Raw genomic sequence first — 72,089 nt, 5'->3', positions numbered from 1 at the left:
CCCTCTCTCTCCACTCCACACAGTCCTTACTGTTCCTCAAATCCTCCAGCACGCTCTCTCCTCAGCCTGGGATGCTCTTCGTTTAGTGATCTGCATGCCTGTCTCCCAGGTTTCTCTTAAAAAAATTTTTTTAATGTTTATTTATTTTTGTGAGAGAGAGATGTGAATAGGGGAGGGACAGAGATAGAAGAAGACACATAATCAAAAGCAGGCTCCAGGCTCTGAGCAATCAGCACGGAGCCTGACATGAGGACTCTAACTCACAAACCATGAGATCATGACCCGAGATGAAGTTGGCTGCCTAACTGACTGAGCCACCCAGGTGCCCCCCAGATTTCTCTTAAAGCTCTGCTTAATGTCACCTTTTCAGTGAGGCCCCCTCCAACCATCCTACTTAACATTGCAGTTCCCTCCCCACTTTGCTGTCCCTCCTGATTCTTCTTTGTATTAGTTAACTATTGCTGCATAACAAATTATCCCCAAACTTAGCAGCTTAAAACAACCACAGATATTTCTTATCTCTCATAGTTTCTGTGGGTCAGGAATTCAGGAGTGCTGGGTGGATTCTGGTTTGGGCTCTCCCATGAGGTTGCAGTCACACAGCACTGCAGCAGTCATCTGAAGGTTTGACTGGGGCTGGAGGATTTCTCTTTCTTCCTATCTTCCTTCCTTCCTTCCTTTCTTTCTTTTAATGTTTATTTATTTTTTAAAGAAAGAGAGAGAAAGAGCATGAGCAGGAGAGAGGCGGGGGCGGGGGGCACTGAATCCAAAGCACGGTTCAGCTGTCAGTGCAGACCCTGATGTGGGGCTCAAACCTATGAGTCATGAGATCATGGCTTCACCTATGAGCCATGAGATCATGGCTTCACCAACTGAGCCGCCCAGGTGCCCCTAAAGGATTCATTTCTAAGATGGCTTATTCACCTGGCTGTGGGCAGGAGACCTCAGTTTTTCCTCACATGGTCATCTCCCAGTATGCCTTATGACATGGCCTCTGGGTTCCCCCAGAACAAGCAATCCAAGAGACAGCCCACAGAGACCACAGCATCAATTTTAACCTAGCTTTGGCAGTCACACACTGTCCCTGCTGCAGTATCCTATTGGTCACATAGGCTGGACCTATTCATGGTGGAAGGAAACACAGGGGAGGTGGGATCACTGGGTGCCATCTTGAAGGCTGACTACCACACCTTCACTCTGTTTCTCTTCGGAGTACTGACCACCTTCTGAAACACTGTATCATTCACCTGTTTCAGATATTCACTTCTGGTCTCCCCACTAGGATGTAAGGTCCCTGAGGGTAGTGGTTTTGATCTCTCACTGAGTATTAGATCTCTAGTGTGTACACTGTGTCTGAGATATAGTAAGCACTCAGATATTTGTCAAATGAGCAGTTGAATCCAAAACTCTGTAAAATTCGGTCTGCCTACCTGATTATTATTCTGGAGCAGCTCCTCTCTCTTAAATTGCAAGTAGCTGAAGCTCTAGCAGACTCTTTACACTTCTCTGAGCATTCAGTGACCCATCTTTGTTTTCTGACCCAATCCATTTAGTGCCTTTGCCGGAGTGAATAACTTCCTGATTGAGAGCTGAGCTAAAAACAAACTCTTCCCTTGGAGCACCCCCTCTCCCAACACCACCATCACTATACACACTCACACAGTTAAGAGTTTTTCCTTAACCATTTCATGCCTACTTATATGCATAAAAGTAATGAAGTCTCACTCACAATATCTTCTGACTCAGACCTAAGTAGCTAAGGAGGGAATGATGGTCAGTAGAAGGAGCAGGTGAAATGAAGGAGTTCTGGGGTGAGGGTTGTGCAAGAGAACCAAGGGCAGATGGTGGCTCTGTTCTGTGGTCTAAGAGAAGAATTATTAGCATGCAGGGGGTGATCCTGCCATGACCGGCGTTCAGGAATTCCTGAGAGGAGAAGCAGTATCTGTCTGCTCCCTGCCGGGTCTTGGTCATGCCAGTGACTGAGGTGGTAGGGGACATGCTGGTGCCTGAGGAGGTGGGAATCCCAGATGAGGGCCGTGGTAAAGGAGCAGGCAGCAGGGCGAGCTGCTGAGGAGAGAGCCCTGGCTTCTCCATCCACAGACCATGGCTCCATTTGTGTTCATCCTGACGTTCCCTCATGTGCGCTTCAGCCATTTCTCCACATATGTTCCTTGCTTTTTCCTTTACCACAAACTTCCCCCCTCAGTCTGAAAATGTGATTAGCTCTCACCTTTCCTAAAAACCTCTTCCCTTTCTGGGACCCCTTTTTCTCAGGTCTTAGCCACCTCCCAGGTAAAATGAACACACACACACACACACACACACACACACACACACACACACACAAAACCACTTGGCCCCATTTCCAACCACTATTTGTCTTTCCTAAGCAAATGTATTAAATGAGCTATTCACATGTCTGGCCTTCCTCATCAATGTATCCAGTTATTAATTTATTCATATAAGCAATTTAATGAGGACTTACTATGTATAATATATTGAGAATAGAGCAATGGAGTATGGTTTTGACATTCAAGGAGCTCTCTGCCTAACAGGGGACACAGATAGCAAACAAAGTATAATGTGATGTGTTAATATAATGTAAGGAAGTAACACAGGAGAGAGAGTCAGTAGTTAGAGACAAGAGAGGCAGGAGTCAGAGATGGTCCCCCAGAGATTTTGAAAGACAACAGGTGAATCTAGGGCTGGGCAGTCGAGGGAAACAGAGAGAATTTTGGAGGCTGAATAAGAAATACTGGCCAATTTAAATGCACAGAGATGGTGTAAAATGAGGAAAATATAGATGAGTTGGCAGCATGTAGACCACTGGAGGTCTTTACAGATGCAGTTGGAGTGAGGAGTATTCTAGCAGGGAGAAATAGTAACATCATAGTCAGCAGCCTCTTAGGGTGGTATGCAATTAAATGAGTTAATACAGGTAGAGTGTCAATGCCCGCCACACAGTTGATTAGCAGGTGATGGAGCCAGAATGCATATTCTCATCCTTGGGCGCCAATCCCATGCTCATTCAATTGCATCAGGAATGCCTACTAAAAGGTTTCCACATTCAGAGATCTCTTGGGTAATGGGGAGAGAAAAGAGAGATTGAGCAGGGTTACCCAAGGCAGCTCAGAGGTCTCCTTGCTGCTTCAGTAGAAGCAGGCTCTGAGCTCCCTGTGTCCTGACAGGGCCAAGCCTCCTCACCAATTCTCCCCATGTGGCTTCCTATTCTGACTTCTTCAAAGATGAGGACGCCTTCTAGGGTGCAGCTGAGGGCAGACCTTATAATATCCTGATGGCCCCTGGACATCCCTGCTACCCTCCTAGCCACACATTGTAGTTGGGGGCTTTGCTATAGGGTAGGGGACTGAGGCTGCTGTGGATGGCTGAGCTGTGGCCACTGCAGTTTTGTTGACTGCCCTGTGGTGAGGAGGGAGTGTTCTCCAGGAAGAGAGCTGTCTGTGGGAAGCTCGTGGGCACAAGCCCAGGAGGCATGAACCACACTGACTAAAGGGAGCAACAGATCCCGTTCAGTTCCTGACCTGGGGACAATCTCAGATGAGGGCAAAAGTAGCATATTTATGCTAAAGTTTGAGGGCACCTGGGTGGGTCAGTCAGTTGAGTGACTTCAGCTCAGGTCATGATCTCATAGTTTGTGAATTCAAGCCCCACGTCGGGCTCTGTGCTGACACCTCAGAGCCTGGAGCCTGCTTTAGATTCTGTGTCTCCCTTTCCCTCTGCCCCTCCCCCGCTCATGCTGTCTCTCCTTCTCTCTCTCAAAAATAAATAAACATTAAAAAATTTTAAAGTTTAAAAATGCCATTCATGAAGAAGGAATAAGTCACCCATAATCATTCCACCCAGAGATAGTGACTGTGAACATGTGGATATCCAGGCTGCTCTCTTCATTGACTTTGCCCACATAATATGCAAATTTTATTTCATATTAATAAATATACTTCCAAATACATCACTTTAGTTTTTTCATGAAGATATAAAGTGGGTTGTTTTTACTTTTTTAAAGTTTTTATTTTACTTCCAGTGAGTTAACGTACAGTGTTATATAGTTGCAAGAGTACAGTATAGTGATTCAACAATTCCAAAATGTCACCCTCCAAATACATCACTTTAAATGATTGTGTACTATTCCTGTGAATCAACTGAAGAGGTATTTGAATGGAATAAGAAGGCACAGTTTATGCAATCCTATATTCCACCTCATCTATTGCCCACCAGGTAGCCTCTCTGGAGACCACATTCCCACACCCTCAGTATATCTTAAATAGGGCTTTTCCCTCTAAACTATTGCCTCCTTCCAAATTCAATTCTTTGAGCTACGCCCCCAAACCCAAGAGTCACTTTTTCTTCCTTCCCTTAACATCTGCTCATCACCACATCTTGTCAATTCTTTGCAATTCCTTTTCACCCACCTCTCCCCCCTTTCATTTCTCTTTTCAGTACTTGTAGTCAGAACTTTATTAACTTATGCCTAATTACAAAATTCTCCAACTTACTGCAATCATTTCTTAACATGTGTCCCTGCCTTCTCTGTCCTCTCTCTCTCTCTCTCTCTCTCTCTCTCTCTCTCTCTCTCTCTCTCTCTCTCATTTCTCTAATTCATTCTGCAGAATGCTGCCAGACTTCAAATACTATTCAAAAACCTCCAATCACTTCAAATTTCCTTTTTTAAAAAGGCTTGCATTTGTGTAGTGCCTCTCATATCATTTCTATTTCTGCAGAAACAGTATGTCTGGTAACATATAGGAACATTATTCTCATTACAAAAAGATCTACTTATATCTATAATCTAGAAATATCTGTCAACCTCATATCCAGCCCAATACTTGGCAAATGGTAGCCACTCAGTAGTGATGAATGGATGGATAAGTACATGAGAGAAGTGCATTCTATTTCCCACTGACTTTCATCATAAAACGGGAGTTTTGCCTTCTCTGTGTTAAAATTTAACAGTGGATTAATGGGTGGACTTGAAGATCTCAGTGAGGAGGAATCAACATGGTGGACAGGCATGAGGGAGAAATCTGGTGGTAGGAACTTTCCATCACTTTTTTAAAAGAGATTCTAGAGTAACACTTTACAGCATGTCCAAAATCTGGCCTCTCTAGTGTTTTCCAATTTCCCTAGCTTCCTTCCTTAGGCGACTGGAATGTCTGTCAAAAGCACCTTGGAGGAAAAGGGAAAATATTTGGTATTGGATCTAATGAAAGGAAACCTCCTATTTGGTAAGGGTCATACAAATGACCAGAAAATTGATGAGTCCTATCAGTACCACATGGTGCTGGACTTTGGAATGAGAGCACCTGGAACACACTCCCGTCCCTCTGTGAGTCTGATTCCTTATCTGTAAAATAGAGAAAATACCTACCATGTATGGTTGTATAGAGGAGTAAGTGCAGTTGGGGTGTGTTTGTGCTTAGCACATAGTAAAATAGTGAAATAAATATTACTATTGAATTAGTCAGGGTTCTCCAGAGGAACAGAATCAATAGGGTATATGAGACTTATTATAAGGAGTTGGCTCACATGGCCAGGGAGGCTGGCAAGTCCAAAACCTACAGAGTCGATGTCTCAGTTCAAGCCCCAAAGCCAGCAGACTTGTAGAACCAGGAAGAGCCAATGTCTCGGTTTAAAGGCCATTAGGCAGGGGGATTCTTCCCTAGGCAGGAAAGAGTCAGCCTTTTTTCTGATCAAAACATCAGCTGATTGGGTGAGGCTCACTTACATGATGGAGAGCAATCTGCTTTACTCAGTCTACCACTATAAATGTTAATCTCATTATAAACACCCAGAATCATGTTTGTCCAGTGATCTGGGTACCCAGTAGCCCAGTTAAGTCGAAAGATAGAATTGCCCATCAAACTTATTATCAGTGATAATAGATTGTGGGCACAGAGTGATATGGGAGTAGATCACAGGATATCCATCAGTTGGGGTGGTAGGTATAGGGTAGGGCCTTGGAGGAAAGGACTGATGAAGGCAATATCACCTGTGGGAAGATATCCATTCCACATAGTGATCTGGGGCTCAGGGGAATTTCTGGGAGATAAGGATTTGAGGGTCATGTTAGAAGCTATGAGAATGGATAATATTAATCAGAAGTGTATAAATGGGAAGAGGGAGGATGGAGCCATGAAAAAGATAGCATTTTACAGGAGCCAACAAAGAAGACTAGCTAAAGGAAAACCATACTGAATTGGAAAATTCCCCCAAATCTGAGACTTGAGGCAAATAAATACATTCTTCTTGATCCATTCTGTCAAATCATAGATCTGAAAATGAGTTTGTAGACATTTTGTGCTACTTGTACTGAAACTATAAGCACTCATGAGGTGAGGCCTTTGTGATGTTTGGCTCTGGCTATAATTATAGCTTACTTACCTGTTGCAGGCTTCCCGCCTCTGGGCCAGATTTCTGGGAACCACTGTTAGGTGTCCAAGGCCAGGGACAACCCAGGAGATAGCCACCTACATGAATGGTTTGGGAAGGTCTGTCTACCCCAATCCCACCCCTGCTAGTACCTGCGGCAATTCCTCCATTACAAATTCCTTGAAGGGAAGGACCATTTCCTAACCAACAATAAAAGTTTAAGAGAGCTGGCTGTATGATTGAAAACCGGCCACTTCCCTCTCCAGGAGCCACATTCCTTCTTCCTAGAATGAGGAGATTGAACTTGATGGGCTTTTAAGTCCTGTCTTGCTTTAATCTCCCATCAATCAGACTGTAAAGAATTGAATGGTCTGAGGTAATGAATTTGTATTTTTCCATTTGGGTTAGGAAATCCCACCAAGAAAGGTAATGTATTATGAGGTTTTAGTATTTCTGATTGCTAAATGTAGGATTTTGTTAAACTGGAGGCCTTGAAGGGTTTGGGGGGTGGGGGAGGTTAAAGGTAGAGAAAGAGAAAGAAATGCTCTGAGTAAGAGACACCCATCATGAGAAAAAGCCTGTTGGGTAAATCGGGTTTGGGGTGGAAATGGTGGGATAAAACCTGCGCCAGCTGGGGGAGCTCCTGGAATCTCAGAAAGTGTTTGAGGACAAGGATGGGGCTTTGGTTCTGTTTAACAAACATTTGTTTAGATGTACGATGTGCCAGGCCTTGGCTAAGCAGAGTGGATGCAACAATGAGTAAAACTAAATGTCTGACCTTCAGGAATTCAGTCAGAAACTGAAAGGGGAAAGGAGCATTTCAGTAGAGTTTGCTAATTGTACCGCAGGTGGTTAAAAGGGTAGACTCTTCTAATCCAAGCCAGACAGCTTAGGTCTGAATGCCAGCTCTGCCACTTACTAGTTGTGAGACCTTGAGCAAATTTCTTACCACTCTGTTTTTATTTTTCCATCAATGAGATAGGGATCATAATGGTACCTACTTATAGCGTTGCTGTAAGGGTAGAGTGAGTTGCCTGGAATAAACACTATATATAAGTGTTTTTACTTAAGGAGCCATGGAGGTAGGCATTAAGTACTATGGAAAAGAGCCAGAGAAATCTCAAGAGGCAGGTGGTCATTCTGCACCTTCGCGTTTATCTCTCTTCATCTTTCCTGAGTCTCTACCCAGTGATATGCCATCTCACCCCACCGCACAGTGCCGGGGACTTATCACCATGAGCCAGCAGACTAACAGTCTCCCATTCTCAATGCCTCTTTGGTGAGGAAGCCCTTGCCTCCAGGAAACAGAAACCAGCTTTATTCTTTTTTTTTTAATGTTTTATTTATTTTTGATACAGAGAGAGACAGAGCATGAGAGGGGGAGGGGCAGAGAGAGAAGGAGACACAGAACCGGAAGCAGGCTTCAGGCTCAGAGCTAGGTGTCAGCACAGAGCCTGACGCCGGGCTCGAACCCACGAACGTGAGATCTGACCTGAGCCGAAGTCGGATGTTTAACCGACTGAGCCATCCAGGTGCCCCGAAACCGGCTTTATTCTTGTGCAGTGTACTTCCCTTAGCCACCTCTGTCAGTCATCCCCAACATCCCCCTGAGCTCCGGTCCTGAGGTCATTTGACTGGACACCTGTGCTTCTCATCACAGTCTGAGCAGTGGGTGTCGCTGGTCTCCAGCTTTTCCTGCTCTGAGGAATCAGCTTCATTCTCGTTCCCTTTGGGTGTGGTGAGTTCCTGCCTCTTTGTGCCATCCAGTGATGTTAGGAAAACCAGGAAGCAAAGACAGGTGAAGGGAAGGCAGCTGAGAATGTTCTAGTGTGGGAGCTCTAAAAGCACTGATCCAGGAAATAGAGGTCAGGTTCTCCCTGACTCTCCTGCCAGCCAGCCACATGACCCAGGCAAGTCTGTCTACCTCAGTTGGTTCTTTTTCCTGAGTTGTAAAGTTGGAGTGTTGGGTGAAGTCCGTAGTTTCCAACCTTTTCGCCACCTCTTTTATTGTTTCTCTCTGCATGGACTTCATGTTTTGAAAGGTTGATCTTTCTCCAAAAATCCTTTAGATTTCAAGAATTTATTTTAGCATCTGTAATGAATCAGAAGCTTTAATCAGCAAGAGAGAGTTTTATAGCCCTGAATTCACAAAAGCCTAATGAAAAGCAAATATAAATAGACCAGACTTCTTTAGATGGTCTGTCATATTACTCCTGGTAAATGCATGATTTCCAACAGACTTTTTGAAATATTGGAAATAGCTTTGGCGCTCCCATTGTCACTCTAGTATATTCCAGAGCAAATACGGTCTCTGAGCTTGAATGACTTGGCTAGGTGATCTCTAAAGTCCCTTCTACTCCAAAAATGCTTTAAATTTATGACATGCTTATGCTGCTAGTGGGCTGAAATGAGCTGGAGGCTAGAGATCCAACCAAAAGAGGCATATGGGGGCCAGCTGTGCTTCTGGGTGCAGTATAATCAACCTTCATCCATTTTGATATGATGATTCAAAATTGCTGTTATTTTCACATGGGTTAAATCGAAGTCTATCTTCGCTAAGCTTATGAAACAGGCTTGGTAACCACAATAGCATATGCCAAGTCTCCCAGTAGCCTGTCAGGGTAATAACAGGACAGACACAGAGTCTCCAGACACTTAATTTCCACAACCCCACTCATGTACCCCACAAAAATGATATCTTCATAATCCATCATTTTGACTCTCTGAAATATCTTAAGTTTGCTGGAAGTATATAGCATTACATAAAACCACATATTAATTGAGCAAATAGCTTTCTAGGCAAGAACTGTGCTAAGTGCTGGGAGGGCTATAGAAGTATACAAGACGTAGCTTTATTGCTTTTCTACAAAAACATTTTTTTAGCAAGAAAACCTTTTCAAATAGTGTGCATTATAGAGGCTCTGTTCCACTCTCACTTCTGGGGAAACATAGAAGAGAGATGAGCAGAAAAGAGAGAATGGAAGAGAAAACTGGGGCAGCTAGAGGCTGCTGCGAAGAAGCAAACCCAACAAAGGAGTTAGGACATCTGGCTTCTGATTCTTGAGACTGGGGTTGGCTTTGACCGCAGCTGTTGGGCATCATTAGTTAGTAGAGGTATAAAAAGAAATGCTGAATGCAGACCAGAAATGCTTTGATAAGTCTCTTCAACAGCTACCTATTGCCTATCTGCCATATGCCAAGCACCATGTGGTAATAAAATGCCAAGTAAGTCCCAGTCCTTGTCTTCAAGAATCCAGATGCCAAAGGAGAAGTCATATAGGAAAATAGACATCCCTGGCTGAAAAGTGCCACAGGAGTACCAAGCAGCACAGAGAAGAGAATTTTTTTATAATTTATTGTCACATTGGTTTCCATATAACATGCAGTGCTCATCCCAACAAGTGCCCTCCTCCATGCCCATCACCCTTTTTCCCCTCACCCCTACCCCCATCAACCCTCAGTTTGTTCTCAGTATTTAAGAGTCTCTTATGGTTTGCTTCCCTTCCTCTCCTTAACTATTTTTCCCCTTCCCCTCCCCCATGGTCCTCTGTTAAGTTTCTCCTGTTCCTCTTATGAGTGAAAACATATGGTATCTGTCCTTCTCAGTCTGACTTATTTTACTTAGCGTAACACTCTCAAGTTCCATCCACATTGCTACAAATGGCCAGATTTCATTCTTTCTCATTGCCATGTAATATTCCATTGTATATATAAACCACATCTTCTTGATCCATTCGTTAGTTGATGGATATTTAGGCTGGTTCCATGTTTTGGCTATTGTTGACAGTGCTGCTATGAACATTGGGGTACATGTACTCCTATGCATCAGCACTTCTGTATCCCTTGGGTAAATCCCTAGCAGTGCTATTGCTGGGTCATAGGGGGGTTCTATTGTTAATTTTTTGAGGAACCTCCACACTGTTTTCCAAAGCAGCTGTACCAGTTTACATTCCTACCAACAGTGTAGAAGGGTGCCCATTTCTCCACATCCTCGCCAGCATCTGTAGTCTCCTGACTTGTTCATTTTAGCCACTCTGGACCGGCATGAGTGGTATGTCAGTGTGGTTTTGATTTGTATTTCCCTGATGATGAGTAACACTGAGCATCGTTTCATGTGTTTGTTGGCCATCTGGATGTCCTCTTTGGAGAAGTGTCTGTTCATGTCTTCTGCCCATTTCTGCACTGGACTATTTGGTTTTTGGGTGTGGAGTTTGGTGAGTTCCTTACAGATTTTGGATACTAGCCCTTTATCCAATATGTCATTTGCAACTATCTTTTCCCATTCCATTGGTTGCCTTTTGGTTTTATTGAGTGTTTCCTTTGTTGTGCAGAAGCTTTTTATGTTAATGAGGTCCCAATAGTTCATTTTTGCTCTTGATTCTCTTGCTTTTAGATATGTGTCAAGTAAGAAATTGCTGTGGCTGAGGTCAAGGAAGTTGTTTCCTACTTTCTCCTCTATGGTTTTATGGTTTCCTGTCTCACTTTAGGTCCTTCATCCATTTTGAGTTTATTGTTGTATATGGTGTAAGAAAGTGGTCTAGTTTTATTCTTCTGCATGTTGCTGTCCAGTTCTCCTGACATAGAATGGTTTTTTTCTATAATGGGTTATTGAGGCCACTTTACAGAGGAAATGACCTCGAGGCCAGCCTTGAGGCAAGTTTCAGCCTAATTACTAAAGGCATTCCAGGCACAGAGAGCCACGTGGACAAAGCTGTGAACATTCATAGACAAGAGGTGGCTGGTCTTGAAGGGAGGGCCAGTGAGGGTAAAATATAGAAGATGGGATAGGGTTAGTCCAGGACAGTGTTCCCCAGATGGAGCAGAATCTAATATTGTTGTAAGGTATCACTTCACTTAAAATATTTAAGGGTATTTCCTTCAGGATTCAGTGGGGTGTGACTCTTAGTTGACTGTCCAAGGCTATGAGTAGATAGACATGTAGCAATCATGAAAACTAATTTATTTATTTATTTATTTGGATTTTAATTGTTTTTTATGCAGATTTGTCACTTTATTTTATTTTAATTTTTAAATTTTAATTCCAGTAGAGTCAACATACAGTGTTACATTAGTTTCAGACATACAATAGTAATTCAGCAGTTCCATATATTACTCAGTGCTCATCATGAGAAGTGCACCTCTTAATCCCCATCACCTATTTCACTCATCTTCCCCATCTCCCCCAGTAACCATCAGTTTATTCTCTATAGTTGAGTCTGTGTCTTGGTTTCTCTCTCTCTCTCCCTTTGCTCATCTGTTTTATTTCTTAAATTTCACATATGAGTGAAATTTTCTTTGTCTTTCTCTGACTTGTTTTGTTTAGGTTTATACTCTCCAGCTCTGTCCATGTCATGGCAAGTGGCAAGATATTCTTTTTTATGGCAGAACATTATTCTATTGTGTGAATATATATATATATATATATGTGTGTGTGTGTGTGTGTGTGTGTGTGTGTATATATATATACACCACCTCTTCTTTATCCATTCATCTATCAATGAACATTTGGGCTGCTTCCATAATTTGGCTATTTCTAAATAACACAGCTGAAAACATAGGGGTGCATGTATCATTCTGATTAGTGTTTTTGTATTCTTTGGGTAAATAACAAAATTCTTTGTTAGAAATAGAAGTATTTCTAACAACCCTATAATTTCCACAGAGGCTTCACCAGTTTGCATTCTCACCAACGGCACATGAGGGTTCTTTCTCTCCACGTTCTCACCGACACTTGTTGCTTCTTGTGTTGTTGATTTTAGCCATTCTGACAGGTGTGAGGTGGTATCTCATTGTGGTTTTGATTTGTGTTTCCTTGATGATGAGTGAGTTTGAGCAACTTTTCATGTGTCTGCTGGCCATCTGGATGTCCCCTTTGGAAAAATGTCTGTTCATGTCTTCTGCCCATTTTTAATTGGATTGTTTGCTTTTTAGGTATTAAGTTGTATCAATTCTTTATAGATTGGTCACACAACTCAGTTCATGGCTCCTCATCACTGTTGGTTTATTCAAGGACCTTTACACTGTTCATTGTTTTTTCCCTTATACCCCTCTCCCTATTCCACTCCTGTGTTTTTAATATATGTCCCTTCAATTCACTCTCCATACATTTATTACATAGAATGGGTCTCTCCTGGAGAACTGCCCAGTGATGACACATTGAATTGAAGTTACTTGGACTTTGTTTTCCTGGCAAATCAATAAGTAAGCAAAGTAGCAATGCAGAAGGCATCCACCAGAGGAAGAAAATACAGGCACTCAGTGGCTCTTGATGCCTGCCTTGCTCTCATCATGGAGATTCCTCTGTGAGGTTCAGTGCTCTTAGCATCCCGAGAAGCATAAGGAATTCTCCAGATCACAAGAGATCAAAACTGTAGGCTCACTGCCTTTAGTCCCTGGCCTGGATGATCACTGTCAAGCAGCTTAAAGATAACACTGCTTTAGACACTCTCGGCCCCATATGCAGATTCTATCACCTCCCATAAGGGAAGCTGGGGTGGGGTTGGTCAGGGCAGGGGAAAGAGAAGGGTTTCGTTTCACCCTGAAGTGAAAAGGTTTCTATTTGGTCATTGGCAATATCCTCTTTTCATATGACTTCCCAGATTTTTATCATGCCATCCCCTTTTGAGGGAGAGGAAATGAGTTTTTATGGATTCCTATTTAATGAGCCTCAGAGCTTGGCAGAAGTCATGTGATCGCTCTTGATCTGTGTGACACGAGCCTCTGGCCTCCTGGGCTTCCTGTGTGTCTGTGACACATGTTTGCTGAGACCCTTTCCAGAGATGTTCTACAGGACCATCACAAGGTTTACACGTCTGTGTGTGCTATGTGTGTTACCCTTCTGCCGCATGTAACAGACAGCTCAAACACCTCCTGGGTAAGACACAGAAACAGAAGCAGAATAGGAACTGGGGGCTGGAAAAGCATCGTTTTTAAGCTCTGGCTTTGTGTTGAGTCACTTTTCAGTCTGAGTTTTCGGCTCTGTCAGCACCCCAGGAGTCACTGGGCACAGCCACTCTGACTCTTGGAAATGAAGCCAAGGTGTGTGGCTTTTGTGGGAGCTGGTGTTAGAGTGTGACTGGATGGGGCCCAGCCTCAGCTGTGCTTGTGGTGACAAGGAGACTGCCACACCGGCCCCCTCCTTTCCTGACTGCTCTCTACTCACTGAGCTTGCCAACAAAAGATCCCGGCTGGTGGCCTCCTGAAGGACGTGAGGGAGATGACAGAGGCCACAGGAGGAGAGGCTAAGGGAGGGGCTGGGGAGAGTCTGCATGGGCCTTGTCACATGTGCTGTAACCTCTAGTACTGGCTTGGACACCGCACCCACACGAGCACACAGCCCACACTCAGACCCAACAGGCACCTGTGAGGATGAGCTGAGGGGTGACCTGGACAGGCAGGCACTTCTTGGAACTCTCTCAGAGTTTCCTGTTGTTGTTCAGAGTCATGTGACCCTGCGAGGGGTCCAGCTCAGCCCTCTGGAGGTACCTTCGACTGGCCTACAGAGGTGACTACCATCATCAGAACTTGGGGGCCATCAAGACCCTGCTACCTGCAAGCTTGTCTCTGGGCCACAGGCTCATGTCAGACCACAGGGAACTCTGTCCTGGCCTCAAAAAAAAGCTCAGAAGAGTTAAGAGTGATCATTTTCACATTTTATGCAGGCATGAGCACATTTCATGAATGATGTGGCCTCAACGTATCTTTATTTTAAGTCCGTTTTGGAGAATTTCACATGCCAAATCCACTGGCCTAAGTGAACAGGACCAGATCCCACTTCCCCTGCAGGCTGTGGGATCCTGGGCAAGTTATGTAAATCTCAGTTTCCTCATTTGTAAAATGTAAATAAGAATAATCAGTCTACTTCAGAGGGTTGTTGGAAGGATCAAATAAACCCTTTCAAGTCACACCCCCATCACAGGGCCTGACATGTGCACTGCTCAATAAATGTTAGCTCCCATTAATGATTTTTACTTAGAGCTGTCCCCTGGTTTACAAGAGAGACACACTGGTCATGTGCCTTCACTCTCAGAGAGGCCACGGTTACCTGCCGCCTTGTGAACACGCTGTGCAGAGAGATGTTGGGACTGACAGGGTCACAAGAAAAATCAACCCACCAGAACACAGTGAGGCTTCTCTTACAAGCCACTGGCCCCCAGATGTATGGGCTCTCACCAGCCCTGGAACCCTGTAGCTGAATAGCAGTAGTGGATGGCACACTTCTAAAAATGGTGTAGAGTGACCCGTCAATGGCAAGCAACAAAATACTGTTTCATTCACTGCAAATGGGAGAGGCTTCAATGTGAGCAGACACTCCAAACCATCCATTCAAAAGGGCAAAGGAAGCCCATTGACAACAACAGCTTTTTTCAGGAAGGTCTTCTGCCGAGGACTCACTCCCTGCTTTCTAGAGCCACTCGGACAGACACCTCTGGTGCTTCAAGTGTTGTTCCTTGCAAGCACATCTCTGAAACTTGGAAACCTTCTCCAGGGGATTGGCCCCCCTTGCCTGGGCACATTTCTGCTACCTATCCAAAGAAAGGCGTAGTTGGGAGTAGAGGAAGTAAAACCAGCTCCCACTTGCCTGGCATTTTGCAGATTTCCTAAGCAGGTCTTCATGTGACCCTCCTAACAACCCTCCGAGTAGGGGAGGGAGTGTCGTTCCCACTCAGCAGAAGACACTGAGCTCAACTGAAATGACTTGGTCCAGTGAAGGTCTGGATTCACAGCTCTGTTGTGCCACGGATAAGTCATCTGGCTTCTCTAGGGACGGCTTCCTCCTCTATAAAATGTGGGGGTTGGATTAGCAGACCCTATGTGGTCTTTTCACCTCTGATATTCTCCAACCCATCTAATTTCATATATAGGCTCTTCTCAACTTACAAATCATTCTCCGTGAACGTTTATTCTATACACGTGTCCATTCCAGCCAAGGATTCCCATCTCTGAAGGAAGCATATGAAGTCCTCTCTTCTCCTTGCTGCTGCAGACACTTAGGCACCCACTTACAAACACTAGAGGCTTCAGAGACTCTCCCTTTCTGCTATTTATGCTAGCAGAGGACCCAGGCGCTCAGAACTTCTGCTGCCACAGTGGCCCCATGCAGAGGACAGGATCGCCGAGCCTGTGTTGGGGCTCCCCTTGGCAGAGACCGCATTCTCTATTAGAATGCAGAATGACTTTTTCTCCTGGAGTCGGATTTTAAAGGCTGCTTGAGGTTTGTAATGGTAAGGTACTATGGTTCGTTACTCTGTGAGTTTAATAGGTCCCTACAGAATAGGCTGGAAGCCTCTCACTCCTGTTCATTGGTCTCTCTGAAACAAGCCTGTTAAGGTTCAACACATGTGGCTCAAGAACACAGCCTATCTGTGGTTTCAGACTGGCTTGTACTTAAACCTCATTCCTAACCTCTTGGGGTTGTGTCTCCTACAGCCTCTGGTCCAGAGCCCTGCATATAGACACAATCAATCAATTATCTCAGATGGCTACTATTTCTCTTAACCATTCTGCTCATTGCTGAATGCCTGTGTTTCCCCAAAGTCTCCACAGACTAAGCAACATGTCAGCATCAGATGATAGATCCAGAGTGGGAGCAAAAAGACTTAAGGCTACGTCTGGTAGGTAACGTCCTAGTGTTATGATATTGACGCCATGCCTGTCCCCAGATCGCCAGCCTGGCTCCACTGTTAGACATAACACTGGGCTGGGAGGGGTGTGGGAGATTCTTGGCCAACTCAGCGTTTCTTATCTAGTGCTGACCTCACCTTCTGTAGAACAGGGCTAGGAAGTGTGTGGGTCTTGAAAGTTCAGAGTGTCCTGGGCTCAGGATAGTTCTTAGTTTTAAAAATCTCTATAGAACTATCCCCCTGCCCAAAGTTTATAAGCTCTGCCAGCCAATACAAGAAATTCAACTATATATTTTGTTAACTCTGTTTTTGCTTTCTTAGAACGTGCAGCATAATGGGAGAAACAGACATTTATAAATAACCCTGACACGAGGCAGACGGCTAAGTGTTAGACCAGATATACTGGATATACAAACACAGTGCCTTGAGAGACCATTTCAGAAGATCTTAAAAGGGTTTTTGAGGGGCATGAGATTAGAATGGGGCCTTAAAGAATAAGAGATCTTTGACAGAAGCTCTGGGAGAAGGTGAGGGGTGCTGGAGAGGGGAGGGAGAGTAAGCAGAGGGTGTGGTATGCACCAGGGAGCAGGGGAGGGTGTGGGGACCTGTGGGTGCAGGCGCTGGAGAGGGAGACTGTAGCATCATCGTGAAGGAATCTGAAAGCCGGGCTTAGGAATTTGGACTTTGTTCAGTGAGGATCCCTTGCAGGAGCTGAAGGAGACAGGGAAATACTCTGCCAGGTGTGTGTTTCAGGTAGATCATCACAACATCAGAATGGAGGAACTTCTCATATGGGGGGTCCAATGGTGGGCACCAGTAGGAGGCTGCGCGCAGGCCTAGGGGAGAATGACTGGACATCTAAGCTTAGGTGGGCAGAGACAATGGAAGGGAAGGGGCGGTGTAAGAGACATCATGAAGTCCTTATTAAAAGTTTTTATAGTCCAGTGCCTCTTTAGGGCTGATTTTATGAGAGCATGTCCACTATTCTTCTGGGACTCTTTCATGAGATATGCCTCTGCTTAGAAAGTCACAGTGGTTCCCTGTTGCCTATCGGATCAAATCCAGGCTTCCCATTCTGACCTTCGAAGTTGCCCATTAACTGGATCCTTCATGATTTCCTCTCCACTGTCATCTGCAAATGCTAACATTGTAAGCACTTCAGTTCTGTTTGAGCCAAGACAATCTGCTCATAGTCTCTGGCCCTGCCTGAATCCTGCCTCAAGGCATCTTTCCTCTTGGCTGAGGCCACCTGACACCCCTCACCTGTACCCTGACATACATACACAGATTTAAAAGCTTGGTTTTGCCCAACCTCCTTACTACAATACTGACATGAGGTAGGATTGAGTTCCAAGTCCTGGCTCTGTTTGGTGAGTCCCTTTCTGCTGGGACTCTCTGGGCCTCAACTGTCCTTCCATGAATATGACAGAAGGGACTCTTCTAGCTTGTCCAGGAGGGAGAGACAGAGGAAGGGCAAAGTGGGCGAAGCTCAGCCACACATCTCTCCCCTGCTCCACAATTCAGTCAGAACTGCTCGGTTTGACCAGTTCTATATATGAGCTGATAGGACATTGTATTTGAAGAGTTTCACATTATAGAAGGCTTTGAATGCATTGGCCCAGACTTGGCTAGCTTCTCCTTGATGTAAAAATGGAGCACAAGGTCAGAAAGACTTGATCTCTGTATTTGCTTCCTGGTCAGGTGCCTACAGTGGCTCACAGCAGGGGCTTAAGCAAGAGAGAGTAGGAACCCTGTCCCAGGGCCTTGGAATTTACACTCAGTCTGTTTCTGGCTACAGCAGTTGTTCAGTACAATTTATTTTGAGAGACTCTATAATCCTTGAGTCAGAAGGTGGTGACTTGGTGAATCTATATTGGGCAGGAAGTGGTAAAGCAATGGGGGACAGCCATGATGGGGGTGTGGTATGTGGTGGTATTAGACATGGGGGGTGGGACAGGGAAACAGACTTCACCACTGCCACCAGGTGCCCACTCACCCTTGCAAAGGCCCTGTGAGTGCTCCTTTTCAAAAGTCATACTTAACTTTCCCAGCGTACCTGCTCCTGACAGACAGTGTCTGTTTCAGAACTTATTTTTAGCCAGTTTTAGCTGCACCCAACCATGTTCCACCCTCTGCAAAGTTCTAAAGAAGTGATGGTTTAACAGTAGGACCAGGCGTCAGGCCCCAGACTTTGTCTTATCAGGGGAAACACCTAGAGCTGCCATAACCCTTCCTCTCCCACATCTCTACAAGGAAAGGTTGCCTTTTCCATGGTTGGCCAAAAGGAAGTGTGGCTACTTGTATAGAGGGCAGCTTGCAGAACTCCTTGTCCATACTGGGCGCCAGTGGTGGGGCTGCCCCAACTCAACTGCACCTACTAGGCAAGCCCTGCTTTGCCTCACTTCCTCCTATTGTGTCCTCTGCTCTCCTCCTAGCTGTAAGCACACACCATATTCATTCATTTGGTGAGAGCTGGGCACCGGCCAACCAGGCAGGCTTCCAAAGTGCCAATCCATAAGGGTTGCATTACTGGGCTGTAAAACATCACTGAGTATAATGAAATGAAAGAAAATACATCTACCAGAACTCTTTCAAGGAGCACCATAAATTTACTTCATTCATTTACCAAATAAATGTTTGGTTGTTCCTGTTCCATTCATCCAATCAATAGATATTTATTTAGCCAGATAGTGCCAGATAGTGGTCTAAGCACTGAGATACAGTAATGAGCATAAAAGTCTTCACCATAGTAGAATTTATATCCTAAAAGGGAGACAGACATATACAAGGATCTTAGGTCAAGTTCCTTACAAGCAGACACTGAAATTATTTGGAGTTAGTGATCTATTAATGAAGTAGAAATGAAAAGTGACAGGGATTGTAGAGATATGGGACCTTGTGGGATAGGAAAGGTCAAATCATCTGAATCCCAAACAATGGGAGTTAAGACATAAAATTGGTGTGTGCAACAAAGGTCCATTTAGATTTCACAGTTATACAGAGGAACTCAGTCTATGAGAAAGATCAGTTTCAACCTCCATACTCAAGCTTGTGCTTCAGGCAGCCTCAGAGTAGTCTCCAATGAATTGACAGAAGCATGAGGATGAGGAAGCAAAAAAATGAGGCAGTACTGAGACTTATGTCTAGGAAAGATTTCTGGGTATGGTTACAGGCCCATGAAATTGACTAGAAGCAAATAGAATAGAAGCCTACTGGGTTTTTTTGTTTGTTTATTTTGAGAGAGAGACAGAGATAAAGTGAGCAGAGGACGAGCAGAGAGAGAGAGACAGACAGACTCCCAAGCAGGCCCCATGCTGTCCATGCATAGCCCAACACAGGGTTGGAATTCACAGACTGTGAGGTCATGACCTGAGCTGAAACCAAGAGTCCAACGCTCAACTGACTGAGCCACCCAGGCACCCCTAGAAGCCTACTGATTTTAGGAGAACTCTGTTGTCAAAGAAATTATGATTCTGATTCTAAAAACAAAAACAAAACAACCCCCCCAAATCACCTTGTAATATAAAACAGCTGTCAGGATTTTAAATTTGCAGTACCTGGAAGCAGGCTATGAATTCTATGTAGTCCAAGGATGGCCAAGTCAGCAATGCTCACTTCATAGAAGGCCATGGAGGAAAATGGGAATGGACCAATATTCCACCTGTGTAGTCTGGCACCAGAGAGAGCAATGGACAAGGAAATTCCTTCAGAGATCAGAATTAAGGTCTAGTCAGTCTTCACTGCATCTACCCAGAAAGATTTTATCATTGCTGAGGACAAGTGACTGCCCTGTAGCTCCCATTATTCCTTTTTCTGAATGGTATTTTGTTAAGCCTTTCTTGTTCCTACCTCCCTATTGTGTTTTGAGTGGTGGTTAGTGGAGAAAAGATATTTGTCTTTGTGTTCATAGGTCTCTGGACCACAAGGGGCTACATCTAGACTTGCTAGAGCTAACTGTACATTACCCCGAGATCCTGGTCTTTGAGCTGGATATAGTGACTAAGTGGGATTTTGGATATGTTGGGGTGTGTGTGTGTGTGTGTGTGTGGGTGTGTGTATGCTAAGAGTATAAGTATGAGAAGAAATGTGTGCAATAATATTTGATGACCAGTCTACCTCCTTGGCAAGCTAATAACATTAGACTTAGATGGCTAGCTGTCTATCCAATATTCACATAATATACAATTGATGTTGGGGCAGACTACATTTCCTAGCATCCCTTACATCCATATAACTAGCTACGCCAATGGAATATGAGTAGAAATGATGTGTGTCACTTCGAGGCTGAGACATTTAAGAAGCTAATGGGGAATATCCACATTTTCTTCTCCTGTCTACCATCTGAATGTTGAAAACATTGAATTTCTAGGGAATAGTGGAGCCACAAGATGGCTCCTAAACACCACATAAAGGAATGCTGAAAGCCAACCATATGAAACATGTACATTGGACAATTACATGATCAAGAAATATAGATTGTATTAAACCACCATGGGGGGGGTGGTTACACAAACTAGCATTACCATAATGTTAGAAACAACTTCAGGTAAGATTTCATGACACTGAATCAGGCATTCATTAAGCCATTAAATGATGTTCATGACATCATAGTAGGCAAAGACAAAAATGTGTATCCAGATAAATATTTATTTCAGTGAGAACCAAATTACTGTTCCCTCTACAATAGAAGGATTTAATGTAGTCAGCCTTCCAAGCAAGTGACAGGTTTGTCCCTCTAGGTCATGGTACCATTCTGAGGGTTCAAGGTTAGTCCCTGCTTCTGGGAAGTTGGTTACTCAGCAGCAATGGTGGCCAGGTCACCCTCTGTGAAGGAAAATTGTAACCCTGACATTAAGATGATGTTCATAATCTCACTGATTAAAGACTGGGGTGACTGGGAAATAGGCTGACTGACATTAATAGAGCAAGATACCTGCACTGTGGACACCTTTGGGAGAACATTCTCATGGAACAAACATTTTTGCCTCCTGGACCCATTACAATTTGTCCATTCATATGCCTCTTTCCCAAAAATGCTTTGTCACATCTCCCTCACTTACCCCTTCCAAGTCCCTGACTATTTTTCCAAACCATTAGTCATTGTCCATGAATTGGCTTAGATCCAGATCTCAGGCCATTTCTCCTTTCAGAGAAAGTACCACTTAAAGCTCTGTACAATGGAAGGATTTCTCTCCTCTGTAGTCCTTCAGAGCCACCCCTTTCACCCCTTAAATAGACCCATGACACAGCAGGAGTCCACTTACTGCTGGTGCCAGCATTTTGTGCAAATCCATCTGTAAACCAGGTTATTTTAAGCTAGGACTAAAGGTGGGAGATGCTGCAATTGAAATGTGCTCTGAGTTCATAGGAGATATTGGGACCCTGAAGTAGAAGAGGCAGCATAGCAGCACTTAGCCATCCAAGGAAGGATGGGCATGGTTACCATAAAGGGCCTCAAGGCCAGAGTATAATCAGCAAGTTTGATCCGCAGGAATCATTGTGTTAAGCTGATGATGGATCCCTAGGAACAAGATAGAGGAGCAGCTCAGTCCATTCCTTCTTGGCCTGTATAACGAAAGGAACTCAAGGTCTGGAAAAGATGAGCCTGACTTGAATCACTGCAGTAGGGAATCTAGATGAGCATCAACTCAAAGACCCAGAGCTCACTGAATGAAAGGAAGGCTGAAAACCCCTGAGAAAGTACCCTGAGATATTGTCACAGGCATGTACGACAAATCTTCTTTCTAGCCTTCCCTAAGCAGCCTTCCTGTAGCCATTTCCCAGGTAACTAACTATACATTGTGGGGGAAGGAAATATCGAGACATTTTTTCAGAGATTACTGAACACTGGCTCTGAGCTCAACCCTGAGGACACACAACACCACTCTAACACATAAGCCAGACTGGAGGTTTTGGGGGAGGTTTTCATGTCATAGAGACATTTTTTTTAGTTGAGGGTATCAGGGTAGGTGGCTTGACTGAGATGGTAAGAAGGAAATACATGGAATCTGGGGCTTTGTCCATATCACAGGAGTCCCAGTAGATCACAACACATTCCACTTTTCCCCCATGTTCCTGAGTATATACTGGGAATAAATTGACTCAATAACTAAAAAATCCTTCTATTTCCTCCAGACCTATAGAGTGAGGACAGTAGGAAGAAAGTGGGATCCTTGGAGCTACCCTACTGAAATGGGGGACCAAAGCACCCTGTTCATTGTGGAATTGTAGATATTAGAACTAATAAATCTTTGAAAGAGGCAAAGAGGACAATCCTCACTATCCTCTCATTTACTCGGTCTTATGTAGAAGACAGATCTTGGAGCATAGCCGTGGACTCTCATAAACCAAGTCAGGTGGAGGCTACATTTAGTTTCAAACATAGTCTTGTTGACATAGTAGATCAATACATACCCTAGCACTTAGTATGCAACTGTTCGTCTGGAAATGATTTTATTTCTATGACAATCAGAAAACACCACAATCAAGTAACTTTCATGTGGAAAAGAGAGTTTTCTCTATCTTGCTACAGAATTACATCAGTTATCCCGAGTCATGTCATGTTTTTACTCTAAAAGACATGCATTTCTCATTATGGTGGCAAAGCAAAATGCCTTGGAACCCTTTTCAGAGACCAAGTTAAGGAGTGAATGTGTGGGGTTCTATATGATAAGTGCATGCCAACATTTCTATTTCCTCTGTAGGAATTCTACAAAGAATTTCTGTCGTTGCTGATGAGAAGTCTACTGGCATTCTTTTTTTATTTTTTAAATAGTTTATTGTCAAATTGGTTTCCATACAACACCCAGTGCTCTTCCCCACAAGTGCCCTCCTCCAACATACTGGTGTTCTTTTATAGTTAATCTATCTCTACCATAAGTTCTGGGATTTTTCACTACTTTTATGTTTTACAGTTCATCTATAATGTAGAGTTTGGAGATTTATCATATTTAACACTTGATGAGCTTTATAAAGCTAAATACTTATTTCTTCCTTCAGTTTTAGAAATATCTACCATTCTATCTTTGATTGTTATCTTTGTCATTTTCTTTAGTCTCTCCTAAACTATTTTGTTAGACTATATCAGACTGCCTCCATGTCTTTTAATTTCCTTTTTAGATTTTCTATTTTTTACCACATTGAGCTGAAATTCTAAGAAATTTTATTAGTTCTATTTCCCAATTCACTAATTCCCTCTTCAGCTCTGTCCAATCTATAACTTGGACCTTTTTAAAATTTTTAATGCTCTACTCTTTTTATGTTTTCTATTTAATTTTGAGAGACAGAGAGAGACAGCATGAGCAGGGGAGGGTCAGAGAGAGAGGGAGGTACAGAATCTGAAGCAGGCTCCAGGCTCTGAGCTAGCTTTCAGCACAGAGCCCAATGCAGGACTCGAACCCACAAACCGTGAGATCATGACCTGAGCCGAAGCCAGTCACTTAACCAACTGAGCCACCCAGGTGCCCCTCTACTTTTTATTTTTAAGAAATAAGAATGTATTTTTTTTTTATATTTACACATTCTTGCTTTGCGACTCCTGTATTTTTTCTGTGGATGCCGTTCTATTCTTTATTCCTTTGAGGATTTTAAACATGCATGTTTTAAGTCTTTTTCAGAGTACTCTGTTGTGTCTCTTTTCTCAGATGTGTTTCTTTCAATTTGTTGGATATAATGACTGTATCATTATCCTGCCTTGCTTCAAATGCTTTATTAAGAATTGTGAGCTTGTCTTCAATGACATTCTTAGCAGCTTTATTGCCATATAACTTATCTACCATACAACTCACCTATTTGAAGTGTATAATTCAGTTGCTTTTAGAATATTAACATGGTTGTATGTCCATCACCACAATCAATTTTTCATTGCCCATTCCATGACATTTTGTCCCATATGTACTCCTGTACGGTGATGACCTCTCTGTGGAGCAGGTTTGCAATTCCGATGCAAGCGCCAAAGCTTATCTTTTGTTGAGGTTTGGCTCAAGACTTGGGCTCTGAGAAAATAGAATCATACTAAGCTCTGAACTCATCATAAAGGTTTATGCCTGGGTATTATGCAGGTGACTCTTCTTCCTTAGCCACAGGTAGGTACCTCAGTTTGGCAGGTGGTTCCAGGAGGGAGGGGAGAGTTATTCTAACTTCCTTTTTTAGGTATCATCTTATTCAGGAATTCTGATTCAGACCCATTGCCAATAATGGAGCTGCCAACAAGAGTGCTGGCCTTTATCCTTGCTTGGGCACTAAAACTGTGGTTTTGATGATGTCTATATAATTTCTCCACTGCTCTGCTGGTGGGCAGGGAAAGTCAGCAGGGTGGGCAGAAAGTGTTGAAAGGAGTGAGCCTTGGAGTGGTAGGGTCTAAACAGGTGCCAAGAAAAGTAAACAGAAAAGGTGAGTGTTTGGAAAATCAGACATGTTTCCCTTTGAAAAAGCTTAGCTGCCACACAAGCACCTCTATCCATGCCTTGCCAGTGCCCAGCCTCAGCTGTCAGAGGGTGCCTTTCACTCTGTCTCACCAACTAAAGTGCCCTGGCAGTCCTGAACTCAGCCCCTCCCCTCCTGGTCTCCCACCTGAGCCGAACACAGGAGGCTGAGAGAAAGGCCTCCATCGCTTTGGCTGCCTCCCACTCCCAGAAGTCCCTGTGGGTGAAGGACTGCTATAAATATTAAGATAGGGGCCCTGACAGGTGTGTGTATGTGTGTGTGTGTGTGCAATTTTTTTTAATTTTCCCCAAATCTTCAGACTATTTTAGGCCTGGGGAGGAAGAAGGACAAGTTAGTGACAGTGATGTCCGCAATTAACTGGGGAGGGGAGTTACATTTCCTACACTTTAACTTCCTTTCCTACTGAAAAGTCAGACAAGTCTAGGAGACTGTCATGATTTGTTGATAGGGGGGATGGGAGAGTGGAGTTGCCCTGTAAAGAGGGACATGGCATCATTATAGCAACAACCAGCCAGGACATTCGTAGGCAGAGCCGTCAAAGCCACTGCTCAGGAAAGGAGAACTCTTTGGATAAACCACTCTATCTGCTGGAGCGTGGTCACACTTTCACACTAAATGGAAGTTTCCATCAGTGCTATCTTACCATGCACAAGCAGTACAAGGAGAGGAAGGAAATGCCCTTTTGGAAACTAGATTGTAGATAAAGCGAGGCAGTGGACAAAAATGTGAAATCCAGGAAAATTAAAGAGAACAACTTCAGTTCAATTTGGCAGATGTTTTCTGGTATCTTCTACCTACCCAACATTGTCTAAATGCTGTGAGGCACAGGGTCTTGGAGGTAAGATCCATCCAGGCAGGTAAGACTAACACACAGGAAACTAAATGCTGAACAGAAAAGTCAGAATTTTTTGACCTACATTCCTATACTGTACTTGTTCTTAAAGTGAAGTATTGCTACCAACCTTTGATGTTCCAGGCTTGGTCGAATGCTATGTAATTTTGAGTAGAGTGAGGACAGCTAGAGTTCAAGTAAGAATCATTGGTTCAATCTGGATTCCTCAGGGAGCAAAGTCTGAGGCAGAGACTGATGTGCTCACACTTTATCACGGCGTACAGCTCTAGTAGCAAGAGTGGGAAACAAGGGGAGAAAAGCATGGAAGGAGGCAGAGCCAATAGGTAGATGTATTATCAAGCTGAACACTGGTAAATGGGACCGGTTGTTCTATCTAAAGTACTGTTTCCTAGAAAAGCCCTAAGAACCAGGTCTTGGGGGTCCCTGGGTCGCTCAGTTGGTTGACCTTCCAACTTCAGCTTAGGTCATAATCTCACGGTTCATGAGTTCGAGCCCCGAATCAGCTCACTGCTGTCAATGCAGAGGTCTCTCTCTGCCCCTCCCCTACTCCTTTTCAAAATAAAACATTAAAAAAAAAAAAAAGAACCAGGTCTCAGAACCACTAGCACGGTGGGGATAGGGGTGGAGGAAGGGCTTCTGTCCCCTCCTGGTCAGAGGTTTGCCCTTTATTGCAGAAGCTACTCAACAGTTCTTGGTTGTTCATTTGTTGGGCTAGGTGCTGAGCAGAGTTCTGCCACTGTGACAGTAAGGGAAGCCTGGGGCGGGGTCAGGCGCACCTGTGGGAAGCTGGGCTACACCCGCAGCCGGGAACGAGAGGGAGGCAGGCTGAGATGATCTGAAATGACACCAGAAAGGGGTCTAACATGCCCATTACCCCTCTACTGCATAATAACCACTGTCTTGCCCCAAATTTCCTCTCGGAGGCACAGAGCAGGCCCATGCTATATTTGTGTTAACTAAATGAATGGAGGGAATTTTGTTGAAATAAATGAATCAAAGATCACACAGACCTGAAACCCCTTCGTTATCCCAGACTTCTTTCTCCTATCCCCAGGTACCCGTAGTTTGAGGCTCTGTCTATATTCTCTTAATCACTGGTTCAGAAGGAAGCCTCCCAGCGGCCCCTTCAGGGCCTTCCCTCTGCAGCCAGTGGACAAGCTGCTGCCTCTCGTCAACCTCAAGTACAGCGCTGATCACCCCACTCTCCAGATGCCCAAAGAAGCTCGGTAGCTCCTTATCGCCTACGAGTGAAAGGTACACTCTCAACCAGTCTCCACATGGGCCTTCCCACCTCCTGGCCTCATCCTCCCCTCCCCAGTCCTTGTAGCTCCTGGACCAGACAGTCCTAATCATCTTTCACAGCCATTTCGAGCGGTACTGACTCTGAGAAGCTTTTCTTGCTCTTTCCCTTCCCATGGGTCCTAGCGTTGCCCATGGACCCGACCACACTCACTGCACCGAGGGGGCACAAGGGCTCATGGGTGCAGGTCAACCCCCAGACTCACTCAGTGCTTGGCCATCTCCGGAGATGCCGTTGGCAGATCATCTGCTGGCACGCAGTCGGCGGCCCCGACCCTGGGGCGAGTGCTTCCTGCTAACCTTATTCCATGTAGGGGTGGCGCTCAGAGCCCAGATACAGACAGATTTTCCCAGGCATGAGTCCTGCGGAAACGAAGAGAGGCGGCTCCTGGCAGTCACCCCAAGGGAACACCAAATTTAGCCAAAGGTTGAATATAAATATACTTTAAATTTTTTAATTGCAAAAATAACATGATAACACTAAAATAGTTTGGAAAGAAGGAGAACTAAAGCACTCCCACAGAGCCACCATACTGGCACAGCTGCCTTCATTTCTGTTTGTTTCTTTCAGATCTTTGTCCTTTTACGTACCTACTTTTACACACCGTAATAACCGTGTGGGTGCAGTTTTGTATCTTGCCTTTTTACACAAGAATATATGAGCAGCCAAGGTAGACAAAGAGATGAGTGTTTGAATCTCACTTCCACCTCCTGCCGGCTGTATAGGTTACTGAATCTTTCTGTTTCCTTATCTGTGAAGGGGGTTGGGGTTAGGGGTGGAGGTGGCCAAACAACCTCACAGGATTATTACAAGGATGAAATGATAATTCAGAAACTCTCTTAGCACAGGGCCCGGAAAGCAGCACTTAACAGTTACAAGTTTGTTTTGTAAACAAACTTGGGGAATTTTTTATTTTCTATTTTATTTTATTTTTCTTAAAGTTTATTTATTTTGAGAGAGAGGGAGAGTGAGCAAGCAGGGGAAGGGCAGAGGGAGAGAGAGAGAGAGAGAGAGAGAGAGAGAGAGAGATAATCCCAAGCACTGTCGGTGTGGAGCCCGATGCAGGGCTGGAACCCACAAACCATGAGATCAGGACCTGAGCTGAAATCAAGAGTCGATACTCAGCCAGCTGAGCCACCCAGGCGCCCCTGGGGATTTTTTTTAAGCGGACTTTTCCCCAGCTAACGACACCCTATGTAGGATTTTACATTGGTTGTCAAATGTATAATTTTGCCTCAAACATTTGTAAGCTTAAATCCTTCCAAGTTATATTTCGGTCCACTTGAAGAAAAGTCCCAGGAAGGCCTATGACAGCTTTCCACCCCGCCCTGAATGCCCACTGCCATTTGAAGGGCAGCTGCTGTCTGCGGGGCACTGAGCCTGGCCAGGCTTCGGAGCCCAGGGCAAGAGCTCTCCGAAATGGGCTCAAGTTCCTTCTCTCAGAGGAAACCCTTGTTAGCAAGTAATTGTGCCCCATCCATAGGGCCTTGAGTCAGAGTCACAGAAAATCAGCTTAAGGTTAAAGGGACAGAGGGGACTTAAGCCTTGACTTCCCAGGGCTTTCCTGGCCACGACTTCCCAGGGCTGCATTAGCCTTCCACGTAGTTGAAGATGTGCCGGCTCGGGTGATTTCAGAGCAGTATCAGATACCCTGTCAAAAATCATCTCCCTGCCCACCACCATGTTTGATGGGGTGCCTGGAAGCCTCACTATGGCTTATTCCTTAGCTTTAGGATTTTGAAGGCATCTAGTAAGTCATGTGTGTTACCAGCAATAACTGTACTTAGGAGCACCTCACTGTAATTCTCATAATGGGAACCCCTGTTGTACTCTGTTCAAGACTCTAGCCTGATGCACTGCCTGCTAGTACCCCAGCCCCTAGCATGGGCCGGTTACCCTGCTGCCACCTGAGTGACAGCCCCAGTGGTGCCTGCCTGCCTGGCATCTTGCACAGCTCCCATGGCCTGGCTTCCGTACTGATGCGCTCTCCCTCCTTCCTCACGGCCCTCTTCTCCTTGCGCTTGATGTCTCATTGTTCTGAGTCCTGTCATGCCAAGGCTTCTCTGACCACAACCTGCTGGCTCTTTTTCAGACCCTTTGCACACAGTCTTCTGCCCACCAGCCTGTACTCTGCCGAATGGGCCCAATTTACATGGCCCCAGGCATGTTATAAGAATCAATCCTGAAAATGACAGTTGCAACATCTAATAGGGCTTTTCAGAAGGTTGACATATGCCATTTAGTTGTTTTAATTAAGTCTTCCCTTCTCTTTTTTGTGTAAAGAGACTTTTCTGTCTTTTGAGGCTTTTACTGAAAAAAAAAAACCATGTATGTTTCATAATAGTCGTTGCCAAGTGGTGGTGTTTTAGGTGCTATTTAGATGCTGCTTGAATTCTGTGTCTTTCAAGAATGTTGGCACAGACTGAAGTCAGGGACAGTTGTATTGTGGGGTTTCCCGGAAGAAATTTGGGCTTTTCTACTCATCAGTGTTTGGCTTTGTCTCAGCTGTCAGGTCTCAGCCTCATTATTACCTCCTCAGAAAGGATTTTTGGCCCATCCTGATGAACATCTCTCCTCCACCTTTGTTAGCATCTTATCTGTTTCCTCCTTGGCACTTACCACAATTCATAATTATTTTGTTTGTTTCCTTGTGTTAGGGTGTCTTCCCTACTGGGATGGAAGCTCCAAAAATGGGATTCACATGTTTTATAAAATTGCATTCCTAAAACCTGACATAGTGCCCAGCCCAAGCTAGGTGCTCAATAGATATTGTTGAATAAAATTTTCTCTTTTCCAATTGAAAGAAGAATTAAAAAAAAAAACCTATAGATCATACTCATTTCTGATGGCCATCAAGAAACTAATGAGAAGAGAAACTATTGATCCTGTTCTATTTATATATCTATCACTTATAAATTCTGCTTACCATTCAATGCATGGACCGACTACAGGGCTTTCTAGGGATCTGTGGAGGATTAGGGAATGGGAAGCCTATTTTCAGCACCCCCTTGAACCTCATCATTTTCTTCATCTGCATCATGAATTCTCTTCATGGAAGCCTTCAAGCCTTCAAGACACCTGTAAGGTGCTCACTGCCCTTGTTCTGTTTTTCTCTCAGCTGGGAAAATTTGCTACTAGGAAAAAATCTGAAATCCATTCTTACTATGATTCTTCATAAAAGTGCTATTAGCACTTAAGCACTAAGATACCTTAACCACAGTAATGAAACACTAGTAGTAGAAATTCTGGCCTTATCTGGCACTGGAGGGAGGAAATTAGGAAAGGAGCCTGCAGGGGCCTACAATCCAGAGTGTGTTCAGTGTATTACTACCCAGCTTACCCTCTTCAGTGATGAACCTTTAAAGGGGAGAGGAAGAGAAAATGAGAGCAGATACATGAGGTTGAAATCATACTCGCTGTAAAATAAGTCCCTTGGCTTTTGCAGTCTGGGTGTAATATAAACTGTTAAATGTTAATAGCTATGTTTATAAAACCATGAGATGTACTGCTTCTTTTCGAGGAGAAAAAATGGATCTCAGAGGCTTTTTCCATTTAGACTCCTCCGGCATGACTGGGCTGAGCACCTTGCTCTTGGACAGATGCCAGGCACCCCCTGAGTCTCAACTCTGCTGTCATAAGATGTGTTCTATGATCTCCTTGCAAGCCTCTTTAAAAGAGCTTTCTGGCCCTGATGGGCAACACTGACCGGGAATTAAGAGAATACTTCTGTTTCTGTTTCTCAACCTTTGTTTCTTCCTCTAGGAAATAGCACCCCAGGGGTTTGGTCAAGTGCTAGGTGATCCCTTGACCCTTTGTTTGGAACAAGAATCATTTCTCCTAGTCCAAAAAAATGTGATCCCAATCAGACAGGCCAGTGAGAAGCCTCTACTATCACAGAAATTTCCTGGGCCTCAGTTTCTGTGTCTGTAAAATAGGAACACCCAGACTCATTTCACAGAGTCATCCTTGAGGCCTTCACTTGTCTAAAACAGCCTCTTGAGGCCCAGGCCAAGTGTCCTGTTCCATGTCATTTTGTCCTGCATTTCACTTCCTGGAGCCTGTGGTTCTTAGAGTTGATAATAAATGAATTCCCATTTAATTCTATTCCAGTTGTTTCCTCTGCATTATTCTGAGTTAATTTGGTCTCAGTTAATTGAACCACCTGGGTTCATTGGTAGATTGTGAGCTCCATGGGGAAAGTTCTGGAATCATCTCTTGACATTCCAACTTTTCAGATGCTATGAATTCAACACAATAATGAAAATAGTAATGACAACAGTATCGATGATTACCATTTAGTGACAGACTATTCTTTCCCAGGCACTCTGTTGAACTCTTTATGGTCTCTCATTTAACAACCCAGTAAGGTAGATAGTACGAGGCTCAAGGTACAGACCAAGGTTCAGAGATTAAGTAACTTCCTGGAGCCTGGCTGTAAATCAGCAGCTGGATTTTCACCCTTGCAGGCTGGACTCCAAAGCTGTTTGCACTGCTGACTGATGGGTGGGGTCAGAGTGCTTCCCTCCCCCACCAAGTCCGCCATCCTTCTTTGTGGTCACAGCATGAAAGGGACACAAAGGTGATGTAGATGCAGGGCCAAATTTTATTAAGACAGACTACACATATTATTTCCTATTTCATTCCTGAAAGTCCCATTATCAAGGACTAATCTCATAGGATTTCTAATCCAATAACACTCATTTCACAAAACAAACCCATTGTAGAGATGGAAGGAGAGTCTTTTTGGTTTTGTTTGGGAGAATCTTAATGCCAACGCCAGACAACAGATAAAAAGGTGTCCTCTTTAGGGAGCTGGAATGATCAGGCATTCTTCCCTAAATGGCATCCTGGTCAGTCCCCTCCAACTCTCTACCTTCATCCTTCTCTCTACCCACCAATAGCCCTAAGCAAAGGGGCCTGGAGATGGGTGAGTGGGGCAGAGGCTGAGGATATCTCTGAACCTTCACCCTTCTCTTCCCCAAACTCTCATCTACAAGGTCAATGACACTACAAACAGTGAGGTTCAGTCCCTCTGCCAGGCGTCTGGAGGGGAGGGCAGGAAGATACAAGTTCCTACAAGGTTTCCTTTCCTTATTTCAGACTCCCCTCCTCGTCCCCTCCCCCACCCTATTGGCTCACATGTGCACCTGCACACACACATGCATATGCATTTTAAGAAGTAATCATCTCCCTACAAGTCTCAGTATCCAATTCTGAGCATCTTTTACTATCATCCAAAATGGCGACCACCCATTATGGATGGACTGAACAGAGAAACCAGGCCAGTCCCTGGGAAGGCAGGGCTTTTTCACAGTCTGTGGTCCCCACTACTTTCTGGCAGTCTCTTTAGGAGCACCAGGGAGACATAGGAATCTCTGTGCTCTTAAACGAGGCCCCTGCCAAGAGAGCTGGAGAGTCCCTTGAGGCTTCCATGCCCCTGCTAAGCCCTCCAGGGAGAGAGAGATCTGGGGGCTCCATAGCCATCATCACACTTCCTCTTGGCATTCTAAGTTGGCAGTTAGCAAGGGAAATAAATAGGAGGGGGAAATAGTTTTCCAGTATTTTCTCTCTTTTTTTTAAATTTTTATCTTCACAGCAGAATAATTTTTCCCCAAGGGGAATCTGAGAAGCACAATGCCCTCTTTGTTTTAATAAGACCGAGGGAAATTCCACTGGCCTTCATGGCTGGTGATCTGGTCAGGATCTGAGAAAGGACGACGGCTTCTTGGGCATTCTGGTCGATAAGGTCTTTAGGGGAGCATTGGGTGAACAGCCAAGGAAGGGAGGGATGGGATGGTTTCTATCATCGGGTTGAGCTGTAAAAGAGCTGCAGGATGACAGGTGGCGGCAGGAATTCCAATGCAGCCTGTGTACACAGTCGCTCCCTAGAGGAGCGTGCACCCCCATGGGCTAGTTAGTTGTCACCTTGGCAGAAGTAAAGGGTATAGCATCACCAAGGTGGGACATTTGCCAGTGGTACATAACAAAGCACTTGTAAGGTTGAGGCTGCTGGTCAAGTTCCAAGGACCTCTTTTTAAGTAAGACTGGGTAGAGGGAGGGCAGCCAAGGGCAGTCCAAGGCCACCTCATTGTCACTCCGAGGTTTGGCCCACCGAGACAACAGATTCAAGAGCACATCTAATGTAAGGTCCCTGATTCATGCTCTCTATCGGCTGGGAACTTTGAGCTCTTTCTTGCAGGAAGAAGGGCGATCAGGTCAACGAGGCCATAGAAACTTGGAGAACCCATTTGGTATGTGGCTGGTACGTACAGAGCTGTCCTAGCCTCTGGCTACCCCTCCCGGGCCAGATCTGTCACGGTTCTCTTTTCTTTTTACCCTGTTGACTAAAGAATCTGAAAGCCTTCTAAGTACACTGGGTAGAGGATGGGGAAGGGGTGGCAGCCTGGGTGGGAAACCAGGTGTCTGCCTGCACTGGCAGAGCGCGAGTCCTAACTTCTGGAGTAAGTGAGCAATGGCACTGAGACCCAGAGCCAAGAGGAGCAGAGCAGGTATGAGAATGAGAGTTGGAGTCAGTAGGGACACATCTTCCCTCTCTCAGCCTCTTTTGTTCCCACATGGGCCTGGTCCCCCCACACAAGAGGGTCACACTGATAGGTCATCAGACCTGGCCTTGCTGCTGGCCTTGCTGAGACGGCGCTTGTCACTCTGGTAGCCATGGGGGATGCGGTGACCTGGAGAGGCTCCGTTGGGCACCTCAGGCTTCTGGGCGTAACGGATGTGGATGAAACCTTCCCCAGGAATCTGCTCCTGGCCTTGCACTTGCTCAGTGGCCAGGTTGTCTGTGTTCTGCTGGGAAGCCATCTTGTTACTGAAGGGATTGAAGAATTTGCCCCCGGGGCCACTCTCCAGGCATTGATTGAAGTCAGGGGGCGGTGTGCAGTTCTGGACTATTCCGGCCATGGGGCCCGGGAGCTGACACTCAGCCATGCCCTGCCGAGACTTGGCAAAGCGCTGTCTGATCTTCTTCCAGCCCAGGTGGTAGAGCTCAGCCATGCTGAGGAAGAGGGACAGCACAGCCACCGCCAGCATAAAGACGATGAAGACATTCTTCTCTGTGGGCCGGGAGACATAACAGTTGACAGGGTGGGGGCAGGGACTCCTGCGGCAGACATGCAGGGTGTCCAGGAAGATGCCATAGAGGAGGTACTGGCCCACAATGAAGGCCACCTCCATGGTGGTGCGGATCAGGATGCTGCAGACGTAGGTGTTGAGCAGAGTGCCCTGGAGGACAATCCTTCCATTCGCTTCTTCCCAGCAGGACAGCTCTGCCTTCTCAGCCACTGGGTACTCGTAAGAGCTAGCACCCCGGACCTCTTTGGCCCTCTCTGCCTCCCGCAGCTTCCGCTTCTCCTGCATGCGCACAGTGTGCATGGCGTGGCCCATGTACACCAGCGACGGCGTGGACACAAAGATGATCTGCAGCACCCAGTAGCGGATGTGGGAGATGGGGAAGGCCTGGTCATAGCACACGTTCTCGCAGCCGGGCTGCATGGTGTCACACTGGAAGTCTGCCTGCTCGTCCCCCCAGGACGACTCGGCGGCTGTGCCCAGCACCAGCATGCGGAATATGAAGAGGACGGTGAGCCAGACCTTGCCGATCACTGTGGAGTGCTTGTGTACCTCCTCCAGGAACTCTCCCAAGAAGCTCCAGTCACCCATCCTGGCTCAGCAGGAGACAGCTGCTGAGACTTCTGCAAATGGGGCAGAGAAAGAGAGAAAAAGAGAGAGATGATTGCAAAGTCTGGAGCGTCCAGTCGTGCTCAGGGATGCCACCAATCCGTGCCAACATGCTCTTTAAGAAAGGGCAACTCAGGAGTCAGATTTACCTAAAAAGCTCTCTTTATTTCCAGGTGCACAAAACTAAAAGGAAAGAGATTAAACATGGTTGTGTTAGCATGACCCAGGTGTGATTCCCACCATTTCATGGATCTGGAAATCAACTGAGGAGTGTGTTACAGTGTGGATTCTGTGCTAGGACCTCCAGGGAGTCTACTTCGGGAGGTCTGGGGTGGCCCCTGGGATCAGGATTTGCCCCAGAAAGCCCTGGTCATTCTGAGGCCCACAGTCCAAGGGCCATGCCTGGAGAACCGTGATGAAGCAGAGCGCACGCCGGACTGGTCTCTGCCATCACAAGTCTGGCCATTGGCCTCACTGACTCTGCTTCCCTGTCTTTAAAAGGGGGATGGAATGTAGCTACATCAGTGTTTGAGGGTTAGATGAGTTGAGGTACGTGATATGTTGGGGATCCTAACTCAAATGTTCCATATGTTTGAACGGGCATCAGGTGAAAAAGAATTATTTTGGCTCCTGAAGGCAGACCTGGGTGAGAGGGAAGGAGCGCTTATGGGGGTGGTAAGCCTGACCTCTCCAAACGCATTCCCTATCCTTCAGACCCTCCAGTGGGGCCCAGCTGTACAGGAAGGTGGCAAACAAAAACGTGTTGGGTCATGCCAGCAAACGGCACCGCAGGTGCATACTCGGGTTCATGCCCACCTCCTACGCCTCAGTGCAGTGCAGCTGTTCCAACCATACAGCTCGGCTCACCCTTCCACGTTCAGAAGGTACCTATGCCCAGACCTGCTCATCCTCACATCCAGAATAAATGCCCCAAACCTTGATGCCCCAAACAAAACCTTCTCTCATCAGGCCCTTGCCTGCTTCCTCAGCCTCATTTCTGGCCTGTCCCCATGAGTTCCTTCAGTTCCACGTCCTAGAAGAGTCCCACATGCCCTCTTCTCAGCCACCTCCTACATGCCCCTTCACCCCTAGCTGAATCCTATTAACCCTTTAGAACTTAACTCAGGCAGGGCTCCCTTCAACCTCTCTGATTCTTCAAGCTGAGCCTCTTTACTTCCTGTGGTGGCTCTGAGGACACTCAGTTCCCTCCCAGCACTTGCCATCTTGTTTTGTGGTCCTCTGCCTGTCTGCGTTCTTCCAGTAGGGGTTCCTTGAGAACAGAGATTGCCTTTTCCCCTATATCATCATCACCTGGCCCAGAGCCTGGCCCAGAGTGGGTGCTTAGTAAATCTTGAGTGAATGAAGGAGGGGTGGCACGATCTGGTGTTCCCTACCCAGGGGCAAACCAATTCCCTCTTCCTTGCCTGCGTCTCTTTAGCAGGGTGAAAAGGCCAGATTTCACTTCTCAGTCTCCACTGCAGTTAGATCTGGTCAGCCAGGTATGGGGAGAGTTCTAATGTTGAGGGAGTGCTCTAGAAACTGCTTTTCCATCCGCCTGTAAATGGAGAGAGCCTCGCTGGAGGTCTCTCCCACCCCCACTACTTCCTGTGTGTGCACAGGGCTGTATGAATCACAATGTCTGAAGCTGTCCAGAGATTCTCATAAATGCCAACCAATATCCTGAGGCCCCTGAATCAGCTCTTGAATCGCCTACCTCCAGAATTCTTACTTGATGAGTAATAAATGTCCTTATGGCTTAAGCCTCTAAATAACCCCAAGCAACAGAGTGACAAAAAAAATGATAATGAAAAAAAAAAAGGAGGGAACTGAATATAAATATTCCCTTTTTGGAATGCTAGAGCCTCAGAATATAGTGGGATCTTAGAGATTGTGAAGTTCAAACCTTGACCTTCACATCTTTCTTCCCAATGTGCCCCTGGTTCCTATCTGAACATTCTTTATGTGTACGAGGAAGGACAGGGTAGATATTTCATGATGCAGGCTCCACTGACTCCTGAGTTAGAGTCTCCTTGATGGGGACTAGCCTCCTGGCCCTGTCTTCTCCCAGGCCTCTGCTCCCCAAGCCTGAGAGTCCACACATGAGTGGAAAGAGTTTGATCTCTATTCCCCTCCGTATCAAAGACCCACCCAGGTATTGAGACCTTTCCTCTGGCTTGGGATCAGACATCTGCCCTTTTCCTTAGGTGGCGAAGGGTCCCCCCTCCCTTAGCCTACAAATGTGGAAAATTGTGGAGCGTTTGCCTAAAAGGAAAATGGCTGATTAGATAAGAGTTTGAATGCTCTGTCATCTCTTCTAGGCATGTGCGTAGTGTTCAGCACCTTCAGGGTCGTCCACACACGTGCAGGGACCAGGATATGTTGAGGGTCTGAGAGAGGGAGGGAGGGAAAGTTTGGGAGGGTGGGGGAGGAAGACATGTGGAAGGAAAGAAGGGGAGAGGAGGAGCAAAAAGAGGGAAAGGACAAGAGGGAGTTGGGAATGGAAAAGGAGACACCATGTAAGAGAAGACAGTTTGGGGGTTAGCTAAGTGGTGAATTCAAATCCCTGAGTATCACTGAGTTTAGAGAAGCTACTGGATCTGTATCTCAATTTCCCATCTGCAAAATGAGGATACTGTTATCTGTCTCATAGAGTATTATGAGGAGATGTATAAAAAGCACTTAGCACCATACTTCCCATATAACAACTAAAGAATATAAGGCAGACTTTACTAGCAAGGGAAATAGTAGGAAAGGACAAGAATGGAGGAGGGAGAGAGAGAGAGAAAGAAAGCAGAAATTTGCATTACAAAGAAGAGAGAACCAGATGGAAGAGCAGAAGGGGAGAAAGTGAAAGGGAAACAGAAATGGAAATAAAATGACACAAAAGGGAAAATAGAAACAAATGTCATATTCTTCCAAAATTTGGGACAAGTTTTCCAAACCGCCCTCAGTCCCTGAAGGCTTTTGCCTTGATCTTTTGTGTCGTTCATTCCTTGAATGTCCCCCAGGAGATCTAAAAATAGTTCCAGGCAAAGAATGTGGCGCTTTGGTCTGGTCTGCCCAGAGGCTTGACTGCGGACCCCTTCACTTGTGGTGCAAGGAGTCCTACCTGGAAGAAAGAAAACGCAGGCACAAGAGTGAATGAAGCACTGTGGAATAGGAGAGACAGACACATCAGATAGGCTGCCTCACGGGGAGGGAACAAGGGAAACTAGCGGACCAGGGTGGCGGTGAGGCAGACCCCAGGAGCCCTGGAGGCAGCAAATAGGTGAAGGACTTCTCATTTGTGACTTCCTGGATGACCTAGGCGAGGTCAGAGAAACTTAAAATTGCTATCTTGTACCAGCTGCTCAGTTTATAATATGAAAGTCAGTTTCCCAGCTACATTCCCAGCCTTGGTCCCTTTGGGTCCCTCACAGCTTCAGCCAAAGAAATATGTGGATTACATAGTTACTGAGTTTACTGGGTGTATACCATGTAAAATGCTTTGTAGATTATTATCAGTTTCTTGGCAGGAAATGTGTTAGGAGGGGCAAAGGAGGCTGGCCATGCCATGAATGATTTCTATTAAACACAAAGGTAATAATATATCTCATTGCTTTAGCTGTGATCTTCACTGGCTTCCTACTGCTTATAAAGTTCAGAATCTTTAACTTGAACTTGAGATCCTCCGCAGCACAGCTACATCCTACCTTTTTCCCCCGTTCCACACACATACCCAATACTTAGGCTGTACAACTTCCCACACACAAGTGGGGACTATATGTGGCCCACACATTCTTACTTCTCTTTGTCCTAGAGAGACAAGACAAGAATTAGCTACAAAGTCCTTCCCTTTCATTCAACCACTTAATAAGAGTGATTACCAGGTATCATACAAGGCACTTAAGACATAGCAGTTAAAAAGACAAACAAGGAGTCCCTGCTTTTACTGAACTTAACTGCCTGTATAGGGGAGAGACAAAACACATAATTGTAATAAAGCATAATGTGTGTTAACATTAAGGAAGTATAGTGTGCTATGGGAATACATGGGGGGAGTTGACTCTGGCTTAGGGGGTTGGGCAGGGCCTTGTTAGGTCAGAGCCCTCCAAGGAACCCTGGATAATTGAATTCTACAGCCCTTTGCAACTGACACAACTGAAATCCCCAAGGCAAAAGAGATGGTTCCTAGAACCCAGAGGAGAACATCCCAACTCTGTAGTTTCTTCACTCCAAAATCAACATCCTCTTTTTGCATCATATTTTGGGACAAAGCAAACATTTAGAAGAGTCACCAGGGAACTTGCTTGGTAATAGTGACATGGTACTTAGAAAAGAGGGAGAGGACCAAAGGAAGGCTTTCATGTATAGTGAGCAAGAATCATTTTATTCTCCTACTTTGCATATCACGTGCCTACAGATAAAATTCAGGTACCTACACTCCCAGTCCAATGTTAGCATTGTTGCCTTCCTACACAGCCAGTGTTTTCAAAGAAAACCAACTTAGGGTCACCTGGGTGGCTCAGTCAGTTAAGCTTCGGCTCAGGTCATGATCTCACGGTTCATGGGTTTGGGCCCTGCGTCAGGCTCTGTGCTGACAACTAGCTCAGAGCCTGGAGCCTGTTTTTGGGTTCTGTGTGTCCCTCTCTCTCTGACCCTCCCCTGCTCGCACTGTCTCCCTCTGTCTGTCAAAAATAAAAAATAAAAAAAATTAAAGAGAATAATAATTAAAAATTATTTAAAAAATAAAAAACCGACTTAGAGCAATCTGGGTTAACATGAACTCATAGTCAGGATCTTTTCCTCTGATGCCACAGATTTAGGTAGAAATGGAGAAGGCTTTCCTCAAATTGATTTCAGCCCTCTTTGATGTCTCCTGAGCTCTAAAAACTCTAAATTACTGTTCAGCCTATAGGATACATTCTTACTTATATACTGCCTTATACTGATTTTCCAAATATTTCCTTCTATCAGCCAACCCACAGGTACTTTTTTGAGTCCCCACTATGAGCCTACCACTGTTGTGGGTACTGAAAATAATATCTAAGAGACACCAGACCTGGCACTTATTAGGCACTCAGTGAAGTCTGTTGAACCAATAACATCAGGCAAGATTCCTACCCTCAAGGATTTAACAGCTTTTCCCTTCAAATTAGTGACAGATGTCTCAAAGTCAAAAGGCTTGTCTTCTACTTTGTATTCTTATTGAATTAAGTTCTCACATTAAGTAAATAATAAATGCTTTCTTGTTTGTTTGGTTTTGATGCTTTGTTTTGTTTTGTTATTGTTTTTCAAGAGAGGAAGGAGCAGGGAGAGGGGGGCAGAGGATCCAAAGCTGGCTCTGCGCTGACAGCACAGTGCCCACAGTGAGTCTTGAACCCACAAACCATGAGATCATGACCTGAGCTGAAGTCAGACACTTAATCAACTGAGCCACTCAGGCATCCCCATAATAAATGCTTTCTTAATGATTAAAAAAAAAGTTTGACCTAACAGTAAGATTACAGAGTGATCCTAAGGAGGCTCAAATCTTCCTACTTAAGTCCAGTAAGAAAAAATAAAATCTTACCCAGATCAAGATGAGCTTCTCCTACCTTCTCTTGTTGACTCCAAGAGGGTGGGACCATATTTGGGTTTTGTTCACAACTGAATACCTTCAAAACATATAGACACTCAATTTTTATTGTTGAATAGGGGAATCCTCATAGCCACTTTGTGGGATGATGGCCCTCACCTCTTTTTGCAGAGGAGACATCTACAGAAGGTAAGAGACTTGCTCAAAGATAAAACCTAGACCACTCGAGTTTCTGACCAAGTCTTGTGCACACCAGAAAGTTTCCCTCCATCTTCCTTCCAAGGGTAGAGACCATCAATTCTTATGTCTTCCCCTTCAGAACTTCAAATGCTCCTTCTCACTCTGGGGCAGTGAATTATTTGAGACATGATTACCATTTAATGGTAAGACCTGGGGGCCAGCTTTTAGGCAAACAAATATTTATGATGCTCCCTAGATGTGACCAGCACTGGGTGGGGTGCTGAGGGGATTATGGGAAAGTATAATTCAGTTCACCCTCACATACATTTACTGAGTGTCTCTTATGTGCTAGTAGTTAGGGACCCAAAGATAAGTAGGACTCTATGTTGAAGCAATTTACTCTCTGGTTGCAGATACAAACACAACCAAATGTGCAAATATACTAGGCTTCCCATAATAGGCACCCCTTGAGTAGGAGTTAGGTGGAAGTGACATTTGTAGAGGTGAGGAGTGGGTACAGGAGAGGTGGAGGCATTCCAGACAAAGGCAACCACATGAGCAAATCTACCAAGTGAAAACCAGCATGGTTTTAGAGGACAATGAGCAGAGCAGGGAGGCAGAGTCTGAAGAATAGGTGGGAGCAGATTATGGAGGGCTTTGGGGGCCATGCCTAGGAGTTTGGAGTAGTTCTCAACCCCTGTGATAGACCATAGTTCATATATGACTTACTCCTGTGGGTAGACCCTAATGGGATGCAGCCCTCAAATGAGGTGGGGACATAAGGCACAGCACGATCAGTAATCATCCTGCTGCCCTCTAATAGTGGCTGTAGCAGAAACTAGGTAGGTTTCAGGTAACAAGGTCCACCCAGTACTCTGCTGAAACAGCACCCTGTCTCCTGCTCCAGAAAGCATATTGCAAGCGAGCAAGAAGCTACTACCATGGGGATCCCTTGAAAATTCTCTTCCTTCTCTTGATTCTCAATCTGTCTGGGTAGCCACACATAACAGCCTTCTCATTTCTGTGCCCCCACCCGGACCCCAAGTCAGAAGCTGGGCCTCAGACTGAACTGTAAAGCCATTGGGGTTTTAAACACATAATGAGAATTCTTTGCTCTAATGGCTGTGTGTTATCTCTCCAACTCAACCCTGAGGTCCTTGAAGACAAAGCCCATATCTGTTCATCCTTGCATCCTCCCCCTAAAATCCCCCTACCCACTCCTCCCTCTTAGTGCTTGACATGGTGCCTTGTACCTGGTAGGCTAATTCATGTACTTTTAAAAATGAACAACAGTGAATGAATTACAGCATTCAGCTCCCTCAAAACACCCACTGCCAGTAGAGAGACTCCCTGGGAGGGTGACCTTGGGGCACCTGCACAATGACTGTGGTGACCAAAGCACCAGGGAGACAGCAGCCACTGAGCCTTCCTTCTGTCAGTGACAGAGCCCTCTGCTTAGCTCAAAGACAGCCCGGATGTGTCTAGAGCAGAGACGTAGCTGCTCACCATGGACTGTTTCTTCTCCACTTCCTCCCCACAGACCACTGGGGAGGTCACCCAAGCTTGTCAAAATTAGATGATAAGACCCCTCGTCAGAGTCTGAGTCTAATTCTGGACAGCGACACATGTCCGGGGCATTATCTAACAGATCTCTGGTTCTCAATAAAGGTTGTTTTTCATGGTAATAATAACAGCACTCTGGCCCATGCTATAATTCCGCTTACCAAACAGTGGAATGTGGAACAGAGCAGGGCCGACTTGCTTTCCAGTTAAGAGAATTCTGTTGTAAAAGGTCCCAAAGGGCCTCACTTAAAGGATCCTTGGACATAATATCACATCAGTGCAGCTCGGTTCGGAAAGTGTTTCTTCAACTCCTGTGCTATGCCGACATCAAAGGTGGCTTTATAAAGTAAAGCACCAAGCGTAACCATCATCTCAAAACTCTTCATATCTTATTCATTAATGCATGTCTTTGTGATTTCCCCTCCCCACCCCCAATAGTTTCTCCCTGAAATGCGGAGATACGGGAGGATCGCATAAGAAAGTGGTCTTGATCTTCAGCTACTTCTACAATCTTTATTACCCATGGGGAGTCTCCACTCCATTTTCTAGTTTACCTACAGTGACATAAGAAGAAACTTTCAATCTAGGTGATGATGATAATAAGAACATTAAGCTGTTGAGACCTTTCTGTGTGTCAGACTTTTTGCTAGTTTCCGGATATGTATTTTCTCATGTGATTGTCCCAACAACTTGGGCAAGTAGGGATTATCCCCATCCCCTTTATCAGGCCTGGGGGAGGTTGACTGAGCAAGGTCGCTTGAGGGAGACTGGCCAGTAAACAGCAAACCGAGCTCTGGCCTTGTCTGACAGCAGCACCCCTGCCTGTGCTAACAATTGTGCTGGATTCTATCGAAATCACCTAAGGTTCCTTCAAAACCCTTACCAGTCAGAGGCTGGCCACTTTTATGGCTCACTTTTAGGTGAGTGCTGCAGGGATGTTTTCAAAGTGACTGTTAGAATCAGGAGTTGAGTTCTAAGTGCTTGGGGATAATTCTCCCATTTAGAATTTCCCCTCTTTTCCTGACTTAGGTTTGGGGGAGCCTCTTCAACCTCCGGGGAACCAACCATGTTGGTAACACAGCTATGGAGCTGGGCAGTGTGGGCAACTTTCTCCAAAGTCTAGTGGGGCTTACACCCCTGAAGCTTGATCACCAAAGAGGAGGGAAAGAGACAGATGAGAGAGAAGAAGGAGACAGATGGAGGAGATGAAGTGTCACTTTAATTTTCCTTCGACTCCAGCCAATGGCAGATAATTAACCGCTCTTTCCGTTGCATTGTTTTATTCTAACAAGGACAGAGTGCGCTACTCAGAAACACTCTGCTGGCAGACAGTTGTTTCAAAGCCAAGGAGGTGGAAGGGAGCAGACAAAGTAGGGAAGGAGAATTATGCTGGGATAAGTAATTTTCTTCCTAAATTGTTAGAAGAAGAAATGTTTATAGGAGGTAGACGGGAGGTAGTGGCAAATGGAGACATTCAATTACAGTGAAATATTGGAGCTCCTTATTAATCACCCCCAAGAGGTTGATTAAAACTTACGCAGGTATTAATGAAAATTGAACGTATGGGATGCTTACTTTTCTTATATTTTCACCATCATGTCATAGATTCATATAATATAGTAGAGCTGAAAAGAATCTAGACATCAATCAAAACCAATCCCTTATTTTATAAAACTGAAGACTAACTTCCAGGAAAGTTAAGAATAGTGATAACAGGTACCACTCAGTTGAGTGTTTTCCATGTGTGAAGCATTTTACGACTTTTTGCCCTTCTCTTAACTCTGGGAGGAAAGTAGTTACGATCCTGTTTTACAGCGAGAAAACTGAGCTCCGAGGTCAAGTGACTTGTACAGTCACACCAGTAGCAAATGCTGCATAAGGGACTTGCAGCTGGTCTGCCTGACTCAGAGCCTACCCTCCCTCTGTGTCTCTCAAAAGGAAAGCAAATCAAAGAGGCCCTAGCCCTGACAGCTGGTGACAAACCTGTGACCAGAACACTATCTAGTCTCCCCAAGCAGGGCTTTTCCCACTTTCCCAGAAGAGGCTCAGGGTTTTTCCTATTAGCCTGTGGCCTCCTGGCTGGCCAGCCCTTGCATATGCTGTTCCTAGAATGAATGATTCCATCGAAGCCCTCAGCCCGCAGTGGTCAGGATTCCCAGACTCCTCAGCCTCTGCCACCATTTGGCTGGAATTCACATATAGAAAGTTATTTCCTTTTTTAGCCACTAAGTGCTCTTGGCTGCAGCAGTGTCTACTGCCGGGTTTTCGGCTGGCCAAACAGCAGACTCTCATGTTCCATTGATGTCAAATCATAACAAGAATGGCGGAGACAAAAATAGGTGGTGGGCCTCAAGTTCCCTACGAAAGAGTGGGCTTGGAACCCTGCCTCCGCTCTCCAGCAGTGTGCCCCTGGGGGAGTCACTCAGCCTCTCATTTCCTCCTCATCTGAAAGAAGGGACTGTTTCCTCATGGAGATTACACAATATGTGGATGTGTGGAGCTACCTAGAACAGTATCTAGCACATAGTAGACCCTCAAAAAGGTTAGGTCCTTGTCTTCTTTTCTGACATTGCCAGTAAGAACTCCTCTCAGGCATGACCCAACCAGCCAGCCTAACACGGACTTTGGCAGTGCAGCAGGCTGGTTAGAGCAATTCACAAGGACACTCACATGCACCAGTGGGGAAGGATCATCAGAGGTGAGGGAAACATGGGTGATGGGAAGGATATTCATTTCACCATAAATTAATTATATCATGGACACGCAGACCCTTGGAGGCAAGCATGGAGAAGAAAGGAGGTACAGGACCCTGCTCATATCAGGCCCCTCTCGTTCTTGAAACAGGTCCAGCCTGCCTCCAGACTTTTCTCTCAAGTCAATCCTTTGGGTCTGGAGATGGACTCCATGTGAGTTCATATTACAAAATGTGTGCTTCATGTAATTTTTACCTTCTGAGGAGCTTTTGAATCTGATCACCCACCAATCCAAAGGCACATCCACAAGGTGGATTTGAAGCTGGCTCCATTCTACTTGGAAGAGAAATAGCTGATTATCTATTCTGTGAACAGAGGGGAAGGGCCATCCCGACCCCTAACCAAGTCTACCCTCCTCTGAGGTTCTGAACCACAGAGATGCCAGGTCGGATTAAGATCCTGGAAGTTATCTCTGAACAAGAGACTTGAAAGAGAGTCTCTTTGTGGTCCCAGCTCTTTCTCCGTGACTCTAGTTGAGACATGTCCCCTCCCTGGACCCCAGTTTGCTCATGTATACAAGAAAGCTGTTGAGCTGGACAGTTGCTAAAGCCCTTCTAGCTCTAAATTAGAATATCCAGGGAGTTTGTGACTTGACCAACTGTGATAGTGTGGCAGGTTAGTGGCAGAGCCAAAAGGCAAAGCTAGACTTTCTGACCCCCTCATCTTAGAAGTCAGCAAAAGTAGTCCCAGAAAAAAAAAACCTGTGGTCATAAAAACCAAGCAGTACTTCCTCAGAATTCCATGCCAGTGTGAGCCTTCCCTGTGGAAAGGCTTTTACATAAAATGAGATGTCGTTCAAAGAAACAGGCTGAGGAACAGGTGACCTGGATTCTACCCTATTGTTCCGTTGTTCATTGGACACCTAATATACAATAACCATTTTAAATATAGGTTTCCCCCACTATCCAAAAAAGTAGATTGTTCCTATGAAACCATTTGTAAGCCAAAATGGTGTAAAGCAAAGAACAATGACCATTCCATAAATCCTCTTTTGGGGGGTGCCTTGGGGGCTCAGTGTGTTAATCAGCCAACTCTTGATTTTGGCTCAGGTCATGGTCTGACAAGTTCTTGGGTTTGAGCTCTGCATTAGGCTCTGTGCTGACAGTGCTGAGCCTACTTGGGATTCTCTCTCTCTCTCTCTCTCTCTCTCTCTCTCTCTCTCTCCCCCCCCCCACTTCCCCCACTTGCTCGCTCTCTTTCAAAATAAATATATAAACTTAAAAATAATAAATCCTCTTTTGGATTTCCATCAGAGAAAACAGATACTATAATGTAGGTCTTCTGTAAAAGTTAAGTGGCATAAAGCAAACTTTCTGAAAGCGGGGGGCAATCTGTACATTATTTTATTTAATCTTCATAAAACCTTACAAGGAAGGCACTTATTGACCTCTTGGGCAGACGAAGAAACTGGGGCTCAGAGACATTAGATAATCTGCCCTAAGTCACACAGCTGAAATTTCAACCCAAATGTGACTCCAAATGTGACTCAGAGTTAAATAAACTCTACAATCTTTCTGTGCTTTGTCAATACCTCTGATTCTGAGACCCCTCTGATTCCCTTTCCTTATGAAGGTGAGTGGATTGTTGAAAACTGAATTTTGTTTTTGCCCATGATTTGCTAATATGCAGAAACAAGTGAATCCCAAAGTGGCATCAAGCTGCGATTCTCCGAGAGCCAGCAGCTTCCGACTATATACAAGGAGTCAGCCCAAATCTTTCCTGGAAAAGAGGGCATCTCTTCCCCTCGGTCAGCTTAATCCTGGAACCCACATTGGGGCCAGCTGGCACAGAGAGCTGCTAGAATCCCAGGTGGGGGAGGTCTTCCCTGAGACAGGGGACTAAGCCTGGGCCTTGGGTCTCCCTGGCCCTGAGGACTATAGGTCTCCTGACGGATCCAGGCAGACAACACCCAGTCCTGTGCTCATTGGCTGTAGTAGGGTCAGTCAGCCTCCAGGAGGCCAGGCGGCACTCTGGTCACCCTGCTGGCAGCCAGTGCCCAGAACCCTCCACTGCATGCTACCCCCCCTCCAGCCGTCAGCAGAGATAACGAGGGGCAGGTGGGCATCAGTGCCAGAAAACAGGACTGCAGAGGTACTTCAGTGGAAGAAGCAGGGAGGCCTGGAGAGAAACGGAGGCTCAGAAAACACAGCCAAGGACAGAGTCCGGAGGGTGGTCTGAGTGAACAGGCTGGATGTCCTCCTGAGCAAATGGGCCTGACTCACTGGGTCAGCCTCATAGGTCCCTTGCCTTTGCTAGGCTTCGTTTTCACTCTCAGTCGAAGAAGTTAACAGGAAATCTAAGAGACCTCTTCCAGACCTAATGGCCCAGGACTTGTGGCCAATGAAAGGAGAGGGGACGGGAGTGAGGCAGCGGACAGACAAGAACAGTAACCAGATTCAGGAGCGCAGCAAGAACTTGTGTGGGGTTCAAAGGCAGTGGCAAAGCAGGGCATTTTGATTGTGTTACTGCCATGGCTCTTTGGCCTTCATGGATGCGAGTGGGAGGGTGGGCGAGGGGCACCGGTTTGGAAGCCAGGGAGCATGCCTCCTGGTGTTCTCTGCTCATGCTCCTTGGCAGCAGCTGACTGAGGAAAAGATGAGGAGAAACAGCCAGGAGAGTAGGCTCCAAACAGCTCTGCTGCCCTGGGGAACCTGCCAGAAGGTGGAAAGTGCAGAGCTGTCCCTAGAGAGCAGTGAATCAGGCTCTTGGGCTGGGCTGGGACTCTGGGGGCATTAGGCGGAAAAGATGAGGGCCTACTGAGAACGAAAGTCAGGCTGGGCCGCCTAAGTCCGGCCCATGCCCTCAGTGGTGAGCCCATGCCGCTGGAAAATGGAGGGCCGGCACCTCCACCACTAGCTGTCTCCTCTCCAGCTTTCCTGGATGTCTCCTGGGTCTCCTGACTCCCTGTCCAATGTTCCTTGCTCTGTCCTGCCTTTTCTCTGGCCAGCCAGATCCCTTGTGCCAGAGCCTTGTGAGAGTAAAAACCAGGAGTCCCTCCATTATGATGGGACACTGGGAGGGTGGAATCAAGTCAAAACTGAGCAAGGGCACAGGAAAGCTGTAAAACCCTCATGCGAAGCTTCCCTTTTTCAAGATTCTGAGGTGTGTTTGAGCTGAAGGAACCATACTTGTACCATGTTCCTGCTGAATGGAACCGGAGGTACCCTTCTTCTTCAGGCCCCTTCATTTTCTAGACGAGGAAATGGGGAAGTGTCTGGCCTAAGGATACACAGCTACTCCAGGGCACCAGCACCTGGGTATCTCGGCCCCCAAGTCAGGGATCTTTGACGGGGTGCTCAGAAGAGAGGTCAAGGGGCCCTGCAGCCAGGAGGAAAGGGGACCTTGGCTGGGCACTTCTTCCTGCCTCCACTCTGCATGCTCACCACGCTCTCCTATGACAGCGACAGCAAGTGGCAGACCACAGGGCTCCCAGCCCACTGTGGGGACCTGATACTCCGCAGGAGACTAAGCAGGGAATATTTTTAAACCACCCAACATGCCTTGTGGGGGGGGGGAATCAAAACACTCCCCTAGATGCTGCTGGGGAAAACATTTCAAAGAAGATTCCAAGCCTCAAGGAAGCATCCTAAAAACAGTGATGGTTTTTGTTTTTAAAGGGCCAACTCCATCTTCTCCCCAAGTTCTTGGAGATGGACCACTGCACGGCTTGGAAGATGTCCCTGGAGCCGCAAGTTCCCCAGAGGTAGACCCACGGCGAGAGCACTCCCCTCCCACTTCTAAAGCTCCTTATAGATCAAGTAGTTTCCTTGCTGCTTCACAGCCATCCTGCTCCATCTCTCCCGACCTCCGCCACACAGGGAATAGCCAGGGGTAGGGGATAAGCTTCTGGGAACAGAGAAGAGCCTGTGGCCCTGCAGCCTGGAACTTCAAGTCTTCATCTCTGGAGAGCAAGTTCATCCTTACCTTCTCCTCGTCCTCTTCTCTGGGATCTCTGCGGGCTCCCCCGAGTCCCGGGCTCCGGGCCACCTCCTCTGCTGCCCACCGGTCAGGCTCTCAGCCTGTCAGTTGCTCTCCCATCCGCTTTTGGCTCCGTGTCTGTCGCCCTCTCTCCTCCCACTTCTTCCTACTCTTTCGGTCCCCACCCCCTTCCCCTCAGGTCCCTCCCTCCCGGCTTAGAATCTGTGCTCACTTCAAAAGTTTTCTTCCCTCTACCCCCCTGCAGTCTGTCCTCACCGCCCTCTCCAGAGGTGACTGAGAGACTGACAGAGCCCTCCTCCTCCCCTGCTGACCTCCACTGTCGCTGTCACCACAGTTCTGGCGTCCCCCCTCTACTCCCTTGGGCTGGTTACATACCGCCTTCCCTAGTCCCCTGGAGCTCCTCGGCCAAGACTCTCCTGGGGCACCAGGGGGCACTGGCATTGCCCAAGAGATCCATCTTCTCCATCCTTTTCCTGCCGCCAAAGAAAAAGAGCACTCTTTCACGGAACAGGTCTTGTGGGGACCTCCACTCTGTCCTCCCCCTTCAGGGAGCTGAGCAGCAGCTAGCATAGGAAATGTGGTCTCACAACCCAACCACCGGCACCCAGAATACATACCAGGGGTAACTGAAAACCTCCAAAGGACTGGGAAAGGACACCCTCACTGATCAGGATCCTCTTCCTTTCTCCCTCTTCTCTAAAGAGACAAGAGCACCTTCTATGTGCTCAACACTGGGCTAGAATATGTATATATATTCCCTTTTTATCTCACAAATCATTCCAGTTTCTAGTTCTCCACGGTAGACATTCCTACATTTGAGGAAAGCCAATCGTGGTGACCCGGGGGGTGAGTGGTAGAGTTGGGGTCAGAAGTTTTAGCCAATGCCCAAATTCACTTCTGTGCGCCTCTCACAAAAGCATACAGGTGTCCCAATCTCTTGTTAGATCATAGGTTCCAGGTGAGCAAATTCAGAAACTAGGAGGCTTCCCTTCCCTTAATCTCCCCTCCTTCCCAACTCCTCAATTCCTCACCTTAATTTAAGCGCAGCTCCATAGACCCATTCATAGTCTGACAAATATCAGTAACAGAGGTTGCTGTGAGTGGACTGAACCCAGACAAACCAATGACCAAGAGCCCACAGGTTGCGACAGCAAGAGGAAACCCCAGAGCTCATCTGGGACAGCCAGGGAGACTGAGGCTCAAAGAGTGGAGGCCACGTGTCAGTGTCATGGACCGGAGAGTAGGTGGCAGAGGCAGGACCAGAACCCAGATCCATTACTCGGCTCCACAGGATTGCCCTCACACACGGCACTGCTCACACACACGCCAACATTTTGCAAAAACTGTTTGTTTCGTTAGTGGGTGATATTCTTCCTCGGTGAATAAGCTCAGGATCGGCAAGAGGGGAAAGAACGTGGGGCCAAATTTCCCAGGGAGGCAGCAGCCTTACTGGAAAAAAAATTCTGGATTCTGGATTCCTCGGTCAGAATTTCACTCATTTTTTCTAATGTAGCAGGAGAGAAGATTCCAGGGCCAGCCTGTCTGGGTCTGAACCGTGGCCCTCCCACTCACCAGCTATGTAACACCAAGCAAGTTAACTTAACCTCTGTACATCTGGGCTTTATAAATTGGAGATAATAATAATGACCTCCTCAGGTTGCTGTGAGAACTAATGAGTATGCATAAAGCACTTAGGACAATGTCTAGAGCATGCTAGGTGCTGTGGATGAGACAGCATGATCAATATAACACCATACATACCGTACCAGTCTCCTTACCACGGCTGGGCCAAACTCCTAGGATAGAATTCAGCAAATGAAATATAGGGAGCCCTGGTGCTACCAGTTTCTTCTCCACAACAGAGATTAGCCCTATACTACGGCTTTGTCCATATACCCCAGCCAGTCTAGAAAACCTGGGGCCTCCTGGAAACACTTTATTATCTCTATCCAGGAGATGGGCCAGTTAAAGAACGCATAAGTGTCAGCTGAAGGACAATCTGAGAGTGGAAAAGATTTAATGATGTATTAATTCCTAGATCACTGGCTGCCAAAGGAGAGTCTAGCTGGGATCAGGGCTAAGGATGAAGGAGAATGCATTTTCCTCTGAATGTCATGAAGGAAAGACCTACCAAGAGGTGGGCACACCCATAATCTTGGACAGATCATAGGGCACAGAAGGTAAATGCTCCCACCCTGCTTGGAAGGTCAAGAAACAGGGCAGTGAAGAAACTGGATGGGCTGCTGGGAAGTGACCCAGGAAGTTTAAGTTAGTGTAGGGAAAAGACTGATGTCTGGAATGAGGATTATCCCAACACAGCAAAGTGGAGCAGCTTCCCAGCCAGGTACCGAACTTATAGTGGTATTGAGGGCAGAGTGCATTTTGATGGCCCAAAGCTATGCTGCCTTGGCAAGGCCTTCAGAAGTCTGCTGTATTTCTTACCTGGGTCTCTTCCAGGCTCAGAGAAGGACTCGGGCAAAATTAAGGAAAATATCATTCAGGCTATGGATTCTGGGTGATTGTCTAAAGGAGCTAAATCTAGCTGTCCCCACATATCCAAGAAGGATGCCAGGAGCAGATGCACAATGCCCCAGAAAAGGAGGTGTTGGGCCTGGGGTGGGAACTGAGGGTCTGTCTGCTGTGTCGTCCTTTTCATCCTCACATTCTGCTTAAGACAGGGTCTTACACAGAGGTGCCAAGGTCTATGTGCCCCACATGTAAAAATATGAAGAACTCAGAGAGGATTTAGAGAATAAGTCAAAGAAATGGTGGGCAGTACCTGTAAGGGACAGGCTGTAGATGCGGGCTGGCAAAAGCGACATCATTCAACATCTATTATGTGCAGGGCTTTGGGCGAGGCACTCTTCACCTTCTTCTACTTGGAGATGAGAAGACAGACAGATGACCTTCTAAAGACCATCTGAACAATCCACCAGTGTCTCCTGAACAAGGAGCCCAGCCTATGGGTCCAGCCTCTGCTGAGTAGAAGAGAAGGGCTGTCTTTTGTCCACAAGATCCTGACATTCCAATCAGCATGGAGGCAAGAAAATTAGTATAAAAGGCAGTACTCAATATGTATTTGTCCTCAATGTATGATGATACACTAAAGCATTCAGTTAGGTGAGGGGGAAAAAATCTCTTGGAAAACAGATTCATACAGCGTGATCTGTTTGTTATGCGTTAGTGAAGGACAAAGGGCAAGGCACATTTATTGAAGGCCTTCTATGTACTGGACATTTTCACCTCACACAAGGTAGACACTGTGTTATTATTTCTGTTTTATAGGAAATAAAATTCAGACTCGGAGAAGTTTAGTACATTGTGCAAGATTACTCAGTTAAGAAGTGGAGAAAAGGTCTGCCTGATGTGAAAGGTCAGGCACTTTCTCCCCACGGCTGTGGAGGAATTCTCATGGAACCCACTGTTCTGGTCAGAAATCAGGGCACCGGGCCCTCCAGGTGGGAGCAAACAGGCCTGAAGCGGCCACAAAAGGAAAGGGCTCCAACCCCAGCAAGAAAGATTACGTTTGACCATGACTAGGAAAGTAATGCATCCCCATCTGAGATTTGCAGGCAGAGGCACACTTTTTCTACAAGCCTTTTAAAGGTGGCATTTTGAAAATTGCATTTTTTTTTTTTTTGCTTCTCCTTAGAGGCAAGAGGGCAGATGAAAAGACCTCTGAATGTCCTTCTACCTCATGGATCTCTCACTCCCTGAGTCTCCTTCCCAAGACACTGTGGTCCAGATGTTTAAAGAGCCTCCTCCGTTGGAACCTACAACCATAACCCATGCAAGTAAGTTATGCCAGCATTTAATTACGAGAGCGATGAGTCCTCCATGCCCCATGGGAGGTCCTAAATAGGTAACTGGAGCCATGGTTAGTGGGCTGAGCTCACCCTTTCCTGCCAGTGGAGATGCAGACACCACAGGCATAAGCTGTCCCCTTTAAGACTTTTGCTTTCCAGATAGTGGCTAAAATGGGCAAGAACACCCTGTTCCAAGAAGCAGAAAGTAAAAGAAACACAGACTTCCTTGCCCTTGGCGCTTTGGTCTATGAGTCCACTCTCAATACATCTCAAGTTTTAATCCCAAAGAAAAGTTCAAAGTCACAGCCATACCTCTCCTTGGGCTTAAGGCAGATGGGATCTTTTGGGAGCCCACTTTTAAGGACTCTTTTGTAGTGGGCTTGGGCCAATGGCCTCTACAGACGTGAGAAGGAGAGAAGGAGGGGGAGCAGGAAAAATCCAGTATTAGCCAAGTCTGATTCTTGCCCACTAAATTCAGGGTGTGAAGACAACAGCTGGATACAGCCTCACTGGAGCCCTGGAGTCCCTGGTCCGGGGATCTCATTTTATGACAAAAGTGAGACCTTTCTCTGGGAATCTTGGGATGGCATTTGCCCTCTAGATCCTAAAGGAAGTCCTTGAAAGCAAGAAGACTGTGAGTGTCACATGATTTTCGTTATTATGTCATTATAAGCAACGTCTAGAGTTTACAGTGCATATCTGAAATGCACCTTTTTTCTGTAACAAATTCTGCATCCTTGATCTTCCCCTACATACCCGCCTCACAAAGACCAAAAAGGGCTTGCCCCTCCTTTATCTTGAAAGGTGTTTTCAGTCAAGTCCAAGGTACAATATCAGGTGGTCTAGTGGCAAAAGTCATAAAAATACAAGATAAGGAAACTTTTTGCCAAATATGCCACTAACTCAGGTGCCCTTGGACAAATCACGCCAAAAGAGAGGTATTTCCTTCAGTGTAAAATAGAGATACAATATCCCATGCCTGTCTTGACAATTTAGAGAATAACGTTCAAAACCTAACTCGACAACCAAGTTTTCATCTCCTCCTAAATTAGTGTCCAGCTTCAACTGCAGCTGCTAGGGTCAAATTATTACAGAAGATTAGAGGCATTTAGGAGATTAAGATTATTCCATTTCTTCAAAGTGTCATCTCACATTCAGCAGCTAAAGACGCAAGGTAGAATGGATAAGACTGGGGGCAAATCACCTTATGGTTAAGCCTCATCTCCACCATCAGCTGTGGGACCTTCCTTTGGCACATGGGGACCTGTTTGGAACCCAGGAGTTGGTAGGGAGGTTATTGTAAACTGAAGGCATTAGAGATTCATCAGACACAGAAGAAGCCTTCTTGGAGCTTCCCTTATCGGACTTAAATCAGCAGCTTCTGGGAAATGGGGCCACCATAAACCCCTCTCTGGGGTGAGTTGCAGCCTATGAAGAAGACAGAAAGATCACTGCACCTGCATAAACAAACATTATTGCAAACTTTCTTATCTTCCATTTGTTCTAAAAATTCGATAGTCCTTCCTAAAGAAACCAATTTGTTCTTCCCATGGAAGCCTTTTCTCCCTCCCCCCTTTTGCACTACTATGTTTAGCCTTTAACCTTTAAGTGAGCTAGCTACTTTTATTAGCTTCCCTATGCATATGAATAACCCTCTTTTCCCCCTGTCATCTATCTTCTGTCTGTTTAATTTGCAAGCCTGCAATAACTGAACATAAAAAGTGGAAGAAACTTTTTTCTCCCTGGCAGCTTCATCTGGCTCACTTTTGAAATGAAAATAACATGGAACACAAGCATTGAGCATCCAGCTCTTGATTTCAGTTCAGGTCACGATCTCACAGTCATGAGACTGAGCCCCATGTTGGGCTCCGTGCTGAGCATGGAGCCTGCTTGGGATATTCTCTCTCCCTCTCTTTATGCCCCTCCCTCACTTGTTCTCTCTCTCTCAAAATGAATAAATAAACACTTGAAATGAGAATAACATGAGGGCGACTGGGTAGCTCAGTCAGTTAAGTGTTGGACTCTTGATCTCAGCTCAGGTCTTACCTCAGGGTCATGAGTTAAAATCAGAATAACATAATAACTACGAAACTTATGGATTGGTTATGAAGACCTAATGAGATATATATCATATTTGGCATGTAGTGAGTGCTAAATAAATATTCTCTCTCATATATATAATACAGACATATTTACCTACATATCCATGTAGATAGATGATAGATACAGGTACATACATACATGCATACATACAGCATATAACGAATCATGTATCTGTTCTCAAGATTAAAATTAAATTATAGAGGGGAGACTACTTTGAAAGAAATGAAAGATAAAAGATTAACAACGGAAACATGGTGTTATCAATATTGTAGCTATAACTATTTTGTTCATCTCCATCGTCTCCTTTGAGCAAGGCCACCAGATGGGACCACATAGGTTGGACACTGCACACATCCAAAGGTGCCATTCCAATATAACCTTCCCTTTGTACCTGAGAGCACATATCAACTGCTTTTCCAGGTGCCACTGCACTTCCCTCACAGCATCGTCCTCCAGAGTCTGAAGAATAGCACCTCCCTGTAGAGTCATTCATCCACTAATCATTAATTCAGTGAAGGTACACTGAGGACATACTACGTGCAAGGACAGGGCATACAAAGATAACAGAGACACAAGTTTCGCCCCACACTTTCCATGGCTGAGGAGAGAGCCCTGGGCACCAGTAAGTAGCTTACAGTATAATGAGTGTGAAAGTAGGCACATGTACAAAATGGTACAAGGGGGTGACTATAGCTCCCCGTTATTTAGCTTTTCACAATTTCGGTTACCCATGGCCAACTGTGGATCTGGAAGCAGATGGTGCTCCTTTGGACATATCATCAGAAGATCAATAGTAGCCCAACACTATATCACAAGGCTTATGACATTCACCTCATTTCATCTCACCATGCAGGCATTTTATCATCTCACATCCTCACAAGAAGTGTGAGAACAGTACAATAAGGTATTGAGAGGAAGAGAGAGAGATCACATTCACATATTTTTTGTCACTCTCTATTCTTATAACTGTTCTATCTTATTATTAGTTAGTTACTTGCCTAATTTATAAATTCAACTTTATCAGAGGCATGTATGTGTAGGAAAAAAAGAACATATAGGATTTGGTACAATCCACGATTTCAGCCATCCACTCCGGGGGTCTTGGTACAAATCCCCACAGATAAGGGGGCCCTGCCATACCAGCTTTCTTTCATAGTGGTGGTAGTAGTGGGTTAGAGGAAAGAGTGGTTATCAACAATAGCACAAAGTGAGAGTCTACTTCCCTTCAAAAATAAAAGTTCCCACAAGCACCACAATAAGAAAAGACTTAACATGACTTTGTAATGGGGTCCAGACTGCCAGAGAAAGCCAGTGGGGAATCTTTTATGACAAACAGGGACTGGCCACTCTGTTAAGTGTTCTTCAAACCTCTTTGGAAGGAGGAAGAATAAAAAATGACTCCCCTAACACCAGACCCAAGCCAACCCTAGCTTTGGGGTATGTGGAGGAGAGGAGGGGAAGGGACAGGGATCTAGCACTTAGGCCCCACACCCAGTGAATTTCAAATGTTGATTCTTACCAAACATGAAGACTCAGTTCTCAGATGAGGGACCAAAATCTATCAGCTCTGGACAGACGGCTTCTCTTTGCATTGGCATGCCCTCTTTCAAAGAGGCTGTAACTTGGAGTCAGAAGACTGGAGATGGACTCTCAGTCCTGTCCCTTACTTGTGTGATCTTGGGCAAACGACTGAGCCTCAACATCCTCATCTATAAAATGGTGATAACATCACCTTCACAAGTTTGTTCTTTGAACACAATACAACTTCATTATTATTGCTTGCTATGGAATGGAGATAAAATCTCAAGAGATAAGCAGAGATCCAGAGGATCAGTTGGGGCTTGCACCCCCAGAGCTGCCTGTCTACCAGCCTGTAAGGAGCCTTTGTAACTTGTTGCAGAAAGGCCGTCTTGCCCTGGAGCATTGTGCTACCAAGCTGGTGAGCTCAGCCCTTCCCTGGCCCTAGCATCTTAATTTGTAAAGAAGGAATTCTCAGACTATCAGAAAGGAAGTCAAATTGTTTTCGGAAAACAATAGCTAAGTAACTACAAGTCATTAGCTTCCTCCCTGGGGCCTGAAATCCAGCTTGTCTGGGTAGCTGAAAGGGCTGGTGGCACTGTTTACTTAAAGACCTCTGGACAGGACCCATAAATTAATTCCTGTGCATGACTTTCTGGAATAAGAGGAGGTGAGTCATGGAAATGGGAGAATGTCTGAGAGCGGAGAAGAGATTTCAGTTTCTTCAGAGCACGACTAAACCCCTGATGCTAGCCTGCCACTCCTTGTCCTCTGGATGAGAGTTCATCTGAAAATCTCCCTTTCATGATGACTCTTAGTAAGTTTCTTCCCAGAGCAGAAAACAAACAAACAAAAACCAACTCTTCACCTTTTCCCTGAATGCCTCTGGGATGCTAGTTGCTTCTCAGGCAGAGTGCTCTAGAAGTTTTTCTGGACAGGAATCCCCTCAGTGACAGGAGCAGACCCAAGTTAGGATCCAGAACCATGACTTCTTAGACGTCTGTCTCTACCACACGGATATCAAGGACTCACAGACGAGAGAGCACCACCAGAGGTAGACAAGAACTTAAAGAGTGACTAAGTCAGATGAGGATACTGAGGCCCCCAGTGGGGAGGCAGCTTGTCCAAGGTCAGAAGCAGAAGCCAGATCTCTCAAAGAATTAAGGAAACCTGGGGACTTCCCTTAGGGCTGAATAGGCCAATTAACTGATAATAGATCCTCTAACCTCTGATTGGCCTCTTGGCTGAAAGTCCCTGGAGCTTAACTTACTAAGAACTAGAGAAAAACATGATTGCTTGACCTCTTTAGGTCCTGGAGCAACTTGTCTCCAAGAGCTTAGGGTGACTCTAGATGCTGAAGGTTTTTAAGAGAAGATGCAAAACTTGCTCCTGAGCTTTTTAAAATATCTCTGGCCAAATCATGAATTTGCTGATTTGGACTTTAGCCAGAAGACCTTCTATTACATCCATGGACCCCTGGAAGATTTATGGTGAGGTTCACGGGGCCTAGAAACTCCTTCGTTTATACACAAAGCTTTCGGGAAGAGAGATCATAGTCTTGATCTGATTCACAAAGCACTCTTGACCCAGAAAAGCTTAAAGATTACCGCTCTAGGTTGAGAAGTCCAAGAAAGGTTATTCTTCGCCAGCCTCCAAAGTAACTGAAATGACTGACAAATCTAACAGAAGCCAACATGGCCTGCACCTTCCCTGATCCAGAAGTCTCTTACCAAACAGGTTGAAATCTGTTCAACAGACATGAGGTGAGTTTCTCAGTTCAGACTTCACCTGTCAGATATGAAAAGCCCTTCTGAGATCGGGTTGTCCATTCCTTTCTTTTATAACTTGCAGACACATACGGCTACCCAAGGCCAGCACCCGGTGCAAGTCATCAAGTCGACACATAAAATTAACCACCACAGTGAGCAAAGGAGCGCTGGAGAAGACATAAATCACTAGCATAACTAGGGATCCCTGGGCAACACCAGCCAACTTGATCAATGAGAAGTAATACTCATTACAAAATTAGTGGTGCCCATCTCCAAGAATGCTTCGGTCTTGAAAACTGGGTGCCAAGCTAACAAATGCAGGATAAACCAAAAGATTTGTCCATAACTTTGCAATCCTTGACAAACTAATAGGGATTTTTGAAGTAGTGAATAAAGAGGAAAGGGTCAAATAGTTCTCTAAACCAAAAACGGCGGTGTCCTAAAAGCTCCAATGTAATGTGGTGATGTGGAATCTGGAGTATATTTTCCCATAGAAATAATGTTGTAAAGGGTAGTTGGCTTCCCAGGCTTAATGTTGCTTAACTACAGCGTGGAGAGTACTGGAGACTAACAACCTAGTTAAGATGGTCTTAGGATGGGAAGTAATGATACCAAGTTCTGACCAGGGACTCCAGGAATACATCCCCTTCTTGGAGTTTCTGATTGAGGAGTCTCTACCCCACACCTACACTGAGGATGGCCTCTTCCTGCCTCCCTCTGTTCATAGGGAAGGGAAATAACATTTATTGATCTCCTAACTTTCTTAAGGCACTGACTGACCTTTTCAGCAAAATCCCTTTCATAAAAAAATCTCTGGGCCCAGCCATAAATTCAAAGCTTTATTTTTTCCAACCCTTACGGTGTTTTCCAAGTATCAAAAGTAAAAGTATCTTATGGTAAAATTTTTAGTAGTACAGAAAAGGTATAAACAGGACTAAAAATCACTTATAGTCACAGTTACAATCTTGATATCTATTTTTTACCCATAACATATTTATCGTTATAAATTTTACAAAATTGAAATTGTATTATGAACATTGTTTTATAATCTGCATTTCTTTCACTTAACAATATGTCAGGGACATCGTCTGTGTCAAAAGAGACACATCATCTTCACCTTTTTAATGATTATCTGGAGTATAGTGACAGGAAACAGCTCCCAAAGGCAATACAATCTATTGGTGCCTTTCTCTCTGCAAGAATGTTACCACTGCACTAGAATTTGCAAGGACTAGCATCTGCGTGCTCTGTGTACACCCTAGACTGACTGGTATATCTCCTACACCCCTTGCTAAATCCTTGGGTTACATAGTTTCCTACTCTTTGGATTTACCAAAGTTCATTTCACTCCCAATTATTGGGCATTCCAATATTTGTTACTAAAAATATTACTTGTTGAAGGTAAGTAGCATCCTTTTAAATTTCTAAGATAATGTAATTTGGTGCTGCTGACACATCCCCCTCTCTGCCCCAAGGGAGTTACTCTGAGTTACTCCGCCTGATTCTGAGTCCTCATTTCAAAGCCTTGCAAGCAGCTCGTGGGAAAAAGCAGAATTTCTGAACAAAACAATTCAAAACAAAACAAAAATACTGGCTCCCCCATCCAACCAACCCCCTCCCCACCATACATAACACACAAAAGGAAGTATGCTGGGTGAGTGGTGAATAAGTGGAGATAAGAGTGACCTTGACAGACCCTGAGAAAATCCTGCAAAAGTCTTGAGAGAAGATTTCTATGGGTAAACATGGTAGAAGCTTCAATCCGGACAACTAAACCAAACTATGTAAAAACACTTTCCAACCCCCCGCCCTACCCCCCACCCCCCATGGAGCCTACTGCCCAGAACAAGTTTCTCCTGTGCCTCTTGCCTCCAGTCCTGCCCAGCATCCAGTGAGCTCCTACAGGTCCCTGGGATTGAGTAGCAGCTATGCCCTTTGAGGCGAGGATGTACCAGACACAAGGGCTGATGGGACGGTGAGAGCCTGGGGACAAAGGTGCTGATCGGGGACTCAGGAGACCTGAGCTCAGATCCTAATCCACAGGTAGAGTTGGGTGACCTTGAGAAGTCACTCCTGCTCTTTGGCCCTCAGTTTCCATGTTGGTAAAAAGAAGAGACTGGGCTGGATTATACCGACTGTTCCTTCCAGTTCAGTGTCTCTATGATTCTAAGCAGTGGGTCCTCTCCATACCAGGCCAAAGCTTGGAAGAAACTGAAGTTTGTCTTGGGTGCCTAACTATATCTGCTCTTGAAGCTGCTCTCTGGGGAGCATGAAATATGTCCCAGACCCTTTTTATTCCAGACGGTGGTACTGTATTGAAAACCTAAGGGCACACCTGATATGGAGGTATGTTTCAATTAGGACAGTTTCAGCTGTCAATAACAGAAAGCCCAGGTGCAGCCAATCACACTGAGAATGTACTGTGGGAAAGTAGAGGATGGCCTACTCATAACTTATCCATTTATTTATTCATTTTAAAAAACCCACTGAGTTTGGTACTGTGCTGGGAAATAGATGTACAGGTGACTCAAACATGGCATCTACATTAAAAGAGACCAAAGCCTAGGGTGTCATAAAGTGTCAGGGGTGGCCAGACTCCTCTGAGAGCCAAGTGAGGGGTGTTACCAGCCAAGCATTCCATGGACACAGAGAACTAGTTGGAAGAGAAAGGCTGTCTTGGTTTAGATCGCTTGTGTAGGAGGATATCCTGATATCTGGATTGAGGGGGTTGGGCAATACATGCTGGAAGTTGGTGGCAAAGACTAGAAAAAGAATCAAGGTGGATCTCTGATCGGGGAGGAACACTGAATGGAAATAAGGAAACTTGCCTGTCAGCATCTATTCAACCTACACACAAGGGTGCAGAGAGAAAAAGTTACATTCCAGGTATGGCTTAAGGACTGTGGGTGTGCACATGACCTCTTTGTGATAGGTGAAACGCAGGTAGACCTGAATAGGAGGGTACCGTGACAGATGACTTCAAACAGGTAATGATAATGACAACAGTGACACCACTAAAACGTACAGTGCCAGACAGTGATCTAAGTCCTTAATACATGGTGGGTCATTTAATCTTCATAAAAAGTCTGTGGGGTGAGTGCTAGTGCCCCCATTCTACATAGGAGGAAAGCAAGAACAGAGACCTTGTCCAAGGTGACACACTTGTTGGTGGTACACCTGGGATTTGAATCCAGGCAGTCTGGTTTTAGCGTGTTTTGCACGGAAGCACAAAATCGATTACACAACAATGCGAAAAGCGCCACAGCAGAGCTAAGGTCAGAATGGCATAGGAACCGAGAATAGGGCAAGTCATAATAGTGCCAGGGGGCTCCACAGAGGAGATGACATTGTGCAACGTCTTGAAGAGGGAGAAGCAGTTCTCCAGACAGAGAAATGGGGAGAAGTAGCTCTCAGGCAGCATGAGACAGCATGAGCAAAGGCATGAGGTGAGAAAGAGAGGTGGCATTTCCAAAGACCAGTGAATAATTCTACATAGCTGGACCAAAATGTATGTGGAAGCTTCACTTGCAAAGAAGCCAGAGTTTTGGGGCCAGATTTTTAAGAGCTTTGCAAACCACATTAGTTTGTTCCACAGGGAGCCAAGGAAAGGAATGAATCAGGACCGTCCTATCTTCAGGAGTCCATGGGGTGATTTCTCAGTTGCCCTATCCTGGATCACTCCCAATATAAAATCACTTCTGCTTTAGCCACCTGCTCCTTGCTTTTAGCCTCCCCACCCCTGCAATTACAGGTGGAGCTAAGGGCTGGGAACTTTAGTCCTACTGCCAGTCCAGGGCTGGAAGGACACATGCTTCTCGAAGGCAGAGCTGGGCAGCACATTCCAGTAGCTTTCCACCATGGAATCCTGGGATCCTCTCTCACCCTGTGATCCCCAATCCAAGAAAATCTACAATGGATGCCAGCAAATAACTTATTTCCCTTAGAATCTATAGAGAGAGCCCTAACAATAAGCCCCTTAGTCAGAAGTCTCCTTTGGACTTTATAAGTGAGAAGATGAATAGACATTAGAACCTGACTTCCCCAACATCTTCTAATTCACCAGTCGATTCTCATTCTTTCCAGGATACCCCTACAGCCTTGCCAAACATCATGTGTCTTTCAAGTCACTGTATCTCTATATCCAAAAGTTTCCCCTTCCTCGAATAGAATAGGATAGACCTACTTACAGGTCCCAGTCCACCTGCTTCTTGGTGCCTCTCTGACCATTGAGAAAGAGACTACGAGAGGTCCTGTGGCTTCTAGGGCAGAGTGGCACACTCGTGGGAACAATCCAACAGCAGCCCCAAACCCCTCAGAACAAGAACTCTAAGCTCAACTCCAATGCAAGCTCTGTCACTTATGGCTGTGTGAATGAGCAAGACCCTTAACGTCTTCATCCATGAACGTCCTCCTTGTAAACAGGAATTCCTTTTGTAAAAAAAAGACTTCTGCCCGTGACAAATCCATCACAATGTTATAATGAACTGATGTGTTCCAAACTGCAAAGTGCCGTGCAACCGATATTATATCAGTCAGATTCCTGCTCTCCACACTGTGGGGAAAGCTCTTCCTAGGAGTGGAAACTCTGCAGCTTGTCACTGCCTCGCCAACAACTAGGAACCGCATAGCCCAGAGACGTGCCCACGATTCTAGGGCAGAGCAGGCAAAGTGCAGGAAGTATGTCTGGTCAGCTTCTGCACAAGCCTGGGTGGGGATCGGCGGGAAGGCAGCAAGCTTTTCCCACTGCTGTTGCGCCCGTGTGCCCTCATGTGCCCTTCTCCTCCTGAGCCCAGTCTCAACCCTCAGGCCCAGGTAGTTGGGTGGTACTCAAAGACTCTGGAGTCCAGAAGCTATTGGCACAGACCCTCCCCAGGGTTGAGGAGAAGCAGGTAGATTTTTACCCAAAACCTTATAAGATGTTCACTTGTGTTTCAATTTTGGTAAAGTAAAGAGGCAGACAAGTTGAAGACAGGTTTGGATCTTTCCAGTTTGATCAGTTTAGACCCCAAAGAGCAGCTGGCCTTGACTGGGAAGAAGTCTGCAGGTAGGACAGAAGGAAGCCGGGCACAAATGGAGCATCTTGGTATTTGAAAGATTGGCACTAACAGGAAGATCTGGCTTGTTCTGAGCAGCTCAGAAGGGTGGAGCTGGGCTCCGTAGTGGGAATGAGGAGGAAGGGAAGGATGGATCACAGGAACTTACTCTTATTGGAAATCTACATGCTTCATAAGCATTATGACATTGAATCTTCACAAAAATATTATGAAATGGTTACTATTATTACCTTCTATTTTACAGGTAAAGAAACCAAGGCATAGAGGTTGAACAACCTGCCCAAGCCCCACAGTGAGTAAATGACTGAGTTAGGCTGCAAACCCAAACACTGTGGTTCCAGAGTCCTACACAGGCTTTCTGCCTAGTATGAGAAAGTACTTTCAGAGTTCATCACTTAAAAAAAAGGAGAGCGCTGTTTTATGGAAATATTTAAGCCAAGACCAAGGGGCCATATTCATGGGATGTTGGCTCAGTAAACATTTTTTTGGCAGAAAGTATCAGAAACCAACGCTTACTACTTTAGGCTTGGGGAGGAGGGAGAAGGGTGCTTGGTGAGGGGTAGGAAAATGGAAGGAGCAGGAGAAGAAAGATGGAGAGGAGGATGAAAGTGAGGAGGAGGGGACATTTGTTGGAAGAATGTTGGGAGTGGAAAGCAGAATAAAAGAAACTTCTGAAGATCCAGAACTTGAAGACCAGAAGAAGGATTCCTAGGGTCCAGGGAGCAGGAACTGGTGAACCATTTCTTTGGGGCACAATTACCCAAATAAATCAACTCCAATGGATTTCTGTCTTTTTGCCGTTCTACTCAGTATTCAAATTCCAGGAAAGAACATTCCCTCAGCCTAGCCTTGGGAAAGATTAATGATTTTTTTAAAAAATCACTAATATTTATGGTATGTTTATTTTCTACCAGGCACTGTTCTAAGCACTATGTTTACACATATTTTCTTCTCACAATAACCCTATGAGGCGGGTACAATTATAATTAAGAAACTGAGCCACAGAGAGTTTGAGTTACCAGTCCAAGTTAGCACAGATGGTCTAGTGGCAGAGCTGGGATTTAAGCCGAGGCAATGTGATGCCACCATGTTAGGCTTTCTCTAATACCAATAGGGAAAGGGTAAGTCCCTCAAAGCAGAATTTTTGTGTTGATGAAGGAGGAGAATGGATGCGAAAAGATCAAACCCACAGATGTTCCTTCATGGTTTGGTCTTGTTAGAGGGAAAAGGTGACTTCCTGCCAAGAATTCCACATTCAAGTCTCCGTGCTTACCGTCTGGCCATTGCCAAGGGAAGACGAAAGCAAGCAAGGAGCAAAAAGATTACTAAATATCAGATGTATAACAACTAAGTTATTAGATATCTATAACACAAGGACTGAATGAAATATAGATATGAGAATTAATAATTTCTGAACAGGATATGGCCAATGACAAAATTCTGAAAGAGTTAGAGCCATGCCTATAGAGGCTAACATGAAAGACAACCAAGAAAAGATTCCAAATATGGAAGAACTTTGAGAAACTGAGATCAACTGGAGAAAAGCAGAGGCCAATTTCTCACAAATAGTAAAGATGTGATGTGAGCTCTAAGTATTTCAAGAGGCTGGACTCAATGGTGGTTTGGGAGAGGATTTAGAGTCAGGCTACCGGGGTTCAATCCTGCCTCCAGCACCACCACTTGTACTCTAGGGAAGTTGCATGATCCCTCTGAGCCCGTGTTCTTACCTGTACATTTTTAATAATGCCTATGTCAGAGGAAGGTTGCAAGGATAAAACAGTGTATAAGGATGTGTTAAGTACCTGGCACAGAGCAAGTGCTTACTAAATATTAGCTACTTACTTGGCCACTATGTGTTAGCTCCTACCAGCCCAACACAGTCTTGGGACAGGCACACAGGGGCCCCTGGAACCCGCCCCTCTTGGGGAATCACAAGCAGCAAGCCTAGAATAGCAGAGATCTGGACCCGGCATGGGAGACCCAGAAGGGCAGTGCTGATGAACAGATGAGGACACGTGTGTAGGGGCCTCACCAGGTAGGTGCTCAGGGTGAGGAGACGGAAAACACTGGTCTGAGAGTTGGGAAAGTGGAACACCAGAAATGAGGCTCTGGGACAACATTCCACCTGAAATATAATTGTAGGAACTCTTCGTATAATTCTTGGAAAACCCCTTTGAGGTCTCCCAGGAGTTAGGCAACAGGGCCCTGGGCTGGCAATCAAGAGCCAATCTGTTGACACCTGCTAGGTTCTGGGGCCATGGGCAAGTCATTTATGCTTTTGGGGTCTTAAGTTCCTTGTCTGAAGAAAGGGGGGGTAATGATATCCACCTCAGATCGCTGTGGTGAAGAGTAAATGAGGCAATGGCTGTAAGTCTCCTGGCACATGGTAGGTACCAACTAAATAACAGCATCTCCCCCTCCCACCGCTGTTATAAAAATATTAAACGGGGAGTCCAGTGGAGTCACAAGAATAAGGTAAGTGTCTACTTTAAAAACATTTTTTTAATGTTTAGTTATTTTTGAGAGACAGACAGAGCATGAGTGGAGGAGGGGCAGAGAGAGAGGGAGACACAAATCTGAAGCAGGCTCCAGGCTCTGAGCTGTCAGCACAGAGCCCAGCGTGGGGCTCGAACTTACATACAGTGAGATCATGACCTGAGCTAAAGTCAGTCGCTTAACCAACTGAGCCCCCCCATCGCTGTTAGGGCTGCCTTTTGAACTTTGATTTCCAGAACATCCTTGTATTCAAGTGAATCCATATCTTTCCCTGTCTCCCAGTCCAGAATGACCTCTCCACTCCATGCCAGTCTCGCTTGTCTAACAAAAGTCTTTATCCTTCAAGGACAAGTTCAAGTATCACTACCACAAGGAATTGTTTCTCGAAATTCACTCAGCATGTGGCTTGTTCTCCAATTTTGCTCTTATTTCCATCTGCCTTGTGCTATAATCAATTTTTGAAGACAGAGAAAATGTCTTACACATTTTGGTGTTATTCACAGTCTAGGCTACTTCACGCATTTTTTTTTAGCACTTGACTTTCATGGGATCTGGGGAACATCCTTTCCCCTGAGTTCATGTCTCTGCCTGGAGCAACATCTAGCCTCTCCATTTTGGCTCACCAATACTCTGCAAGAAGCGAGGAGGGGCTAGTCTAGTTGGGAAATTTGAGAACAAGGGCTGGCCACGCAAGGCCAACTTGACCATCTAAATACTTGTAGGGACCCACAAAAAGTGTTTTAAATGCAGAAGAAAAAACACTTTTTTAGGTTAGGTCCAAGAAAATGTTTTAAAATGTTATGCTAAAGAAATGTAATGCTAATATATTCATCTTTATGCCAATGCATATGTAATTGTTAGTATTTTTTATGGACACAGAGGCCCCTGAAAGCCGAAGAGCCTGTGACCCACAAAAGTCATGCTGCAGCTCTGTGAGGGTAGATGGCTCAGATCCCTCCCCTCTCTTCATCCCCTGCCTGCCATCATTTAGCCTGCTCCTCCATGATCACCATTTGATAAGGTCAAAGCCATGTCCGGTAACTGGGAAGAAAGGTCCACTGTTGTTTTATACCCTAAGTTAAGCCTTTGCTCGTGGGCTCATCGCTACTAAAGGCAATATATTGACATCCTTCCGCCTAGCTGTGATACCATTCCCACCCATTTTTCCTAACTTAGAGAAGGGGATATCATTTATTCGGACCCTTGCAATCATTGTATTGATCCTTTAAATGACCTTGCCAGGTAAGTATGATCTTTATTCAACAGATGAAGACACAAAGAATTTTCAGAACTGAGTCCTGACAAGCAGTTAACAAAAAGATTTGGAACCTAGACTTTTGGACTCGAAGTTAAAGCTCCTTTCTGACACTACATTAAGTAATTGCATGTTGAATCAAAATGGCCAGAGAATATTTACCAGGCACCACAGAGCTTGGTTGAGATTTCCCCAAAATTGTTAACTTGGCAATTAGAAGCTTCAGCTGAAACCTTCAACATTTGCCATTCCCTTAATAAACACTTGATAAAGTTCCAAATCCATTTACCTGCCATGAAGACGCTTCTTCAGTTGGAATATATTTTGACACTCTGTTCGGCTATCTTTGCAAGAATAGATTGGGTGGGAAAAGGTCCTTTATTTACTAGAGTACTTGCAATAAAAATAGAATGTTTGATTTTCATGGAGACAGAAATATGAATAATAATGTACCTTTTTGAAATTAAATTTCTATTCCAGGAGGCCAAAACTCAAGATAAGCCCTTTCTACTGTCTCTGGCCCACTAACGTGCCTGCTGAGCCCCAGAAGGGAAAGAGGCTTTGGGGATGAAACTGACAAACAGCTCTCCTTGGGCTCTTAATCCAAAAAGACTCTTGTTTCCTCTCAAATGAAAACATGGTAGATCAGTGGTCACATTTTGAATCCTCAAATATTTGCCAAAAGAAATATTTTGGGAGAAATATACCTCCCACTTTCTTTGCCAGATATAATTCCAATATTGTTGGACAAGATGAAGTCAAGCATTTGCAAGAGGGGAGTCCCTAATGTCCACTTTGAACTTATGTGCATTTCTGCTTCACCTTGTTCCTATCCACCACCCCTAAGTAATTGTTAAGCTTGACTCCCCTGAGTGCTTGTAGTTCCTTAACATCAAAGATTCAGACAAGGTTATGGGGCGCCTGGGTGGCTCAGTCAGCTGAGCTTCCAACTTTGGCTCAGGCCTTGATCTTGTGGTTCATGGGTTCAAGCCCTGTGTTGGGCTCTGTGCTGACAGCTCGGGGCCTGGAGCCTGCTTCAGATTCTGTCTTTTTCTCTCTCTGCCCCTTCTCTGCTCCCTCCCTCTTTCTCCCTCTCTCTCCCTCCCTCTCAAAAGTAAATAAACATTAAAAAAAAAAAAAAGATTCAGACAAAGTTTCGTGTAAGCCAGATTCTGTTTATAAGCTAAGCTTCTGTTCATAAAATATTCCAGAATATGGTTTTGCACATACAGGTGAACCGTCCAGCCCACCTAGGCTAGCTCTCTTTGGTGCATTCTCTTCTCTCACTCATGTTTCACACACATAATTAACTCTTCTTTATCCGTTCTTCCTGTGAGACTGTGAGCTCCATGAAGGCAGGGACCAAGCTGTCTCGTTCATAGCTTCGAGCACAGTGTGTATAAAACAAAGGTTAAGAGCATGGGTTCGAGGGGAAGATAGACCTGGATTTGAATCTGACTGAACTAGTTAATTCATTGTATGACTTACAGAAAGTGACTTCCTATTACTCAAGTTTTTTCCTCTTTGCAATGAGGGTGATAATAGTTCCTACCTCATAGAGCTGTTGGGAAGATAAAATTAGCTCACACATGTAAAGCATTTGTTTAGTTTGACCCCTGGCACTTTATAAGTGCGAATCTAAGAAGTATTCACTAGTATTGTTGTATTAAGCGCTAAATGGGTATTTTGAGTAGAACTTTTCTACTCAAGGCAAGAGGAATGCATAGCCCTGGCCTTGTGAAGGGGGACTGTTCTCTGGCCAACCGGGATATTGCCTGATCGGCTTCTGGGGGTGGAGGGGCCTCACCTGAGTCCACGCAGACCCATGAGCAGATCATGAACAGTCCTGAAGGGAACACTTCTTGAGATGCTCGCCTTCAGTCCCCCTGCCCCCACTCCTGGTGCGATGGGAACTGAGACGCTTTGTTCTGGGACACTCTTTGTTCCAAGAGCCTGATCCAGAGCAAGGGAGACAGGCTCCCCTGTGGGGGAGGTGTGCCCACGTCTCTCCCCTGCCTCGGACAGACACCGTCTGCGAGGCTGTCAGCTCAGAGCCTGCACCAGCTTCCTCCACTATTGTTAAGCACTCAAGGCTCTCCCAACGGTCCAGCTGCGGAACTGCTGCACCCAGGGCCTTGGGGGGCCAACGTGGGGCAGGGGTTGCAGCTGGGAAGGGGCTGTCTTTCAAATAAGGACTGAGGGGGTATGTGTGTGTGTATTGGGGGGGGCAGACTGAGATGAGGGACCTGGGTAAGGGTCCCCGGATATTAACATAGTAAACCACCCAACACAATTGTGATCACTTGGATAGTTTTGTCAAACTAAAAAAAAATATATAGTCTATGGAAAGAAATGTGTTAAAGCACTCATTTGTCCTTAAAAGGCTAAACTGTCCCAACTCAGAACATTATCTAGAATTTTCTAGTTGTAATCAGTTTTATGAAAGGTCCAAGAAGCCCTAGAATGTAATTACAAACAAAAATATCTTATAAACAAAAATATCTAAAGCACGACATTTATGGGGCACCTTGGTGGCTCAGTCAGTTAAGCATCAGACACTAGCTGAGGTCATGATCTCGCAGTTTGCAAGTTCGAGCCCTGCATCGGGCTTTGTGCTGGATCCTGCTTCAAATTCTGTGTCTCCCTCTCTCTCTCTGCTCCTCCCCCACTTGTGCTCTCTCTCTCTCAAAAGTAAATAAAAACATTTAAAAATAAATAAATAAAAATAAAACATTGCACTTATAAACGTGCACTAAATGTTTCCTACCTTAGGAGATTTGAGCTATTCTTTCTTTGTTTAGTTACTGCATCAGATATTTTGTTAGTTTTTGCCTTTAATGATTTTCTCTTTATGCCAATATCTGAGTTGGTGTCTTTTAGACACTCTTAGCCATGAAAAGGGCTTTCTTTTCTTCTGATTATATAAATAATACATGCTCAACATAACAAAAAAAGTCACAATACATAAACCATAAGGAAAAAAGTAAGAAATCACCTGAAATGCCACTACCCAGAAATAATAACTGTTAATATTCAATGATAATGTCTATGTAATCTATATATCAATATTTACATTTGTATAGATATATACAACTTTTCATAAAAGTTGTGGATTTTTAAAAATTACGAACACCTGTTTTTGCTGAAGTGCAGTGTTTTTTGCACTTCTGACACAAACACCCAGGAAATACGGAGGTATGTGATGTGTACCTCAGATTTATCTACTTATATATAACTAGCTCTATGCAGCATAAAGTATCTATAAGTAGGTAGAAATTTCTATGGCTAGCTATATATACAACTGCCTGGAGATCAGCTTATATGATGTGTGTATTTTTATCTGGCATCCTAATATGAATGCCTACATTGTCAACCCATCAACCTGTATGTATCATAAAGAATATGACACATCTGTTCTTCTAAAAGTTTAAAACATTTGTGATTTGTTACTTTAAAGGTTAACCTGGCACATGTCCCAAGGCTCGCGATGTACCGTGGCATGGGGACCAAACCTGAGACCGGGAGATCTTACGACCAGGCGCTAAACCTAGGAGACTGTTTGAAATTCCAAATCCTAAGAGTGACCACAGCTCAAAATAAAGCAGAACAGAGCCAAACAATGTCAACTCTGAAAGGAACCTCTGGTATCACCTGCTGCAAGTCCCTCACATTAGGGATGACGAAACTGGGACCTGGTGAAGTGGACGGGTGTCTAGTGTGGCTGAAGCTATGCTTGCTTTTCCGAATCATCATCCCACCTCCTTCCAAAGGCTTTTGTTTCCTATTACATGTGGCACAGCTGTTTTCCTTTTTTCCCAGAGCACACTTGCCCAGGAAGTGCTTGTACCTTTTTAATTTAGGCTTTTTCAGAGATTGAGTCAGAGGTGGAAACACGGGAAGCAGGTCCCCGGGAATTCAGATCCCATTATGTCCAGAAAGGGCAGAGAGAATAATGACATTATAACAATATGTAACAGCTGTATAACAATGATCACAACAGCCAGTCCGTGTAGCACTATGTTTCAAACACTGTCCTTCCTGCTTTAAATATTAATTATGCAAAGGATGTGTACATATCATCTGATCCAGGCAACGGCCCAGTGGAGGAGGCACTATTATTAGCCCCTCCTTACAGAGGAGGAAACGGAGGCACACAATCAGGAAGCTTCCCAGGATTGTAAAACTAGTGAATGGCAGAGCCAGGGCTGTGAACCCAGCGATCTAGCTCTGGAGTCAGCCTCTCGCCTGCTACCCAACACGACCCCCCCGAGGGGCAGGAGTACAGAGCCGCTAACAGTGGTGTGGCTGGGACGGCAGAAGCAGAACTCATCAAGCCCTTGCCTTTGTCGCCCTACGGGCCCAACTAGAATGCCAGCGATTCGGAGGGCAGCCCTGGCCCCTCATCTCAGTTTACCGCCTGGATCCGAGGCTGCTGCCCAGACCTCCCATAACTATTTGTTGGCCCTTTCTTGGTTCTTTGTTTCTCGTTTTTTTCCTAATGTTTCATGAGAAGATCTTAAACCTATGCAAAAGTCATCTGAATAACAAAATAAATCCCCTACCAACAAATGTTGGCCCCTGGGCTTTAAAATATATATCATTTATTTCATTTTTTGCCATTTTTAAATGTTTCTTTATTTTTGAGAAAGAGAGATAGAATGTGAGCAGGGGATGGGCAGAGAGAAAGGGAGACGCAGAATCCGAAGCAGGCTCCAGGCTCTGAGCTGTCAGCACAGAGCCCGATGCGGGGCTTAAACTCACAAACCGTGAGATCATGCCCTGAGCTGAAGTCAGACACTCAATTGGTTGAGCTACTCAGGTGCCCCTCATTCTTTGCCCTTTTAAAATATGTTCTCATGGGCTGTGAAACATGCTCATATATTAGCACCGTCATGCATTTTATAATGTATAGCTAATTAAACCTACATACATGGGAGGGCATGGTCATACGGCACTTGGAAAGGTGTGACTATCAGTGATTTATGGACAAAACTGATGTGCCAAAGCAGAAATCGAGTCGGATTATCTGGGTCCAGGTTCTGCCTCCACTGCTCACTAGTGGGACGGCCCTGCATGAGACAGGGCTGTTCATTCTACACACCTCTCAGGATTGTTCCTCTCAGGAACGTGAAAGGCTTTACAACAGTAACGAGCAACATAACGATGAGGAGCAAATTCGACTACTACGAGGTGGTGTCTACGGCACCAACACTGAAAGCTGAAATCCAAGGCCGTGAAGGTCAATTTGAGGATCCTGCCAAGAAGCATAAAGTGGAAAATCCATTGCCAACTAAAGTCACCTAGGTGGGCTTTAAAACATAGCCTCTTTGTCCCTCCTTGGGTATTTGATGTGGCTGCAGTCCCAGGGGGCCCAGGATCCCTTCCGGTGCGTCAGTGCTTTATGGGCTACAGAGGTCATGAGATGACTGAGGAAAGGAGGCTGGGCCCCCTTTTATCTCCTCAGCCCCACTTCTTTGTAGCCTAGTTAGATGTCTTCTTTGGCTGACATCTCCCCAAAACCTTTGGTGAGGAATTTCCTCCTCCAGTCCTGGCCCACTAGCTTGGCCAGCTCCAGTTACAGTGCTGGCCAAAGGGAATGTTCTCAACATTATGGATTCTATTGTTTGGGGGTTGTTTTTTTAAAAAATATTTTAACGTTTATTATTGGGGGGGAACAGAGTGTGAGCAGGGAAGGGGCAGAGAGAGAGGGAGACACAGAATCTGAACAGGCTCCAGGCTCTGAGCTGTCAGCACAGAGCCCAATGCAGGCCTCCAACCCACAAACTGCAA

The 72,089-nt window shown here is 45.3% G+C and overlaps 1 protein-coding gene and 1 long non-coding RNA gene across 2 annotated transcripts; one reads left to right on the top strand and one right to left on the bottom strand.

The window, feature by feature from the left end:
• Positions 1–31,188: 31,188 nt before the first annotated feature.
• Positions 31,189–48,417, bottom strand: GJA5 (gap junction protein alpha 5). The gene is made up of 2 exons (XM_029947808.1): positions 48,284–48,417; positions 31,189–34,320 (listed from the first exon to the last, which is right to left on the bottom strand). Exon 2 carries the CDS (start codon positions 34,286–34,288, stop codon positions 33,212–33,214), a length of 1,077 nt encoding a protein of 358 aa, XP_029803668.1. The 5' UTR covers positions 34,289–34,320; positions 48,284–48,417; the 3' UTR covers positions 31,189–33,211.
• A 3,557-nt stretch (positions 48,418–51,974) lies between these two features.
• On the top strand, positions 51,975–69,834 carry LOC115297498. Its single transcript, XR_003911444.1, has 3 exons — positions 51,975–52,092; positions 62,793–62,840; positions 69,757–69,834. It is a non-coding gene; the product is annotated as an uncharacterized LOC115297498 (long non-coding RNA).
• The last annotated feature ends 2,255 nt before the right edge of the window (positions 69,835–72,089 follow it).

This window comes from Suricata suricatta, chromosome 8, assembly GCF_006229205.1.
Source record: "Suricata suricatta isolate VVHF042 chromosome 8, meerkat_22Aug2017_6uvM2_HiC, whole genome shotgun sequence".
In the NCBI taxonomy this organism is placed as follows: Eukaryota; Metazoa; Chordata; class Mammalia; order Carnivora; family Herpestidae; genus Suricata; species Suricata suricatta.
The sequence above is the reverse complement of the archived record's forward strand: the minus strand, read 5'-3'. Positions and strand labels throughout refer to the sequence as shown.

Coding starts and splice junctions, on each gene's coding strand:
- GJA5 (XM_029947808.1), bottom strand. CDS start 34,288: ATGGGTGACTGGAGCTTCTTGGGAGAGTTCCTGGAGGAGGTACACAAG.